Here is a 70,759-nt window from a genome sequence, read left to right on the forward strand (position 1 = left end):
GGTCGGTCACTTAATTAACATTTGTTTTCACAAAAATCACTTAACTATCGTTTCTAACCCAAAAGTCACTTAACTTTGAGTATACTAACAAAAAAGTCACTAAACCACTTTCCGATGTCACTAAACACTTTACGGTGAATAACTCATTTTTATCTTCTTCTTTTTTTAAAAAAAAAAACAATTAAAAAGGTTCAACCCGACCCCACCCGACCCAAAACCCATATGAATTTCATATTCTTCCCGTTTCCCTACCATTTTAACACGTTTGATTTAAAATAATACTCCCATGACCAAATTAACCAGAGTATGACATCATCTTTGTTATACCCCATTTTAACCGGGTCGATTTAGGGAGTATGACCTATTGGTGATTCCTATTTATTGCTTTGTTTTAAGGAGTCGCCACCTAATTAGTTTAATAGTGAATTAGGACACCTGATTATTAACTAAGGTAAAACTAACTAAACCTTCGTTAATAGTCTGCTTAACCGATATGATTCTAGGTAAGGGTTCCATATTATCCTAAAGGGAAGGGGTTAGGCATACTTTAGAATCCGTTAACTTACGGTTATCCGACCAAACTTAGATTAATTAATTTAAAAAATCCCCTTTTAGAATCCACAGAATGATCCTTTTATAGAGATTCGTTAGGGTTTTCATTTTTGCTAGCAGAGAGGGATGAGCGTGGGGGGACAAAATGAGGTGGGGGTGACAGTGGCGCGTGGGGAGAAGGAGAAGGTGGGGTGTCAGAGGAGGCAGGGTATGGCGGAGACGAAGAGGGGAATGGGGTGTAGTGGGGTGTCAGAAGGGTACATGGGTGTGACGAAGGTAGTGGAGGTGTCAGAGATGAAGTGGAAGTCACGTGGGGGTATAGGTGCGGTGGAGATGGTGGCGACAGGATGGGGGTGTGACAGAGGTGCCGGGTGGGTGGAGAAGTGGAAGGTGGATGGAGTTAGGGCGATGGCGACAGAGGTGGGTGATGACTGAGGTGGGTGGCGACGGAGAGATGGATGGAGAGGGGTGGCGATGGGGGAGCAGTGAGAAAGAGGGAGAGAGAGGGCGCGGCGGAGGGAGTGAAGACGAGAAGATGAAGGGGAAACCCTAAAAAGGGTTTCCTTATTTGGCTGAAAAAATGAATTGGACCCGGTCCATTTGTGGACCGGGTCCAATTTTAGACTGGGTATTAAAAGAATGGACTAGTAAATTAAACATGGACTGATCTAGAAAATTGAGATGAAAAAATATGGTCTAGTCCAAAAAATATTAGGAATTAATCGGACTTTGATTTGGGGTCCGGTAAGTCAAAATACGGACTAAGTGCAAGAAATAGTTTGGCTTCTAAATTTGAATAATAGACACATTTTGATTAACGATGTACTAAGGGTGCCAGAATATCACCTAATACGGAAATATGTAATTATAAAAAGACCCGAGTAAAAATTATGATGTCGTAAATGACCGTGCAATAATATTTAATAACAAACGTTATCAATTAGATGTGCGAAATAAATGCGATGTGTGTGCGAAAGTTGGTAGAAACGTCGAGAGATGCAAGTTTCAATAATGCTAAATAATAGCGGCAAATAAATAGCGGTAGTAACACTGCTAATAATGATAATGGTAATAATGATAATGTTGATGATAATGGTGATAAAAATTAATAATAGATATAATAATAACAGTAAATAAAAAATATCGATAATTAAAAATGATAATAATTAATAATAATAATAATAAAGATGATAGTAATTAATAATAATAAAAAATAATAACAATAAATAACAATTATTGATAATAACAAAATGATAATAAATTAATAATAATAACAATAATAGGGGTAATAATAAAATAATAATGATAATAATAATAAGAAATAATAATGATGATAATAATAATAATAATAAATGACAATGATTGATAAAATAATGATAATAAATAACGCTGATAATAATGATTAGTGATTAATAATAATAATGATAATGATTATAATGGAAATAACAAGAAATAATAATTAATGACAATTAGTAATAAAAATGATAATTTAAGAATAATAATAAAGATGATAATAATAATAATAATAATAATAATAATAATAATAATAATAATAACTGCAGCGGAATAATAAAACGTGGGTGTTAATGAAAGACTAATAATTATAGTAAAATTTAAATGCATATTTTCAATTTCTCAAAATACCAGAAGTATTAATAGGTATTTCGGGGGAGAGGCGGGACAAAATTGGGTGTCAACAATCTTGACCGATAATGATACTATATTTGTAAGTTTTAATTGACAAAGTTGTCTACCCATTGTACTAAATTTAATAGTACTAGCTCAAGATGGGAAAGAAATTTCAAATCACCAAATTGACAACTGAAAGCTATAAAATTAATTTAGACAAACCATATTTCCAGCAGAAAATATGCATCAACAAGAATTAAAAGAAAAAAAAAATACACATATTGTGCCATATTAGTATGTCATTTAGAAAAGACGAGACATTTTCTTCGACACAACTTGCACATAATCTTGCATTACTTTTTTCTTGACTTCCCTGCCCCTTTTTGATACTTTCACAGCTTCAGTAGTACCTTGTTTCAAGAACATGTACAACATATGGTCTGTCATTGAATATCATGTCATCGATAAGATTAGACTGACTCGACTGTGGGCAGCAACCTTGAACGAGAAGGAAAATCAATTGCACAAGTTGCTGAAAGTTATTTCAATGAACTTGCAAACAGAATCTTGATCTAAGTTTCTAGAAAGTACCCTGATGGAAGGTCACTACTTACTAGCCTGTTGTACATGATCTTGAAATATGGTTTGTCTAAACTAATTTTATAGCTTTCAGTTGATTTGGAATTTCTTCCCCATCTTGAGCTAGCACAATGAAACTTAGTATAATGGGTGGTCAACTTTGTCAATTAAAACTTACAGATATAGTATCATTCTCGGTCAAGATGATGCCATATGCTATTTAATTGGTCATGGTCGAATTATTTCAAACCAAACGTCTGAAAATGGTAAGAAAAAGGGGAAGAATATGAAATGTTATTTATTTTCGTCATGGGGTTTTGGGCCGGGTGGGGTCGGGTTAAACCTTTTTAATTGATTTTCTTATTTTAAAAAAGAGTAAAAAAATGAATTATTCACCGTAAAGTAGTTTAGTGACTTTTGTGTTAATATATTCAAAGTTAAATGGCTTTTGTGTTAGAAACGATAGTTACATGACTTTTGTGAATGAAAAAAAGTGTTAGTTAAGAGACCATCTGTGAAATTTACGCCATGATTTTCTACGACACCAATTATGTTGACGTATGAAGTTGTTCTGAATAGCCAACAACAACGCACATGTCAAGCACGGGTCATTGCTATGGAAAACTTAATATCTCCAACACTCACTATTTACTGTGATCTTTGCATGTTGAATCTTAATTATATCTTTCTTGGAGAAGAAGTTGGTCGCCTTATAACATCAATATTGCGGATAAATGATTTGATGGCTTAAGGCAAGGGGTCTCTTCGTATATCGTTCATTTAATCGTGCTTCAATGTCACCATACTTGGCTCGAGTAGATTGTTACCTTCGAAGTTCAATTTTTCCCTGCCTAGGCCTAAAATGATGTCATTTTGCCCATCACCTAATTAAGATACGATAAGTCAGATTGGCACAAGCTTGATGGAGCAAGTGGAACCTATGTCGACTAAAGTTAATATGATCCTTAAATAATAGATGAGGCAATGGAAAAAAAGTAATAAAGTAAGCATGAAATAAAATAATAATGCAGTATGCCAACACTGTCTCCGGCTACAATCCATTTGACGACTCATAACTTAATAGGTTAAAAGAAAAAATAGGGATTTGATGGGGTTAGTGAAAACCTTCCATGGGAACCTACAAAAAGCAGCACTTGGAATCTATTTTTGTATTAAATAAGAGTCATTCTTAATTGATTTCCTCCATACATTAAATTTGATCAAATCTTGATTTGCCATAATTTTTACTCCCTCCGATTCAATATAAGTGTCCACTTAGGGTGTGTTTGGTATGGCGAAAATGTTTTCTAAGAAATTTTTTCCTCAGAAATGGTTTTTCTACTCATTTTCTTGCATTTGATACACAAGTTGGAAAATGTCTGTTTTAAAAGCATTTGCATATACTCAAAGCAAACACACCATGAAATTTTTGAATTCAGAGTGCAACTTTTGATGGTGAGGAGTACGGTTTGGGAGGTGTGATAGGCTGCGGGGGAGGGGGGGTTGGAGTAAGGAAAAAATTATTTTTTATAAAATATAAAAATATAAAAAATATTAAATTTGGGGGAGGATGAGTGGGTGATGTAAAAAAACAAAGAGAAAAAACTTTTAAAATCTTAAAAAAAAACCTAATCTTTTTTGGAGAGTGGTAGGGGTGGGTCGGTGGGTCTAAGGTGAGGTGTGGTGGGGTGGGGTGTGGGGGTGGGTGGTTTCGGATGTAGTGGGGTGGTGGTGGTGCGTGATGGGGGAGGTGGGGTTGGGTTTATAGGTGTTGAGGTTTGGAGTTGGGGGCGGTGGTGGGGGTAGGGGGCGTACGGAGGGTGAGTTGGAAATGCGATTAGTGTGTTTTTATTAATTCGGAAAATGTTTTCCCTCAAATGTTTATGGAAAACATTTTCCAAGATCTTAAGTGCAACCAAACAAGAGAAAATAGGAAAACATTTTTTTGGAAAACACTTTCCATCATACCAAACACATCCTTAGCCTTTTTATTTTTTGTTCAAAAAGTGTCCATTTACATAATCAAGAAGGAAATTTGCCCCTATTTGCATAAGTGAGTTTTTATGTAATAAAGAAACTATATTACTTAACCGAGTAGTATTTCACTAAGGATAATCCGGTCAAAGTACTTATTTTTTTCTAGGAATTAATATTATTTTCTTAGGAGGTGTGCTAAAGACTAGTGGATACTTATTTTGATCCAGAGGAAGTATTAGATTTGTCTAAAATATTATTAGATTTTGTCCTAAAAGTGTCAAGTGACCTTTTCTCAATACACCACTTGGCTAAATATCAAGCTTAAGTACTCTCCTTTTGATATAAAGTATGGATAGATAGACATGTTTGTTCACTTTTGATCATTAGTTTTGTATTATTTTATTTTTATTAAATATTTTATACGATTGAAGTTAATATATCAAAGTCTATATCCAATTAAACACGTAAAATAATGAAAATGTAAAGGAGTAAGGAAAAACAAATTTAAAAATAAAAATACTCGTAATGGATATGTAGATGATAAAATATTGGGAATCCTCCATTTACCCGCCAATTGGCTTCCACATTATCCATTAATGACGAGTTCCTTCTAACACCTTCACTCTCCTCCAAGCTCTCAACCCAACCTTCAATTTGATCAAATGTGGGGGCAATGATCAGTCTTTCTATGAACCAAATTCATGCAAAGATGCACTCCTTACTTGCTCATATTCATATGGTGGTGCTGTTTCCTTCAAGAAAATGCTGGCAGCAAAACCCATTAGTATCGTCCTGTTCTTCCTTGCCAGTAGTGTCTGGCAGTCAGTCGAGAAGGTATTATTTGGGGAGATTCAAAAGACGCTTCCGCTCTGAACCTAATCTAAAACCACTCACTTCTCGCGTTGTTGAGCTCACTCGCACAAGGCAACTCCACCAGGTAATTACAACATACTGTTTGTTTACCCCGAATTTGGATAATCAATTGAATTTATAAATGAGGTATAGGATATGTGGTTAAGCTTTGATGTATTTTGATTAAAAGGAAATGGACTAGGTTCAGCTACGAGTAATCTGAATACTAATTGATGGTTTGCAACGAATATGTATATTTAATAATATATGGTACTGTTTGATTGAACAAATCTAAAGAGGAACACAGTAAATCCGGACCAAAATCAGATATTAAGAGGGAGAGATTTATATATTCTTGCTGTTACAAATGTTCTAGAACTCAAGAAGCCAACCCTTCAAAGTAGGATAATGGCCCCTATTATAGTTTTGCCTCATGGGCCTCATACAACATAAAGCCCTTTTGAATAAAGAAAAAACCCTAAAATGGATAAGGTTTTGTCATACTGTCTGACACCTGTACGATTGGCAGTACAATGTGGTAGAACGGTATTGACGCGTGGCAGTTGTGTAACGGATCACCCGGACCAACGGCCACGATCAACTCGGCTATGGAGAAACCGGACCAAACGGTGTCCTTTGCTTTCTTCGGATCAAGCACTCCTCCGGTCCCAAAAGAAAGTTTTCATGCTCGTTCTTCGGACTCACCGGTCTAGCATATATCCGATTTTTACCGTATACACTCTTATTTTAGAAGAAAGAATGGTTGGAAGCTAAAGAGATATACTTAAATCGGATAATATACCAAAATTTCAAATGATATACAACATTAACTGAATTATTTAGGCATCAATGTATATAATAATATACTGTACAAAAATAAATTTAAATTTATTATACATATGAGTTATAGTCAAAACATTTTCTTCTTTCAAAGAGCGGATATACGCTAGTCCAAGTAGAGTAGAAGCGCTTCTCAAAGCTAGCATTGATAAGAATTATCATTGTTATGTTGCAGTGCTACCCTGTTGTAGAAACTTTAACAAGCAGTCTATGACATGAAAATAACAGCTAATGACCATTTCATGGTTATGTATAGTTTTGTAGCACGTGGTCCTAAACTATGTTCACTACTCCAAACATTTCAATCCTCGAGGTGGCGGATTCTGGAGAACCACAACCAGATGATAATTTGGAATTTGATGAGTAAGACGTCCCAAAGGCATTTTTGAGATTTACCAGACAGACGTCCGTTATATAAAACGTGCATGAAGATCTTTTGCTCCATAATCAACTTAGAAGGTTTAGAGCCTGCGTTACACTAAGGCTAGTTCTAACCTTGTCTTTTAAAATGTTGGCAGTCTTTTTAATCATTACACTAACACTTTATTGGCACTCAGACTTAGAATCTACCTGAAGCATAATCTTGGCTATAGATTTGTTTTGATAACCGTGGTGTCCGGGCCAGCTTGCGCGCACCTCGACAAAGTCCACGGGATACCTGCCACCTCCCACCAAGGACAGATGAGAAGAAATCACCTAGCGTTTTTGTCTCTGCTGGGATTTGAACCTGAGACCTCATGATTCTCAACCCACTTCATTGACCACTAGGCCACATCCTTGGGTGCACAATCTTAGCTATAAATTGTAAATTTTTGTAGCTTGAATGTTTGAATTTCTTTCATGAAGGATAATCATTGTCTCCTTGTGTTGGAAGCACCTTTTCGTACTGACAAGTCACCAACAGAATATAAAACAATGCTACTGTATAAAACTAAATTGAACTGTTAATTTTGAAACATTTGATTTTCATACAACTTGTTTTAACTCTCAAAATTGTTCATTGAACTCTAGATTTTTGTGGAAATTGAGATTGCGAAGAAACGACATGGGCAGTTGAACACCATTGTGATGAATGCAGTGATGCATGCTTGTGTTCATTGTGCTGATATAGAATCGGCCTTAAGGGTATTTGATGAAATGTCAGGCCCAGAGGGTTGTGGTGTTGATAATATCACTTATTCTACACTTTTAAAGGTATTTGGAGCACGGTAATTTCCCTATAATTATTTTAAAAAACTGTACCCATGAGTAGGTTATAGTCTGGAATAGTGGCAATTGAAGTATTGGACATATCTAAGCATGCTTACTATTTTTCCTGGAAGGGTTTGGGTGATGCCCGAAGAATTGATCAAGCATTTCAATTACTTGAAGCTGTTGAACAAGGTACCGCTGTTGGAAGTCCAAAACTTTCGCCACCGCTTGTTAGTGGTCTGCTAAATTCTCTAATTGAAGCAGGTTAGTTTTTCCTGGAGTAAATGGAATTTCATTACATGCTTTTATTGTTCTCTGAGATCTATATTGCTGGTGCAAAATTTGGAGGCTGTAGGACTAACCTACTATCCATATTGGATATCCACTACTTAAGGCAGGACGTTAATTCCAACACATCTGAGCTATAAAATGTAGAGGATTTTATTACCATATTTTATGTTTCCAAACCAATGTTTTTTTTTTTTTTTTCTAATTGTTAGATTTTCCGAACTAAAGCTGCCAAGTCCAAATGACACCGTGATTAAATTTATTTTGATAAGTAAGCGAACATTTTATTGAAATAAAGCACACAAATTGCGCAGTGGTTACATCAGGAACCTTACAAAAAGAAATAGCTTCTGTATCCAGGAACCTTCCAAAACTTCAGTACCTATCTAGTCTAATCTGAAAGTGAACAAAGGAAACCTAAGAAAGAGATATACATCAGGTACATTCTGCATTTTGCAAAAATTTCCTCTTCTAATGATACACAACACCCATGTAAACAATGAAAAACAAATTTGACTGTCGCCAGAAAACTCTGCGACAATTATGCTTTCCGTCTCTGAACATTGCTGGTCATTGTACAATGATTATAAAATTTATTTTCATCTTAGCTCTTATACATGTGAGAAATAAGAAGGAAGAGAAGAAATTGAGAAAATGAAATGACAACTGTCTTATGCCTGAATTCTTTATAAATACTATCTATAATATACATATAGTTAATTTATGCGATAACAGACATGAATACGTACAATACAGTGTTGCATCTAACAACAACAACAAACAAACCCAGTGTAATCTCACAAGTGTGGTCACCGTGTTGCATCTCATTAATATAGCTCCATGACCTTTTTATGCAACAATCTGAGATAGTTTTTCTACCACTAGCCACGTTGTAGCATCATGTATCATGTGTGGCCTTTTCAAGAATGAGATGATTAATGAGTTTGTGGAAGAAAATAAGACAAGAGGAAAGACATTTTTCATTATTCTTTACTTTCTCTACTAACTAGTTATTTTATTTCCTTCCGTATTTTTAATGTTTCCACACATTGTCAGGTGGTGCTTTATTATTGAATATAGTTTCTTGTCAAGATTAATTTCTTGGCTTGTTTAATATACCTCCTTTACTTCTGCCTTTCTAGTGCAGGGGATCTACGCCGTGCTAATGGTCTTCTTGCACGATATGGTTTTGTACTTCACGAGGGTGGATCTGTCTTGGTCTACAACTTATTGATGAAGGTCTTCTGCTTACCCACAAGTTTAACTTCCGTATTTGTTGGATCTCTGCATTTATCATTCTATGTAAAATATTTTATACACCGAATTATTCCTCAGAGCCATTTCCAAAATTTCAGGGGTACATAAGCACAGGTAATCCTGAGGCAGCATTAAGTTTGCATGATGAAATACTAAGACATGGACTGATCCTGGATAAGCTCACATATAATACACTAATCCTAGCATGTGTGGAGACTGGAAAGTTGGATGTTGCGATGCAGTTCTTTGAGGGCATGAAGGTTTCACCTCTGAACTCCAAAGGCCAGTTTAGAGCCTCATTATTTGCTCACATGATGTTGCACACATTATTGTTACCTGAAAAGTGTGTATTTGACTGGTGCAGGACAGAGCGCAAACTGTTGAAGATGATGACATTTTCCCGGATGTAGTCACCTACACTACGTTGCTAAAGGTGTGTGTGTGAGATACCTTTTGTATACAGTTAAAATCGTTTTTTGGAACTCCTGCTATGGAAATGAGATAAATACGTGTCAGATAAAGTGAACAATAGTTGAAAATCTGAGATGTTGTGCTGTTGATCTTAGTTCATTTTTATTCATACGAAGTTATACATCTTCACGTAAACTACCTTTTCCATTAAATTCACAATGTAGTAATTCTTTCACCATATAAGTATATGGTTTTAACGTAAAAGACTCAACTGAAGCTTTGCCAGAAATCTGTACAATCTTACATTTAATATTGATGAGTTAGGTTTCTGCTGTCATTTCTTGTTAGTGTCTAGAATTTCTGCTCCTTTTTGTAGGGTTTTGGTCATGCGCAGGATCTTCTTTCAGTTCAAAAGATTGTCATAGAAATGAAATCATCCAACAATTTGCATATCGATCGAGTTGCTTACACTGCAATCATTGATGCCTTCTTGAATTGTGGGACAATAAAAGGTATGGTCTATGCAGATATTACTGAAACTTCTACAACTCAGGGTTATGACAGTATATTTAAATAACTCATGTCAATTCCAGAAGGCTATCACTGGTGAAACTGAAATAATATTCAACACAAAATCGTACATATTGAATCTTAGCATCTACAGAAAAGGGTCTAAAAGGCATGAATTGAGACAAATTGCTTCCATGAGAAATTTACCGTGTATGTCATGTGAAATCTTCTCTATGTGCAAGCATATCAGCTTTCTTTGAGTTCCTCCCCTCACAATTTGATAAACTGATTCAGGTCACAAAGACCAAACTGATCAGTCTGGGAATCAACTTTAGATGTTAATTGGTATGTCTTTTTGAAACAAAATTTATAGATTTAGAAGTGACATATAAACTTATTGGGGACCATATGCCAATGTAGGGATAAGTGTGAGATTTAGAACATCCTTTTTAGAAATTCCCTAATTTGCCTGAGATTATTTATGACAAGAGTAGTATGCAATGATAGGGACATGAATAAGGTGGAATAGTTACAGAAATTCCATATAGCCGACCACAACTTGATGGGATTGAGGAGTAGTAGTTTTTATAGAAATCATGTGCAAAGTTCTATTACCACTAGTCTTAGCATTGAGAAACTTTCAAGAACTATTTGAAAAGTTCATGGCAGAAGAGAAATCTGTTTTGACCTTTCGGTAGGTCCACTAGAATAGGATACAGTGAGTACCCTTTAAGTCGCCATCAGATATACATTTTTCTCCATGACAAGTGAAAAAGAATGATAAAGTACAACTGATAAAAGAAAGAAGAGTAGCTTTAATTTGACTTTTATCAGTTTACCTCCTCCTGTCGCTGCCTCCCTGGCCAAACATATTCAGTAATCTGTTGGGAGGAGTCCATTATTTGAGTTCAGTGCTTCCCTGGTCTATGTTTCAAGTCTTTTGAAAATGGTTTCACAAAAACATTAGTGCTTGAAAAATGGTACCTTTTCAGCATCGCTTTTTCATATTTGATTTTCCGACAATCAGACCACATTTAAGTTTCAGAGTTCAAACCCTTAGAGGTTATCTGTGTATCAATTGAAAAGTTATCTAGTCAGATAATGAGCTTTCTGTTTAAGAAGCAAGGGTTTTTTAAATTAAGTAGCTAACACTGTTAGCTGGCAGATCAGGAAAGAGGAAATGGGATCTCAAGAACCTTCAGAAGAAAGGTTTAGACAAACTCCAAAGTTCCATTAGAAATGTTAACTTCGTATAACATATCACTGAAGAAATACAGCTAGTCAATAGATCTACTCTTTATTTGGTGAGATCAGTAGGAGATTTCACATTTTTAGTTTATTCAGTATCGAGTAAAAGCAACTGTGCTAAGGTTTTGACAAGTATGAAAAACTTGCTGGAGTGCAGAAAACATTGGCAAGATTCTTTCAACAATGATTAGCTCTGTGAAGTCTAAAACATTTATGACAGTGAGGCTTCTGTCCACATCAGGGTTGTATTTTAAAGAACAAAACTGTGAGCCCCATTGGGATCTGGGCTGAAATGGAGAGTATCACTTCTCACACAACAATACATCAAACATTTTTTTTTGGATCTAGTAATAACAACAATTTATCAGACATGTACATGGTGCTTGTTGCTAGGCCTCCTGGCTGTCACAGATCAACCATTACTATATACAGAAGCCGTTGGCAGGCTGATATCTGGGAACTGTCCCACATTAATAAGTTAAATGAAGTGTAATTAACACCTTCATAAGGGTGAGGAGCATGTCACTCCACAGAAGTGCCTTATATGATGGAAATGTTCTTAAGGATAGTGGGCAACTCTGGTAATACCTCTTATATTGCAAATAGATGCAGTGCAGTAAGATATATCATCATTTATGGAACTGAGTTATATCCCTTTTGAAAGAATTAGTAATTGCGTAGGTGTTTATTGTTATTGGTATTATGGGTTCATGTAAATCAATTTTGGAATATTTGCCAATTTCCTTTTCTTTTTCTCTCACAGGAAAGAAGAAAAACATTGGAATCTGGAAAATATTCCTAAATTCCTATACCTCTAGACTAATGACTTTTTATCACCATTAATTGGTTTATGTATTTAATCTCTTAATGAAGTGTGTTTTCTATAGTATGAATATGCAGCATATCCATCTCCTAAGAAGCTGAAGATCTCCATTTTGGGGAGATTCATGCTTAAATGCAAAAATCAATGTGCACTCTCGTGTTGTTTGATTCTCTTCCAAGTAGCTTATACGGTATTGTTATTGCTGATATGGCTTATCTTCCTCCTTGACATGACTGAACCTGCAAGTTGTAAATCCCTTGCTTAATTTATCCGTACTTACTATCCTGAGTTTCACTCATAAAAGAGTCCGTATTCTCCTTTGTATCCTGCTTTATAGTTATCCATCTTATATTTTCAGCTGCATGGACAACTTCAATAAAAGAAAGAAAACAGATTTTAATCGTTTAAAGGAAAGAAAGAAAGTAGATTTAGAGTGCAACTTGAGCAATAATTTCTCTCGCACTCAAACTTTTGTTTTCGTCGTTATAATGTGTAAAGTTTAACTAATTAAAGAAAAGAGTGTGTAAGTTATGACTGTGTTGATTATTCTCAAGAAAACGCTATTATTTTGTTGATGGTTTTTCTGCTACCTCCACTGTCACTTTGCATATTGAATATTTGTGCACAATATGATAGGCGCTCTGACTGTGTATGGGGAACTAGTAAAGAAAGCTGGAGAAGATTCTCGCTTACGGCCAAAGCCTCATCTCTTCCTTGCTCTGATGCGCGCTTTTGCTGTTAGAGGAGAGTATGAAATGGTTAAAAAACTGCATGGACGCATGTGGATGGATTCATCTGGAACAATCACCTCTAAAGTTAATGAAGAGGCTGATCATCTCCTGATGGAGGCAGCATTAAACAATGGGCAGGTACTTTCTGCATACTTGATCTTGAAGTTCTTAGGCACCAGCTCAAGTAAGTCTGGACTGCTATATATGTTCCACTTTCCCTGGAAATCATCTTACCACTGTTTCATAGACATTGTTCTTGATTTATGTAAAGAAGAGGTTACACTTAGTGCTGTGGACAAAATTACTTTATAATTTAAAACCTAGGCAAAATAAGTTGGAGAAATCAATCTGTAGAGGTGAAAGGAGGATAATCCCTTCCAGTGGAGATGGTTACAACAAGTTGAAGACAAATTATATGAAAACTTTTTCATTGATATTATTGTCACGGCCCAAGCTCAATTGGTATTTTCTGCCTTGGCCAACCTCTTTGGGCCACCTCAAGGCTTTTGGGCCTCATGATTTTGTCTCTTGGGCTTTACCCAAAAGGAGCTTTGACATTTAAATCCTAAACTCACGTTTATATGATCAAAAAATTTCCCTTGATGTGTGATTTGCCTAATCAAGTTTCACAAGGAACCTCCTTTCGAGTTCAACTGCCAGTGGTCCGTGGGTTGTTACGCTCAACCCCCTTAGGGAGTCAACATTTTGCTGAGTTTTGCCCCATCATCCTACTAGGGAAGGTATCGGCTTTGATACCACATGTCACGGCTCAGGCCCAACTACCAGTATATTGTTCACTTTGGCCCTACCCTCTAGGCCACCTCAAGGCTTTGGGGCTCCACGATTTTGTTCGCTTGGGTTTTAATCCAAAAAGCGCCTCAACAGTTGAATCCTAAAATTCGCTCTTATATGACTCCTAACTTTCCCTTTCCATTTTGATGTGATTTGCCAAAGGCAAGTTTCACATTGAACCCCTGTCGAGTTCAACCACCAGCAATCCGTGGATTGTAATTATTTATTATTTAATACGATTTCTTTAAGGTTCAATTGCTAAGATCTCAGTTACAGAAACTTTGCGAAGATCCCATACTATTCTGGAAGCTCGTAGCATTTTTCCCGATAAACCCCAATTTAATGTCGAATTCTGGCGTAAGTTCCTTGGCTTGGACAGAGAATTTAGTCCATGTTGCTATTCATGCACCTAGAGGGGATTACGTTCGGTGGAATAATTTCTTAGATGTATTACCGCATCCCCAGGGGTTAGGCCCACTTATTACAGATCAATGGAATCTTTATGCTCAAAATGCCGATTCAAGTAGTCATTTATTTGGTATCGCCCAAGGGGTAGGAGCTGCCATTCTAACTCTTCTCGGGGTTCCCATCACAACGCAAATTTTATGGTCTACTATAGTGCCCATTTTGGGAACGTCCTGTGCCAAAGTTACTGAGGGGTAAGTCGCCAATCCCTAGACTATTTTGCTCCCCTAGCTTTTGTCTCTCGGTGTCAGTGTCGGCCCAACAGAGTGCTTTCGCAGTTGGTGTTCTTGTCTATCTTTGCGCATTTCACCGCTCCACGGAAATTCCCTCGGGAAATATTGATCAACTTCCTAACGGAGAGCTGACTTCCTATGAGTAATTGGGATCATAACAAGTTCATGAAAAGTACCTTTCAGGGGAATCGACTCATCTACAACTCAATGTGATTTGCCTAAGGCAAGTTTCACATCTAACTCCCCTTTTCGAGTTCAACCGCCAGCGACCTGTGGGCTATTACAATTATAATGATTTTTTTATTATTTAATACTGATTTCTTTAAGGTTCAACGGTCAAGATCTCAGTTATAGAAAAATAGTGATAGACTTCCTAACAGAGAATTGAGTTCGTATGAGAAATTCGAACCATAACAAGCTCATGAAAAGTACCTTCCACTGGATTCAACTCATCAACTCATTTTTGGAAACAGGATGTGTTCCTACTTAGGAGGGGCAAAATGAGAGTAAGGCAGAGCATCTAACCTGATTGCTTGTTGACATGTTTGGGGAAATAGGAGGCTGAGGTGGCAGGATTGACCTAGCGCTCTATGGGAGTGATGTTGGTCTCACCACTCCTTCGAGTTCCTTATAAGCTTAGCATAAAAAGAGGTGCTTCTACACCTAAGGTGGTAAAAAAGATGTTCTTGTTCTTCTGGTTCCCAAACCCACTTCATCTTTCAAGATTGGATTGGAGATTTGATAGAGCTGCTAAGTGTGAAGCTGGATCGAGAACAAGTCTGTGTTGTCAAAGGCGAAAAGCTTTAAAAAGCACTCCAGTTTTATTGGGACTTTTAGCGCAAAACACAGCTAAACTGCTTAGTTAAATAAAAGTATATATGTAATGAAAGAAAAAAGTAACATATTCATTTATAATATTTTACTTTACGATTATACATCTCTATTTACCCCGGTGCGGAAAGCGCCAAAAAAAAGTCCTTTTAAAAAAAATACATCTCTTTGCCGATTATATTTATTGTTTACTACTCCTCGATTCAAGATATAACTCATGGGAATGAGGCGCCCGCCTTAATGCCTTGCCTACACTGAAGCACATCTTAAGCAAGGCTAAGCACCTTCCAGACCTTTCCTGAGTTTCAAGGCTTAAGCGCACCTTAAATGAGCTTTTGACAACACTGGGACAAACTGCTATTGACTGCTTCACCTATCTATTCTATTATGGTTAGCTTGGAGACATCAAAGGAAGACCATCATCCAGTGTTGTGAAAAGCGATTACTTCACTGCTCAAAGCGATAAAGTGAGGGGAGGTGAGGCGACCAAGTAACGCTTCTAGGGTGTGAGGCAAAGCGACTTCAAAGAAGCGGTCGCTTCTTGGACAGAAGCGAGACTTTGTCCGTGTACAAGCAGATAAGGATCTTATGTCACTGGTGACTGGCCGGTCTATCTAGTATCTAGTACTAGGACTACCTGAGTGATTCAAGCTTTTTTCATCCCTTTGGCCTTTGGGTTTCTTGGGTTAAACTAAGTTCTTGTTATGATAGTGGTAATACCTTTGTTATTGCAACTTCCAAGATAGTTTGAGAAAGAAACTAAAAAACAGTAATTTATTTCTCCTTTTTCTTTCTGGGCTAAATGAGTTTTAGCATTTATTTGATCATCGTCTAGGCATTTTCTACTTCACCTGAGCTGATAGTGGATACTACTATCTGGTTATTTCTTTTCATGTTTAAACCCTTTTTGTCATTCAACAATCCATCTTTTATTACGAAAATAATGAGTGGTAACCACAAGCAGTCGCTATATGAATTATGAAGTGTTCGCAGAAGCTCATTTAATTGTTTCAGTTTGAATTTATCGTTGTTCTTCCTCCCTTGTGCATTCTGTTTTTCGTTGAATGGAACTCTGGTTGGTTGCTCAAAACTGATGTTAAAATACTATGCTTCTTCTTTTTAAGCCTTTTGTTTTTTTGTTGAATTATGTGAACTGTCTCGTCTAAACAGTTAAACAAAGAATGATCAGCTTTATATATTTTCCTTAGGTCTGCAACACGCCTCTTGTGACCTATTTTTTTCCTTTAAATCGAGCACGTGAAAATATTTTTATTGATGGGTGGCAGTGTGACTGGAACTTAGGACCTATGTTTATAACGGTATCAAGTTGCATTGTATGAAGCGCCTTATCTAAAATCTGAACTGGTGAAGAGGGACGCTTGTATATAATTATTTTAGGTCTGCAACACTGTATTTAAACCCAATTGACTCGCAACAACCTTGCGTCAATATAATTTACTTGTTTTTTTGAGATCATTCAGCTATTCTACTTATTATATCTTATCTTTGAAGTTTAAATATGTTTCAGAAGAGCACTTCTCAAGTCTTGGATCGACCATGTTGTATATAATTTATGGACATGAAAACCTTTGCTAATGTTTTTTCCGACGAGTACCTATGCTAATCGTTGCTCAATTGTCCTTTTTCAGTTGGATTTGGCCCTACAGTACATGAAAGGCCATATTGAGAAATGGAAGCAAATACCATGGGCTAGTCGAGGTGGAATGGTAAGCCTTAGTCTCTGATACTTTCTTTTACTTGAGTTCCAAATAATACAATTACTTGGCTCCTTTTTTTTAAAAAATAAAAATAAATAAATAGCTCAATTACTTGGCTCCTTTATGATATACTAGATTCAGTTTGTGCTTAAGCTTAGAGTTTTTCAACTTCATGGGGCACATGTAGTGCCAACCTTTCCAAAATAAGGGCACTAAAAATTGCACCGAGATTTATCCAAGCAGTGTCATATCTAGAAAGTGGTAGATGGTATTCTACATGTCATCCTTCACACCTCTCACACAGAAAAAAGAAACTTAAAATAAAAAAATCACAGTAAATCTGTCCGGAGCTGGAACTTTATTTCCTTGGAATCCTTTTGGCTGTCACCACTTCCTATTTAGGGTAAGCAAGAAATATCCATCCTTTGGTCATTGTTTGTTCTTTGAAGCTGATAGAACCAAGCAATGCTTTTCCCAATCTTGCAATCAGACTTTAAGCAAACTGTCATTGATCTGAAGCTGTTTGATGCTATCATATCTCTTTGAATTTCCAATTCTAGGGAAGATTCAGGAACACATACGCCTGATTCCTTCTTGTCCTTCCTTGCAGTATTCCTCATCAGAGAGAGCATGTTCTATTCCAGTGAGTCTGACTCTTTGATCTTTGGTTTAATGTTGGAGATTTTTGCCATCAATATATCCCAAAAAATGAGTCCATTCTCTGGAATCTAGATCCTCTAACAAATCTATGTCGGGGGCCACTATGAAACTGGGCTTCCCACCAACCTGTATGTTCATCACTGTGCAACAAGTTCGCCATCCCTCTACCTTGGACCCACATCTTCACGGGGAAGAGAAATCTAACATATGGAGGTTCACGTAGAATTGAGGCATGATCAGAAACAACTACGATACATTGATTAGGAGAACTAAGAGTCTAAGACTTCCAAGTTCTTCTCAATCTCATAAGAGGAGCTGAGATATCTCGAAGTGTTAGATACACAATACTTTCTCCTCATCAAGCTCTAGTTTCTACTGCTTTCAGGTAGTTTAGGATTGTCTTCGTCATATTTTTTTGAGCGATTAATTCTCGTGTCATTCCTAGGTATAGAGATGTATGAATCGAATCAGAGATGAGTTTTTTTCCAATCTTTGAATCTTATGCAGTAACTTAGAATCCATAAGATTTATTCACATAAAACTAGTGGAACAGTGTATAGATTTCAAGCAAATCAGGCAAGCAGAAGCTTATACATCGAAGAGTTCTTTTTTTGTTCCTTTTTTTCCCTTTAGTTTGGGATTTTCCTTCTGTTTGATGTTTCACATGGTACTTGTGTTGCTTCTTGGACTTCCTATTGATATCTGTTTCATATCTTTCAGACCACCTACCTATAATACAGTTTAATACTATTGCAGGTTGCTCTGCGAATTGAAGCATTACTTGGTTTCAGTGTTTCTATATTTAGTCCTTGCATACTGCCACAGGTATGCAATCTCATTTTGCATTCTCAGAACAATTGATGTCAACTAATTCCTTTGTTTGCCAGGCAAGCACTATATTTGTAATTATGGTAGAGATGAGCTTTCATTACTTTTTCTGCTTCAAATTCTCATCACTGTGATATCTGTAATATTTGCTTTTCTGCTCTGAGACTGAGCTTGTATGGAGAAATAGGTAAATGCAGAAGAAGCTGAGTTTGTGCCATAAATTGCTATAAAGATAATAGAAGTTGGCAATGTTCAGTCTGTTGGTAGTGTTGTTTGGTATTATTTAGCTTATATGTATATACAACATTGTTAGGGTGATTTCTTCTTTTTCCTGGTGCAGGTGTCAGTACGTGATACTATTGAGCATATCATGGTTCCATTTTCTGAAGCAAGGCCACTGCAAGCTACCCTGAAACTAAAGGAAGTGGTCATGCGTTTCTTTAAGGATTCGACTGTTCCAGTCATAGATGATTGGGGAAGTTGTGTTGGAATACTGCATTGTGAAGACTGCAATGAGGTACTTTATCTATGACCTCTCTGATCTATTTCGCTATCTTTGTTCTATGCATGGCATTATTCTCTAGTTTGTCTTGGTGTGCTTCTGAAACATTATACTCTCTCCTACAGCTACAACTCCACTTTTGTAATATCTTTCGCATTCGGTTACATCGTCTATTAGCAGCGTGTGAATGTTATCCCTGATATGGCAATCTAATCACTACCACTGTTCATGTGTGATAATAAGAGCATATATCCTTGAGAATATAGAGTTTCTAATGATGATCGATTGAATTAGCTCATTAGCTGTCAGAAGGAAGGGGGGGGGGGGGGGGATGTAAATACGAAAACTTTGGATTTTTAAAATATACTAATCAATAAAGAGTCCCTCCTATCCAATTTTTAAAAACTTGAGTTTTGACTCTTAAATAAAAGCCTCAAAAAAGGCTCTTTTAATTCAATGCCCCTACTATGTCTCAATCAGCACGTCGTTGGACATTTTTTCAAGATAGTGCTAGGGATTCAGTTACTGCTTAAGCGATCCCTTCCTAAACGTCTTCATCCAGTCAATGGCATCCATATCATAGAGACTTAGGCTTCGCAGATGGACGAGAGCCTTTCTCTGGATACTGATAGAACACAATCCAAGGAACAATTATCATTTTTCTAACCCATGGAACTAAGCAGGAAAACAGAAGCATCTCTTATTAATTCTGCATTTTTCATCCTTCCATTTTCTCCAACTTCAATGGAAAGGAAATAATGGTCATTCCTGATGGAAGAAGTCAACCTCCTTGAAAATGACTGGTTGATCTTATCCAACAGTTTGAAAAAATAAAAGCGACAAGGTGGGAAGTATTGGTCTTCATTTAAGCAATTATTAACCTACCTCTCATAGGGTTGGAGTTATCTGCTTCTGCATGGCATCAAACTCCAGAAGACTAGTATATGAGAGAGTTCAATAGTGGGTATCAGACGATGAAAGCTGCTTAAGATTGTGACATGTAAGAATAGATACCTACTTCTCAATGTACAGGTCTGAAAGAGTGCTGCTAGTTCAATCATGCGAAGAAGATATGCAGAAGCATCATTAGTGTGTGAGTCCATAGTTCTAGGATTGAAGGGGGATTTTAGAAGGAAACAAAAAAGTCTGTCAGATGAGATTTGAATCTGAAGAAAAATGGCAACTAAGGTAGTGCCATGAATAAATTTGTGAAAAAGATCTTGTAGATTGTGGAATAGAATGGAAAGGAGTAACTTCTTGTCTGGTGGTAGTTAGGGCATTAGTGGAACTATATTATGTTACATGGAAGTAGGATCAGATGTATACACTGAGCAAGGCCTTTGAAATGAATTCCTGTTATTACCTACTAACTCCAACCTGAACAAGCCAAGTATGTGCAATTTTTAGGGTACGAAGAGCATCATGAAAGGAGAAGTGTTACCCTTGTGTTACACAATAGAAGGATACCTACCAAAGTGAAAGGTAAGTTCTAGAAGACAGTTATAAGACCGACAATTTTATATGGTAGTGAATGTTGAGCCGCTAAAGTCCAACATATCGACAAGATAAGTGTTGCACAGATGCAAATGCTAAGATGGATGTGCATTCATACAAGACCAGATAAGATTAAAAATAGCCACATTTGCTAGAATGGGAAGTAGCACGCATTGAGGATAAAACGAGAGAAGAATGCTTAAGATGGTTTTGTCTTCTCTTGCGTCGACCCACAGATGCACCCGTCCATAGGTGTGAAACTAGCGTGAGTGAAGGTGCTAAAGGGGATGAGGTAGACCTAACATCACATGCATGGAAATTGTCTAAAGACCTGCAATTTCTTGGAATCAAAGCAGACTTTGCTAAAGATGGAAGAAAAAGATCCATATAGGTGATATGTACTAGTTGGGAATAGGTTTTAGTCTTTTGAGTTCGTTGATTTGAACCTATTGCTTTTCTTGGAGTGTTTGACCTTATCGTGATTTATATGCCTAATAAAAATATAGAGAACTTTTATTATTATTATTTTATTTATATATTTAACTTACTTTTTTTTGGGGGGGGGGGGGGGGGGTTATGATGATGACATGAATTGAGCTTAAATGGGGAAACACGGTCAGTGAGGGTTCATATAGCCGACTCCCAACTTGTTTGAGACTGAGCTATAGTTTTACAAGAGCATCATGACCATATGTTTTGGGAAAGTAGTAAACAACTTAACTGGCTGAAGTTTTTAAGCTATAGAGCCCAAGAAACAGCTTCCTAACTTGTTTTATTTTTGGAATAAGGCTATTCTGAATTCTAGACATATCTATTTATCAATAAAGGATGACATATTAACTAAGAACTTGGAGTCTTTTTGCGTTTAGCTCCAGGATCACTAGAAACTACATACTGATCTAGATAAAGTAAAACTGTAGAAGGAGAATGTATGATGCCTATGATTACATGAAGGGATACTTAGGGCTTAATGATGAAAAACTGAAAGGAACACAAAGTTGAGTGCTGATCATTCAGAGTATCGGGGCTCGAAAATGGCGTAAGTACAACTGAAAGAGAAAAAGGGTGAAAGATATGGTTGATGATTTGCTCTGTCAAGTTGCTTGAAATCCTGTTCATAGTCATGTCCGTAAGCATCCTTGATGGTGCTATAGCCTGACCATTGTCAGGATAATAGAGTTCTAGTATGTTTTGGTGAATCGCGAGGAAGGAAAGCTGTCAATGACAGGGGCGGAGGTAGGTATAACATGTACTTTCGGCAGAACCCGGTACATTTGGCACAAACTCCATGTGTTAAGAGAGCAACTAAATTTGTGCAACTTAAATTCAGGACCCAATTACTAACACTTGAGATCGTTGTCCTAGAATCTAGAACCTCAAATCGGGGATCCACCTCTTGCCAATGACCATCAGAGTACTAGGAGTTAAATAGAAAGAGAGCAATCCTTGAGCAAGACACTGCTAAGTGGTTGGCATTTTCTCAGCTCCACGCCTTCGCTAACTTCAGGCTACACCGACTATTTCTCATCCTTCATTCTGTTTACTGTTCACATATAATTGATTTGTACTTGTTGTCTCAGAAAACTGCTTGAGTTCATTGTGGAATATAGAAGATGAGTTGAATAAAAACAGAAGCGAATATTCTAAATTCCTGCTTTCACTGTCTTATTGAGTAGTTAAATTGGTTGTCTATTGCTCAGAGACTGAATTAGAACTAGAACACCGACAAGCCTGAGTTGTGGAGTTCTTCTAATGTTTTTTGATGCCTATTGTTGCAGCTGGATGCGCCACTTTCAGCCATGATGAGAAGTCCACCTCCTTCTGTGACAACCTCAACATCCATTGGTCGCGTTATTGATCTAATGCTAGAGAAGAGGTACAAAATGGTTATTGTTGCAAAATACGAAAATGTGCGCGGAATGTTTTACAGCTCCAATGTAAGAGCTGTCGGAGTTTTTACATCTGAACAGTTATATAAGCTTGCTCCAACTTCATCACAACTAGCCATTCAAAATTCTTCTGCCTGTAGAGAACCTATTGAAATTTGTAGATAGAATACCTCGAGAAAGGGAATTTGCATGAGCTTTTCTTTTTCCATTGTAGAGTAGGCTATCATTTCTTTTGGGCTGCTGAGTTCTTTGTGTGTCACTTATCGCGTGGTAGATTGCGATACTATCGACTTTGAATGGTTCGATTATCTGTTCAACTATACATAATGTTGGTGTTGGATTTGTGACAGAAATATTCACGGTATATGGGAACTTTGGAGTTGTTGAGAGAATTTAAATAAATAAATATGTTACCGTCGACTGGACCAAAATTAATGGAAAAACAGGTCTTCATCGCATTACTGTTAACTAAGCTTTTTAAATGAAACAATCAGAAAATTATATATGATATCAGAACAACCATCGAAGTATATAGTATGAAAATGAATAATACTACAAAGCATTAGAAAAGTCAACCTGTTCACACTATCTACCTTTTATTTCTTTTTTCTTTATTTTCATGCCCTTCTTTTTATTTTTTCTTTATTTTATGCACGGTTTTGTATTTCTAAATCAGTATATATTTGCAAAAGATCACTTGTGATAACATTTTTGGTTATTCCTTAACCATTAGGAGAATTATGTAATTGCGAGAACTTCCAATTCAATGTTTTGTTCATTGTTCATCTGTTGTTTCTAGTTTACATCCTGAAATTCAATGTATTACCAAGATTAGAATTTTTCTTCAAAAAGCGAAGAGGTATTGTAAATTGTTTTTAACTATTATGAACTGACAGTGTAATTTAACTTATTATAACATACTATATATCTTATTTTTCAAGTTATTAATTCCACTTATTATGGGCATGTTACAAATTTGTCTCTTACTCCTCTAGTTTGTCATAATTGTGTATATAAATGGGGTTAAACTTAGAAAAGTAGCATAAAAAAATTAATGCCCACTGTTTCACATAATGTATGAAAAATAATTACAAATTCCACTTACAAACTTTAAAATAGTACAGTTCTACTTTTAGAAAGCTATAAGCATACAACAAGGGATGGTTCACATACTTGACAATAGATGAGCACTCATTTGTGCTCTTGCAGGGAGATGACAGTTTCAAAAGCACCAGCCAATGCTCTCACTTTGTTCTTCCTTTGCTCCCTAAGTTTGCTTGCAGTCTCTTCAATCACATTATTTGAAACCACTGATTCGTTATTCTTGCCTTGCACCACTTGATGTTGAAATTTTGATGATGCCACATTCATATTTTTCGCTGGCTCTGCTTCTGTACTTTCTTCTACCGCGACCCCAATTTGCTTGGGATTGAGACTTTCGGTTTCTTCTGCCATGGGAGTTTCTTTTTCTTGGTTTGTTTTTTCGTCCTCCTCTTTCGATTCTTGAATCTCCTCGGATGCATTTGTGACTATTTCTTCTTTTTCCTTCTCTGATGAATCAGGTTCATTAGGCTCATTGCTGATTTCTTCTGGTTCTTCAATTTTGGTTTCTTGATTTTCCACTAGTTCAGCTGCAGCTTTGATGTCCTCTAATTCAGCATTGTTTACATTTTCATCAATAATCTCTTCAATGTGATCCTCTGTGGCTGAATCAATATCATTCTCCCCTGCATCAGAATCAGCAATCATTTCATTGTCACTTATGATCGTTTCCTTTTCCGTGTCATGAATTGTTAGTTCTTGATGATCCTCTGGCTCTGACTGTTCACCCTCAGAAATGACATTCTGAGCTACATCTGGAGAATTTGTTGTTACCGATGCTTTTGTAGTTGAACCACTAGCACTATCATGCTTCCTGGTCGTAGTTGTGGTTGTCTTTTTTTTGGTCACTGGCCTAGAATTTAGGCCAGCACCGCGTTGTTTCCCAATGGCATCCTTACTGGTAGTAGTTTTTGAGGATTTATCCAAAAGGGGTCTATGGGAAGTAGAAGTCTTGGTTGATAAAGACGAGGATGAACGAGGAATTCTCTCCCTAGGACTAGGGGAAATTCGAGTTTTTGGAGAGGAAGAAGGTAAGGGAGGCTTATTATCGAATGATCTTCTTCGAGATAGATTAGATGTTTTGGTACTGTGAGTGTTGTGCAAGTCACTTGAGGATGCAGACTTCTTGGCTTGAGCAATTGTTGGTTTGAGATAGCTGGGAGTGTTCTTGTTTAAGGTACTAGCTGTTGTTAATGTTGGATCAACTTGTTTTCGGATAGGGGATGTTGTTTTTGATGTGTTTGTTGTGCTTCTCTGGTGTTGTATTGGTGATGTTCCTCTCTTCTCCTTCCCTGCAGGAGAAGGAGCTGTGTCCCTTGCCCTTGTTGCCATTCTTTTGTCTTTGGCTAGATTTTATATCTGCAAAACATATCACAGATGAGTACAAAAGAGTTTAGGTTTTATTCAATAGCGAAATATAAAATATTTAAACGTCCAAGTGACCTAGATGATAAATAGGCTGAATATGATCCTTAAACTTGTCAAGATTTTCATTTGGACACATAAACTAAAGCTTGTACCTATCGATCACTTGATCTCGAGCTAAACTGTGTCTATAAGATGTGTCTGACACATTCTTTGAAATAGCTTAAGCGTGTGTTGCCACCCAAAGTGGCACATCTCAACTTATTATGACGAGTGCATTTTGAACTTATCAAATTCCTTATGTTACTTTTTGATCTCAATAAACCCTCAATGATATACTAGACAGTAAGAGCTTTCCTTGGGTAAGGATTTGCATATATAGCTGCCTAAATCGTAAATTTGAGCTTACTATGTAGACAGCCGTGAGAAAGTAAAATTAAAAGAATGGAAAATGGTGAAATTTGGTCCTCTAATATCTCAAAATTAAGCATCTCTGACTTTTATTAGGAAAACCTGTTTCTGCTGTTAATAGAGCTCAAATGTGAGTAATTTTAAACTACAGTCACAAGCTAAGAGGCAAATCATCAATGATGTATCAAAATTCTTTTTTATTTTTTAATTTGGCCCCTGTTCATAATGGTCTCTTTTTACGTTCTTTAGTTCTAACCAAATCTACGAAGGTGGACATGCAAAGTAATTATCTATTTGCTTGTGCACATTACAAATACAAGTATATTTATTTCAAAAAGCTTGAAATACACTTTAGAAATAAATATTACTATATTCAATTTTGATTGACGAAAAGATTTCGTATATTCTCAGCCACAGTCCTACGAATTAAAAAAGTGCAATTTTTCTCATGCACTTTTATCTTACCAAAAGACTTATCCGTTTGACCTTCTCAATTCCCTTTTTTTTTTTTTTAATATTCTTTTTCCCTATCCTAAACCATTTTCTATTTATTCATCTACTAATCAGCCATCCCTATCCACCCCATCCAAAAAAGGAAAAAGAAAAAAATAAGACACAAAAAGTAACTATTATTGATCTTTTGGGATACTTGAAGAGAAAGTAGTAGTATTACGAATTAAACAATGTATAAGATGCTTCAAATCGGTTATCAATTCGAAAGAAATATCACAAATTTCATGAAACAAAATGCATTAGTTCCAAAAGCAATATCATAAATTTCATGAAACTAAATGCATTAGTTCCAAAAGCAATATCATAATTTTCATGAAACAAAATGCATAAGTTCCAAAAGCAAGGAGAAGCTTTAATTAAGATAGAGGAAAACACACCTTTTTTAATGAAAGGAGATTATGAAAAGCCTTCATCATTAAGGATTGTTTTTTTTATTGTTGGGGGAAAACAAACTCGGGTATTTGGGAGCAAACCAGCTTAAAACAAGGAAGGATATGAAAGAAAGGAAGGAGAAAATGTTGATTTGAAAAGGAAAAAAAGATAGGCATTTTTTGAAGTTTGGTGGTAATATTTCGTGCTTAAATTATGGACAGCCTAAAATTGTGGAAAACAAGGTATAATGCTCTCCTTGGTTCTCTAGCTTCATAAATCATTAACGTAAATAATTACTCCATCCGTTCACTATAGACTTTGCACGCCCCTTAAGAAATAATAAATATAGTGCATAATTTATCATGGTACCATATTAATTGGTGCATATTCTTAATATTTTTGGAAAATGATTTGAAACTGGCAATTAATGCCAAGGGTAAAACAGAAAAAAATAAATTATTTTTCTCTCGATATGCGAAAGTGGACAAGTAAAAGAGAAAATCAATTTTTAGAATAGTGGACAAGTAAAAGTGAACGGACGGAGTAGAAGGTTAATTTCACGCACGGTCGCTAAACTTTACTCTATATTATAATAAAGATGTAAAATAATTTTGTCATATTGAAATAATTAAACTTTACCTACTATAAATCTATAATAGCAAAACAACAATATTATTTTTGATCACACAAGTAATCGACCTATATCCATTGTAACATGAGTCACACTATTTTTATTTTTTATTCCATTAAAGTAATTGAGCCTTAAATATGTATGAATCATTTAAAAACACAAATAACCGGAAAGTTAACTTTGGCTAATCATTTTTCCTTCTTGTTTGTCCGTTTCATTTATTTCTTTTAGTTGTCTTTTGTTTAATAAAGTATGGTGATAACACTAGGTACATTTTACGTTTTGATGATCGTCAAACTGCTGCAGAAACAGGGAGAGAGCCCTGGTTTCCGATCTGCTCTTTCTGTGCGTCGTACAGTCAGTAGCAACAGCTGTAAAGCTGCACTGTCCACTGCACAACTGTAGAGCAGTGTTGCAGCCCATGCTTTAAGTCAAACATGGGATAAGTGGTCTCTATCTCACCCACATGCTCTCCAATAGATATATAACATGTTCCAACATATTGGGTATCGCTTGAAAACCTAAACTATCTTGTGCAAACCTTGCCGCCACAAGTTCTCAAGTGCTCTCAAGAACAAGGCCACTTACAAGCTGGAGGACCTGATCCAGACACCAGATTATGTCTATGTTCTTTAGATTGTTGTGAGTCTTTGTTTGTTTGATCTTCAATTGTAAGCCTACTCTTCTCTTGTAAGAAGTTGTTTGTAGGTATTTTTGAATTCTCAAAGGTTGTTTGTAGGAAGTTTAGAGTGTCTTTGACTAAGAGTTAGTCAAGTGTTGCAATAGTGGTATTGTAAGGGTTGAGGGATTAAGTGTGTTAATTCCTAGGTTGCAAGAGTTGTAATATGAAGTTGCTTGATATAGTGGAGTTGGAAATCCTACGAGGTAGGTCGCAGTTTTTAATTCCTTGATCAAGGAGTTTTTCACGGTAATATCTTGTCTATTTACTTACTGCACTGTCTCAGGAAATTGATAGATAACCAAGTTCCTCATATACTGTTTGGTGGACGCATAGCCTACAATACATCTTATGGGTAGTAAAACTTCTTACACTGGGATTTTTTTTAAGTTCTTGAGCTGGGAATTTAACCTTTCAAGCATTTGTATTTTCAAGCACTGCTATTCATAGGTGTAATCTCATAATTGAGCATGTGTTTTTAAAGTACAGTTGTACATAGCTTAATTATGATTTATGTTATATCGTTCATTTAATCTAATTAGTACTCACACCACTCATCTACAAGTATTTTATGATACAAGTCATGAGATTAAGCCTAAATAGAGATAATGATGAGCCCCACTGTGGGAGCTTTTATTATATATTGTGTTACACTAATTTCAGAAGTTGAATTCTAGCTTATAGTCTCAAGGGGTCGTTTGACTGGCAGATAATGCCGAGATTACAAATATAAGAAATGTAATATATGAATTAATAATTCTTGCGTACATTTCTTGGTGAATATTTGGTTTATAGTATTAAAAATATGATATATAATTTAAGATATGTATTTGATTTTAAATTGGGTAAAGTTTTGCTTTCAATTATAACCTTGGAAAATGCCCGATTTATTAAAAAAAAAGAAAAGGTTATGGAAGAAGAGTAATTTTATCATTTGAATACTTTTTTCATGTATTAATGTATAGCTATTCTTATTATCCCAGATCGAATAATGTAATGATTGTTGTATTAAATAATATCAGTATTCAATACCGAAATTGAAATGTACTGATAACCAAACGTGCCCTTAAGGTTTTACTAAATGTACTGAAGATATTAAAATAATTAATTTTGCATAAAATAATAAAATATCTGATTGACCGCTTAAAAAAGTTGTTGCATAATTCATGTAGTGTTTAGTTAGCGGTATTAAATAATACTTGCATTAAATTATGCACAAATCTATGTACTATTTTATATCGTATAAAATTGTAAATATTTTTTTTTCCAATTTTAACCTTGATTTCATAATTTTTTTAAGGAAAAAAACCTATGAAAAAAGGAACACTAAATCAATTCATTATTTCATCTCAAAGTTATTAATTTCTTCATTGATGTAATATAAATACAGTACTGCAATTCTAATAGTCTGTATAATATATAATCTTAAAGTTACTTGTACTAGAATAACAAACGCCGAATTATTATCCCTTCATAGTTTATCCTATAGTAACCAACAAGCCCTATAAAAGTATTTTATTATACTGGAACATGACGTATTGATGGTATCGTTGAGCCAACAGCCGTCGATATTTGACTTTCCGCAACCAATGGGCTGATCTAACGGCTTACATCTCTCGTTACTTTACGCGTCTCTCTAACTAATAAAAGGTCTTTTTCTTTCCACCATTTTATTATTTGAACTTCACTTTTCCTTTTTTTTGGCTAAAGGAGAACAACAAGAACACGGTAATGGAACAATCAAGAATATGTTAATTAATTGTTTTAACTGATCATGATTGTTAATTATGTATTAGAAATTTCTTGATATGGGTTTAAAGGTCGAGGAGCAAATAAGATGATTTAATTTTTTTGGGTTTGACTGATTATTAAGTCAACTATTTGATTCATGTTTATTGTTATGGGGTTGAAGATGGCAGAAGTAAGAAAGTTGTTTTTGGTTTGACTGATCATTTTGTAAGTTCTTGATTGAACTTTTCTTGTTATTTCTTGGTATGGCTTTGAGAGATAGTGATACAAATAATGGGACTTTGATGATCTTAGTCAACTCTAATTTAATCTTTTTCCTGATATGGGTGTTTATCCTTGTGGTTTGTTTTGATGTTCTTTGAGTTTTCTGATTGACTTTGATGGTACTTTTCATTTGCTTTAGTTCTTGAGAGATTGTATGGTGTGATGATCAGGTTTTTTTATTGGGATTCCATGTTTTTTTGTTCAAAAGTTATTGCCTTGTTTATGCTGTTAATTGTGGGAAAACTTTCTTCAATTCTTTTATATTTAGCATATCGTTGTCTTCTAAACATCTATGAAATTCTTTTTTTGAACAATACAAGTCAATGAAATTCTGAAGGATGACCATGAGGTCATGGGTAAAGTTGGTGCCATGTGACCAGGAGGTCACCGGTTCAAGCAATGGAAACAGCCTCTTGCAGAAATGCAGGGTAAGGCTGCGTACGATAGACCATTGTGGTCCGGTCCTTCCCCGGACCCCGCGCATAGCGGGAGCTTAGTGCACCGACTGCCCTTTTTCTTCTTTGGGGGGGGGGGGGGGGGGGGTTGTTATGCAAAAGGTATAGTGATGGTTTTCTTACTATCAGAAATCAGCACTATTTTTCTTCCAAGGGGAAATTAATGAACTTTCATAGATTACTCTTGTGGGTCGTTTTAACAGATTAGATGAGGTACAAGTAGTTTTAGCTGTCAATGAACTGTGGAAATCTCCAAGTCAGTTATTCGTACCACATGTAAAATGAATATGAGTTTCTCCACAGGTCAGAAGTTTTAAACTTCGTTGTACTTGAAACTTCAGAGATTGTTGTAGTATGCTTTGAAAAACAGCTTTAAGTTCTGACTTGACCTGTTAAAAGAAATAATTCATTTTCTATCATTTAACTTCTTTAAACATACCTGGTTGATACTAAATATTAGTATATGGTTTGACAGAATTTGGTGGTTAGTGTAACTAATGGATGTATATTCTGGCAAAAGAGCTAAAAATGGGCTTGTCGTGCCTAGAAGAGGTTTAAGGGATACTGCTGATAACAGGGACGAAAATGTTAAGCTATGCTCGCGAATTGGATGCAGTGGCCGGCTCAACCATTCGAAGAGCAGCTGTGTTGGAACTAAAGAGAAACCCAGATCATTTAGGCCTACTTTTAATTCTTCAAATGGGAAGGATGTGGTTGGGAGTTCATCAGGGACATCTTCAGTGCTGAATAATGTAAGAAAGGCACGCGAGGCATCTCACATTAAGTCTTCCTCTCAAGTTGGAAATGATCAATCAGAAATTAGTTCTTCGGATGGTGGATCAAGCAAAGCTAGATCAACAGAAGCAGGCTACTCTAGTGGAACATCCAGCAGTCGACCTCGTAAAATAGTTAGTCACAAGTCTAAAGCCATCGATTCTGAAAAACAGCCCTGTAGCAGTGGGGCTGGGTTTGGGTTGAGAAATCTAAAATGCAATTCCACATCGGATGTCCTCCCACATAATTGTTCAACGTCACAATCAAGATTTAATAGAAGGGACATGGTAAAAAGGAGATACACAGAAGGTGAAAGCAGTTCATCTGGTAAAGGGAAGAAAAACACCGAGGCATCACTAAGAGAAAGACGTGTCACTCGTCCTACTCATGGAATCTCCATCTCTGAGTCAAGAAGTGGCAGAAATTTTGATTATAGTGTGAATAATCCTTCTGTTTCAGCTCAGACCGGAAGGTCAATGAATGTGAATTCTAGGTTTAGGGGTCCTGTACAGGATTCATTGCAAACTTTACATCGGCCTGAAACACCAGATCTCAATCTGCAGTCGTCAAGTCAATTGTTCACAGATGGCTCTTCAAGTGATTCTAGTGCTTATAGTTTTCCTGGTAATGATATTGATGATTTACCCAGTTTAATGCCCTTCACTTCTGCAGAACTAGGCATTAACCGATTAATGAACCGCGAAGCCTTACAACGATATAACATGGATGGAATTGCTGAGGTATTTCCCAGATGAATCTAGATTATTCTGCTTCCCGTAACTTACATGATTTTTTTTAAAGAGATTTGTTTTTTTTACTGCTCCACTTTACAGGTATTATTGGCACTGGAGAGAATTGAACAAGATGAAGAGTTAACATATGAGGTATGTTTGAGTACATCTGACCGCCTGACAATGTCCTAGCTGTGGATTTATCAATGGAACTACTGTTTTCTGTCTGCAGCAGCTGCTTTCATTGGAGACGAACTTGTTGCTTAGCGGCCTTAACTTCTATGACCAGCATAGGGACATGAGACTGGATATAGATAGCATGTCCTATGAGGTGTGTTTTTCATTTTTAATACTTTATGAGTACTGAGTATGTAAAAAAGTATTCGTTCTTATAACAACAATCTAGGGAAATCATTTTGTAGCTGAAAGCGTTTTCTCTTGGTTTGACGAAAGATAGCTCCTTCTGGTACTGTGTGATTCTATAGCTTCCAGGTCAAGATTTATTGCTCATTAACAGGAATTACTAGCTCTAGAGGAGAGGATGGGCACTGTTAGCACAGCTCTGCCAGAGGAGGCATTATCCAAGTGCCTTCAAAGAAGCATTTATCAAGGCATGCATTCGGAACTAGGGACGTTTGGAGGTGATGAGAATGAAGATGAGATCAAATGCAGTATTTGTCAGGTACATTTATCTACTTTTATATTTACTGAAGTAGATGATTCTTTGTGTTTCATATCATCTCTGAGATTAAGCAATTGCCGGTTTGGTAGGTTATGTGTTTTCTTCATTTTGAAACTCTACAAACATATGCAGGAGCCAGAGAACGTCTGCTAAGATCTAATAAGGACCCGATATTGACATTGTTTCTTAAGCTTTTAGGATGCTATATCTGGATGAACTCATTTTTTTTGTAACTAAGAACATAATCAACTATTTGTTTTGCAGGAGGAGTATGTGGTTGGAGATGAAACTGGCAAGTTAGAGTGCAAGCATGGTTATCATATGGAATGTGTACAACAATGGTTAAAGCTCAAGAATTGGTGCCCAATCTGCAAAGCATCAGCAGCACCATCTTAGTTCAGAACAATTTAGACACCATCTTCGACGAAAAAAATAAAAATAAACTTACCATCTTCGACGAAAAAAATAAAAATATACTTACTCCAAAATTCCAGACGTGGGGAAGCTGAATGGTTTCCTTACTGTACAATTTCATCTGGATAGGTGGTTCTAGCATTTTATTTTTCTCCTTGTTCTTGTACATTTTGTGGTTCACTTTCCATTTTTTCACTTGTAAATATTTGACATTTTAAGCAATAAGCTCAGGTTCTTCTAAGAATGAATTACAAAGATACAAGTAAGCTACCTGGCTAACTCCATGACGTGCTACAGAACCTAACCTCCACCGTGTCGGGGGAGGGGGACCAAGCAGGATATAGCTAGCGGCATAGGAGCTGACTTGGCATTAGCTGCTTTGTGCCGCTTTGAAGTAATTTAATATGTGGAAGCCGTTCTTCATTAATCTAATATGTGGTTCTAGGTTCCTTATTCCGGTTGTAAAGCCGAAGAGGTATGTAGAAGCCTTTTTTGAGTAATCTAATATGTGGTTTCAGGTTCCTTATTCCGGTTGTAAAGCGGAAGGAGAGGGCGAATGACGGAAGATGAGCTAGCCAATGTGCTTAACTAACTTCCCAAGGACTCAAAGCGTAATAAAAAACTAATGTATTGGCTAAATGTGTAAATAACTTTCGAACTGATTCCAACAGGTACATCCCACTTCCACAGCCCCTCGTACCACTTCCCAAGCACGAAAACACATTGTGTCTATAACCTTGAATTGATTAAAGTAACTATTTTGAATGAAGTCGCTCGCTAATTGAGCCACTTTAATGGAGTGCGTGCATTTAATTGAAGTCCTAAAAGCAAAGATTGTTGGCATATCTAAAATCATTTACAATTAATACTATATATGATTTTGTCTTAATTACACAACCTTATTTAAAAGGCCACTTATTGATAAATGCTTTTATTAAAATCCTTAAATTGTTTAATGACTTTGAAATGATTTTATTGTGAAATAGTTTCAGCTCTCCAGGACATAAAATTTCAAAAGCTTCAGCTTTTAGGATTAAAATAATTTTGGAAAAAGATCATTGGTTAATCAATGGATGAAGTGATAATTATACTAGAATTGAGGATTAACTTACTTGGTGAAAAATGCATGCATTAGTAGGATGTATTCGTGAAAACTAATACATAACAAATCATAGTAGTAGAATATCAAGATTATTAATGCAGAGGTAAGCATGGTTAAAGATAAAATTACCATTGAAATCTGTCAAAGCTAAAGAATACGAAGGGTATATTTATACACCTTACCAAACAATCCAAGGGCCCTAACAAAGCCAAAATTGACTGGACGATTAGAATAGATTACACTCCTAATTCCAGAGAAGAATTTTAAGTCATACTCCTAATTCCAAAATTCAAGATTACTTTACAAATAATAATGGGTAATTAAGTAGCTAGCCACAGTGTTGGTAACAACTAACCGGACAGGGCCCCAACAAGAAGCAAACAACATTTGACTGGACAATTATAATAGATTAGTATGTACTTGAATAATGCCAACTGAAATCTATCTTCTTGTCAGAATTCACTCTCAATTGGCCTTCTTTCTTAATCTTCAGATAAGATTCTTGAAACTCTGGTTCTTCCTCTCTTCCTCCATTCTCAGGTAAAAAAATTGCTCCTCTTTTAAAAGATTATTCTGTAAATTTACTTGAAAAAAAAAAATCACATCTTTGGCTCAATTTTTCTATTCAATGCCTCAAATTTTAATTCTTGTAATATAAGCTCTTTGGGTTTTACTGCAGTTCATTGATGCATATTGGAATTTACTATGTTTTTGATTTTTTTTAAAATATCATATCTTAAGATCAATTATGGTTTGGAATGCTCAAAATCAATTCTTGTAATGCTTTTTTTTTTTGGGGGTGGGGGGGTGGGGGGGGGGGTGGGTGGGTTTGGATTTGCTTCAGTGGATAGATGAATTTGAAAGTTTTTATCTTTTTGAATTTTCTCCAAGTAACTTAATAAATGATATAGTCATCTCCATTGTGCTTACAAATGCTTAAATTTGTAGTCTTGTAATGAAACTTCTTCTAGGTTCTTGTTATTATTAGTTTTACCTGCAAAATCATTAGAAGATTTCTGGGGTTTGGCCAAATTTTCGAGAAAATCACATCTTATGCTCAATTATGTTTTGGAATGCTCAAATTCCAATTCTTGTAATATGTTGTTTTTCGGGTTTTGCTTTTGTGGATTTGCTGCAATAGAATGATGCATTTGGAAGTTCTAAGAAATTGCATCTGTAGCTAACTCATCTTTGTAAAGCTCAAACTTCCATATGTATAATGTGATCTTTTTGGGTCTTCATGTTATGGGATTTTGAATTGTAATGTATGTACTTTCCATCATATTGTAGTGCTGCTTATCTGAGCAATAATGGCTTCCGCGGCAATGTTGAACTCGCCTTGTAATGTTGGAGCTGTGAAGTTTGAGGTGAAAGTGAAGCCATCGCCAAATTTGTTGAGTGCACGGACTTCTATTAGGTTGAATCGGAGGAGGGTGTTGACCGTAAGGGCTAGCAATGAGTCTGGTTCAGAACCCTTAAGAAAGATGGGCTTGACTGATGAGGAGTGTGAGGCTGCTGTAGTTGCGGGAAATGCGCCTGAAGCTCCTCCGGTTCCACCAAAGCCGGTTGCACCTGCCGGTACCCCTAATGTATCTTCACTGGTTAGTTTGAGACTTATCATTATTTGTAATTATGTTGATTTGCCATTTTGGAATGGTGAGGAAGTGTTCAAATGGACCATCTTTTTCATAGCTTTGGAGGACTGTTTTGATTGCGTTAGAAGGTTCTTGGCTTCGGTTATGGTGGCATGTTATCTAAGCTGCTGAAAGTCATTTTCTAATCTCCGCATCAAATTGTTACCAAATTAGATTTTGACGAGTCCAGAGTGTTTGAATTGTTTTTAATTGAACTAACCTGATGTAAGTTGGTTGACTATGGTGCAATTACATGTATATACGTTGTTTCTGAATGAGAAGTAATTTACCAACTGTGAGAATAGCAGAAGATGTGGAGAACAAATATGATTTGATAACTTAGTTATAATGAGTATAGGCATCTCAATAAATGATAACTGGCTTAGGATATAAAAAATAGATTCATCTACCGAATTGAAATGATACGACAGAAGTTTCATAGATGATAATACTGTATAGGAAGACTGGTAAACCAATGCTGATGGGTGTTATTACTTTTTGAGGCTTTATATAACCTTTTCAGGATTTATTTTATAACATTTTCAAGAGTTCCAGCTACAGAAATCCTTGTAAAGGAAAGTGACCATACTTTGAGAAAATTACACCGGACTATAAATCTTGAAGTTTACCGATAAGGTCTAACAACAGCTTCTTTGAATAGCTTTGACTATTCTTATCTGGACTTAGGATGCAGAATGTTCAATTTGATACTTGCAAATTACACGAGACATACCTGTAGGGTGTTTCTGGTATTTTTAGAAACATCATGGTTCGTAATTCCATTTACACAAGATGGTCAGCGATCTTTGTGATATGTCCCTCTGAATACTTGACTTTGAAGAAGGTGTACTTATTGCTTAATCCTTTAACTTCTAGTAGGCTATCAGTGGGTACCACATTTATTACTTAATAGTTAATAGTGTTAACTTGTTTAGTTTGTATAAATGATAACATCTTGGTTGAATTGTCAGACTGTATTGTGAATTTTTCTTGATAATGCTTTAATATAGACTGAATACTGCATCGGAAGTTGATACGATTGATCTGCTATGTGCCTGTAGCTAATGATCATATTTTTCTTGTATAGCCAATTAATAGGCGACCACGCCGTAATCGTAGGTCGTCAGCAGTAAGAGCTGCATTCCAGGAAACAAGTATAAGCCCGGCGAATCTTGTATATCCACTATTTATTCATGAGGGTGAGTACTTGTGTGAGTTACTTCTTTCTCTGCTTATAACCTGTCATACTGTTCTTACAAATTGCACACTTACAGGTGAAGACGACACACCTATTGGAGCAATGCCTGGATGTTATAGGCTTGGATGGAGGCATGGTCTTGTTGAAGAGGTCGGTGAGCTATCCCTAGGATTCTTCATCCTCTATAATGGCTTTGCATTCTCAGACCAGTTTTAGCATTTTGATTCTTTAATTCAATTCTTCTCCCCTAATTGATCTTGTTTATCCACTGCTCCCCATTCTTCCAAGTTTTAGCTAGTAAAAAATGGAGTACGTGATGCGTTAGATCACGTAAATAGCAACCAAGTGTGCTCTATCAAGTGTTTAATGTTTAGGATAGGTTGGAGGTGGTGACACACGATGACCACACCTGAAAGATCACCTTTTGTCTAAGGATCCCTACCTCCACTTTTGGCCATAAGTAGCTCTCTCTCGGTTAATTTTGATATAATTGACCTTGTAGCCATGCTTTATATTGGTTCACAGTGTGTATAATTTGATGATGATGTGCTGCATAGGTCATGTTGCTATGATTTTGCTAAATCTTGACGGTGATTTGCTTTCCGTTGTCCATTTGTTTTCTATTGTCTATGTTATTATGACTAAGACCACTATCATTACAATATTGCTGTTATTAATGATAAAAGTTTTACCATAGCATTATATTGGCAAAATGCTATCTTTGTAGTTCGTTGTTATTTTTCAAGTTTTTAAGTTTTATTCTTGGAGAAGGGTAGAGAGACAGGCCCATTATTCACCGAGTTTTGAACCATGCACCAGTGGCTCAGGGGGATTTCTCGGTTATTAAAAAAGCATAAGTTTTATCTTTGGGTTGGGCCGATAAATCACCTGATCTCTTAGGAAATGCGGGTACATAGACTTGGAATGTAGGTTAAATAAAGACTTTGATCCTTTATGGGCATCACTCACTCTTGTCAGGATATCAACGGACATGCTTGTCTTGATTCTGTTTTTACTCATATACTTGATGAAATAGTTATGTGAAATATACAGACCGTGCTCTTGTTTGGCAAAAATAATCAAAATAACAACGTCAAGAATTCTGCTGTCAGATTCCTCTCAGTCACTTGCTGTGTGTAATAAGGGCCCCTCCCTACTTTGAATAGGATAGGCGTGCATGCTGGACGCGTTATTCAGTATTTTATTTTTCATGACAAGGGAACCCGCAGCAGCTACCTTCGGGTGCGCATAGGGTAAACCCCGCTCCTGTGTAATAGCCCTCAAACCACACAGAAGAGATAACCCGCACTAGGTAAGCCCCATGTGACGAGCTCGATCGAGAAGGCAAATCCCCTGCTGTTGTAGGCAGGGAGTTTAGAACCTGAGACTTCCATTATGGAAGCCCCATGCTCAACCAACTGAGCCACCCTTGTGGGTTGTTATTCAGTATTTTATATATATACAGGACTTCGGTTACAGCTACCAGACCAATGTTTAAATTGATATTCAGGTCTGAATATTCATTTTCACTTTGCGAGGTTGGGTAGGATGAAAAGCATCTATATTTCTTATTGAGAATGAGAGACTGATTTATTCACTGGAAGATGATAGTTAAATACTGGTCACTACCCAGTGTAATCCCACAATAGTGGGGTCTGGGGAGGGTAAGATGTACGCAGCCTTACCCCTACCTGGGTAGGGAGGCTGTTTCCGATTGACCCTCGGCAACCCTCCTCCTTTATCCGGGCTTGGGACCGGCAATGTGAGCGAGCTCACACAGGCGGAGTTATGATAGTTAAATACTGTTTTGGTAAAAAGGAAATCTTTGCAGGTACTAGGTGCAGGTTTAAGTGCAAATATCAGGAAACAGGAAAAGAGCAATAAACAGAGAAACAAAGAAACTCATACAACAACTATTACAACTACACCACGATCCCAAGCAAATTGGGGGATCAGACAAGCTACCATGTATATACCTAAAATTTGCCAATAGGTTGAGAGTTTATAGGTGTGACTCTTCTAATGGACGGAATCACCTTGGAGACTAAGAAGTACTTTTGGCAATAATCGGTACTATACAATTCTTATTGTCCATGTTATTGACAGACCTCATGTATGATATTCATGGAAACCTACATTTGCTAGAACAAATATTAAACAAAGCACTTGGAAGATTAAATTAGTTACCGTAAATCTGTAGTAACATGACTGGGGTCTACTAAATAAAAATTGAGGTGCTAAAATCCAAATGGTGATAAATGACTAGACAATAGAAGGGTTAGTAGGCTGCAATTAATTGCTGATCGGCACTTGCCGCCTCTGATTGAGAAGTAAATACCAAATGGAACTTGAAACATTTCTAGAATTTCACCGGCTTCTAGAATATGGCCATTCGTGACACTTCCTGTCATATGCTTTTAGAGGGCCTATATAAATCTTGTCAATGTTTCGGTTTCAATCTTGCAGTCTGCTACACATGATTTTCTGTACCTAACAAAATATGGCTTGGTTAAAGATACACATCGTATCATATTTAGAGATTCAACTGCAATCATAGCACCTTTGTAACACTTCTCTGCATTTTTTGAAGCAATTAGAGTTATTTGTCTTATGCAGGTCGCAAAGGCCAGGGATGTTGGTGTCAACAGCATTGTGCTCTTCCCAAAAGTTCCAGACGCTTTAAAGGTCCTTTTCTACCAGCATAAATTTCCATGTACCATCTGACTTCAGATTAAAAAATATAACTTGTTTCTTGTAACTTCAGACCTCTACAGGAGATGAAGCTTACAATGAAAATGGATTAGTGCCTCGAGCAATACGTTTGCTGAAAGACAAATACCCTGATCTTGTATGTAGATAATATTGCCTGGTTTCGTTCTATCTGTTTAAAGTTTAAACAGCTGCATTTTGCTGTGGGAAAATTCTGATGCTTCCTCTGATGTTTAATGTTCGATAGGTTATCTACACTGATGTTGCTTTGGATCCATATTCATCTGATGGGCATGATGGCATCGTCAGAGAAGATGGTAAGACACAATTTTGCATTCATATCAGCCTAAAGGGAAGACCTTTTTTTGCTGAATTACATAAAAATTAAGTAAAAAACAGCTCTAACAGATATAATACTCATGAACCCATGGAATCCTTTCTGTAAATTCTAGCTCATATAGATCGTCCTATAATTGTGTAGCTTATGTTTATTATCCTAGTTAACATTAAATAAATGCTGATGCTATGAGGTAAGTTCTCTTTCTTGGTTATGGTGATAGCATTAGTGTACTTCAGTCTTTAGCTTCTTGAGTTATTGTATGAACGAGGAAGGTGTCTTTTGAACTTGAATATAGAGCAGATATACCCCTCAACTATAGGATATAGAGCAGATATACCCCTCGTTAAAAAAGTGGTGCAAATATACCCTCGCCGTTACACAAAGGGTGCATATTTACCCTTTTCATTAACAGTCCCTATTTTTCGAACTAAAAAAATATTTTTCTCCATTTTTAAAATTAAAATATAAATTAAACAGGTAATTTTTACCCCTGTTACTCGCACTCTGCTCCTTCCTTCCACCTCCTTGCTGCCACTGCTTTCACCGATGTCACCGCCACTGCCGCCATGTCCTCTGCTCAACCGGTTAGAATTCTTTCCCGAAATATGAAATTCACATTAACCCAAAACCGACCCATGAACACCCCTAATGTCAATGAAGGATGCTCCCTGTATTGCAATCCGAAATATAAATGCAAGTTATATTTATCAAACAGGAATTAAAGCTACTTATCCAAAAAAAAAAAAAAAGGAACTAAAGCTGAATGTATCATAGGCTCATAGCTAATAGTTTTACTAAAAATTTGTACTTATTTCCTATGCTGTAAATTGTGTATCTCCTTTTCTGCATCAATGATAGTTCCTTTCCAAACAAGGAATAGAATTTGACTAATTTCCTTGTTAATAGAGGTTGCGGGAAGACAAAAAGTATAAAGACAAAGCACAAAAGTATTTTTCTTTATGTGGTTTCTTAAAAATGAATGACCACAAATGTACAGAATTGATGTTGACTTGTTGAATACTTAAGTTGATTGAGGCACGGACTATGAACTATTTTGTCAACTGTAATGGCTGCAGGAGTTATCATGAATGACGAGACTGTGCATCAGTTGTGCAAGCAAGCTGTTGCTCAGGTTATCTTCTATTTCATATGATAATGTTTCTTCACTGTGACAAGCTTCCGCTGCTCTTTCTACTCTTACATGTACACATATTTCAGATTTACCTTAGTTGAGCTGCACCTTTTTTGTGTTCTTTGAGAATAATTCTGTAGTGCTGGCTGAGTTATTGACCTAGGAAGCGTAGATGTTTTTCTTGGAAGTAGTTTGACCTTACTGAGAAAACTACTCCCCATGTCTATTTTGCTGGATTCAGAGATGATGGATATATATCTAGTTGAAGAACAACGATTATTGATGGCCACCTCTCTTTCTTTTATTTTCAATTTCCTTTCTTTTATCTGCTTTTATTCTTTTTAAGACTGAACTTGATTTTAGTCATTATAACTACCAAGTATAGAAGTTTGCAATCTCAAAAAGGTTAATACATCCCAAGTGGGAATCAGCAATATTATGGAGTAATGCTGGTCATGCAGGAAAAGCAGCTAGAGTGGGCGTCACAGGTTAAAGGCAGTTGGGTTTTGGGGGGAAGGGGGGGTTGTCAGAGAGAAAATTGGGGAAAAAACACATTCAAGGTGTGTTCGGCATGAAGGAAAATGTTCTCCAGAAAAATAAATGGGTTCGTTGTTTGTTTTCTTGTGTTCGGTAAGTAAGCAAAAAAATAGTATCCTATACAATCTAAACAAATACTATGGGAATTGGGAGGTGGGGTGTGAGGTGGTGGGATGGGGGTTACAGGGGTGGGGTGAAGATGAGGTATGTTGGAGGGTGGGGAGGAGACAGTCAATGTGGAATGTTACTTGTGGAACTTGTTTTCCCTACTTCCACTAGGGAAGTCATTTTCCTCATTTTAAAGGAACTTCTTTTCCTAGAGAAAATGTTTTCCAAAAATTTAGACCAACCGAACATGGGAAAATTGGAAAACATTCTCCATAACGAACACACCCTTAGTTTTATTTTAAGCACATGTATTAGTGGATGTTACTCAAGATTTATTTTTGAAACAGTGTCATGTTAGTAACTTCACAGGAGAGAGTTTTTCTGAATACTACTCCCGAATCTTCTCTAACTACACCATTTTAACTTGCAAACTAAGTCATTTCGCTGTCAGTCAAACCAGGTGATAATGAACACTTCTAGGGTTCTCAATTGCGGCTCTAATGTATACTTGTTTGTCTGCATATCCATAAGAATCTGAACCACAACTTGCAAGCTCGATAGACAGCATAGATGCCCAATAGGAGCTCAAACAACAGAAAAGAACGAACTAGCTGTGAAAAAACACTGGCAGAAGTAACTTAACAGAAAAGCAGTAAAAACCAACATACAACATCGAATAAGATATTCTAAAATATGATCGAGTTCAACAATCTTTCCAATTGATGATGCTACCTCTTGAACTTGGCTTCTCGTTGAGCATAATATGCTTTTCAAAAACTAGGACATATGCATCAAGTGTCTGCTTGTATTTTCCTTTGCACTTTTTATGCTAGCATGTTTTTTATTGAAACATTTGACTAAAATGCAATTTCCAGTCTTGTTAATTTCCTTTTATTTTACCTTAGGCCCGAGCAGGAGCAGATGTTGTCAGTCCAAGTGACATGATGGATGGTCGTGTTGGAGCAATTCGAACAGCTCTTGATGCTGAAGGGTTTGAGCATGTGTCTATCATGTCCTATACAGCAAAGTAATTGTTTAAACTCATGGGACTATTAATGCAGATATTATATATTAGTCTGGGAAATGTTTAGTTGTTTGCATATTGATTCAGTAGTCAATAAGGCAGTTTTCATATGTTCTGCGGTTTTTCTCTGTTATATGTTGAGTGTGGCTTAGATCTTCAAGCCTAAAGAGTTTAATGGCATCATATAGTAACTTTCTCATGTTATTGTTTAACAAAAGCACTCATTGCCATTTTAAGTTCTAGTTCGCGTCACGCAAGAGAACTTGATAATCAGTCACTCTGATGGTTCCAGGCACTAGTGGTCTAATAATTTAGAATACAGAGTCTTAATTTTTTTGTTTATTTTAATTTTTCCTTTTATGGCTTCTTTGATATTGAAAATTGAGTTTCATCTCTTTCTCGACTTATTAGCTTAAATTGTATTGCAGGTATGCAAGCTCATTTTATGGACCTTTCAGAGAGGCTTTGGATTCAAATCCACGTTTTGGAGATAAGAAAACGTATTAAACAACAAACTGAAACTAAGTTTCCTTTTATGAAATATACCATCCATTTTATATTCAAACTGAGTTTACTTGTGCGGGAACTTGGTTTTCACATGCAGTTATCAGATGAACCCCGCAAACTACAGAGAAGCTCTAGTGGAGCTGCAAGCAGATGAATCTGAAGGAGCTGATATTCTTCTTGTTAGTATCGCTTTTGTTGTTCGGCAGAAATTTGGAAATATACTGTTCTTCTAAAGTTGCCTTTTTTTTTTTTTTTTTTTTGGTATATCAGGTTAAACCGGGTTTGCCTTATTTGGATATTATTAGGCTTCTTCGGGATAAATCTCCTTTGCCCATTGCTGCCTATCAGGTTCTCAACCATTCATTTAGCTTGTTTTTAATCATTCAATAATTTTATTGAATATTACTAGATGTTCAATCTTGCCCATACTTGTCGAACCCGATGGTCCAATTGTTAGCTCTGGTAGAACTGTAACATTATGAACTGATGATAAAGATAAAACTATTGCCTTAAAGTCAATTTTTAATAAGAGCCCTATTTTTCTTTTTATATTTGTTGTTTATAGTGCAGTATCCTTAATAACTTAAAGTCTTTAATTTCACATAATAATATTATTGCTACTATTTATACTAGTAAGGATTAATTCAAACGAATAAGATGTTAACTGTGTGTTTGCAATACAATTTGTTGGATGTTGTGTATAAATATTTTTTACTAATATGATGATGTGAGTAGTCTAATTCAAAATTCTAATATATTTCTACTATAATAGTAGGCAGTTTTTCTTTCTATTTCTTTTATAAAAAAATATTTTACTTTTTTGTTTTTCTACAGACTACAATATCGTCTAAGAGAAAATTAAATCATAAAATTGACAATTAATTTAAACATATTTGGGGCCTCAAATTTTTGATTGCCTAAAGCAAAGGGTTCACTAGCCTCACCCTTGAGCCACCTCTACTGATGATGAAGTTGTAGGCTATTGAAGGGTTTAAATGAGCTAAAACAATATTGAGGTTGCTATGCAACTTTAGAGCATTTGTCTTTGCGTATGTACTTACGAAGAGTTACTATTCAGCATTGTCATTTAGATGAGTTGCATTAATAAGAACAAGTTCACTCAAGGTTTTCGATGCTGCTATGTGACAGATTTGAGTTCTCGAGTGTATTGACATTCATTGGTTGTGGACTAATTCACACACCAAAAGCATCGTAGAGAAATTAAAGACGCCTTTCAATTGTCATGCCAATTGGGAGTTCATTAAACAAAAAATGAAACCTGTAACATGATAAATACCATGTTCTTTATATAAATGCCCTATGATTGTCTTCTTTTATAGTTTCTGGTAGCAGAGCATCATTTATTGCCAATATCCCGGAACACTAGTGTTTGCCTTCATTTCTGTGCTTTCATCTTCTCAAGTTCTTGAGTTTCTTTCTCTACAGGTTTCAGGTGAATACTCAATGATTAAAGCGGGTGGGGTTCTGAAAATGATTGATGAAGAAAGGGTTATGATGGAATCATTGATGTGCCTTCGACGAGCTGGTGCTGACATCATTTTGACCTATTTTGCTCTGCAAGCCGGTAGATGCCTATGTGGAGAGAAGAGGTAGAAGCTAGCCAGACCATACAAGGAATTCGTGTACCAAGAAGATTAGTGAGTGAACTTTGTAGATTAGTCGATGTGAGTGTTGACTTTAAAAGAAGTAGCTGAATTTCACTATGTTCTTTCTCTGTTGTGTAATTCTCTTGCTAACTCAAGCTACGAATATGTTTAGATTATTTGATGTGAGCTTGATTTAGATGGAGGGTACTCCTCTTTGTAACATTTTGTGCATTTGATAGCTCAAGATTATTTATTATTAATAAAATAATAACAGATCAGTTAATTGTTTCAACTTCCACACTTTGGCAGTAGTTATTAAATTGTTTACTCCCTAGGTTGTCAGGATGTTCAAAACCTTTTAACTTGATTACTAGAAGATGAGTGACTTTTGGTCCTTTCACTTAAGAAAGAGACATAATTCAACAGAAAATTAGGTATGCATATGCTTCTGTGTTTTGGCTCCTTTTTTTCTTTCTTTTATTGTTGATATGATAGACTTAACCGCAAAGGCTAGCTCAATGATGTGGGGATTGTCCAAAACCATGTGAGGATTGTCCAAAATCATATGAGGAGACCAAATAACCTACCACATATCAATGTTGGAACTCCCTCCCTAGAACTAGACATTTAGAGTGTGAATAATACAAAATGGGTGCTCAATATTGGATAAATCTTGAATTAGAAGGGTCTGACTTTGATATCATGATAGGAAATAGACTTTGGGTCTAACTCAACTAGGGAAATTTGCACAATTGTTCTTATTTGGGGTTGGTCTTTAATTTTTGTTCCTCAAATTGCTGGTCTTTAATTTTTGCCCTTTGCCTAATACCCCGAGGTTCTGGGTTCGAACACTGATTCAGTTAAAAAAAAAAATCGCAAGACAAAATTTTATAACAAAATTAGGTCTATTCGGGCAAAAGTTAGCCCTTAAGGCAGAGGTTTGCCTTCAGATAAACTTTTGCCCAAAATTAGGTTTCAAGGCAAACCTTTGCCTTGAGGCCTAACTTTTTCCCAAAATTAGGCCTTAAGGCAAAGGTTTGCGACAAACTTTTGCCCAAAATTAGGCCTTAAGGCAAACTTCTGCCTTATGGCCTAACTTTTGCCCGAATAGGCCTAATTTTGTGCATATGTTAGGCCTTAAGGCAGAGGTTTAGCGAAAGTCTTGCCTTCCGATTTTTTTTTTTTTTGTTTTACTGAGCGGGGATTCGAACCCAGAATCTCGAAATATTTTCGATCACTTTTTTAAGCGAAGGGCAAAATTTAAAGACCAGTGTTTGAAGGCCAATCCGCACAGAAAAATGACTCAACTATGTTCATTTAAGGGAAGATTTATTTGAGGTGCATAATTAGGGAGGTGATAGCAAAAAAAAGATTGACAAAAGGTAGCTAAAACTCAAAACTAGTAAACATTATAACATTTCCTTTCTTTTACTCCAATGATAGTATGCTCTTTTCATATAATATAAAGATTCAATACATATTTTTGGTGCAACTCAAAGCCATATTTACTCTTAAATGATTCATTTGTTAACGAGTTTTCTCTAGTAAACAAAAAACGTGTTAGAAGTGTCAATGTCTCAAGGTGGAATCGCACAAACAAGCTATTGAATGCTAAATTTGCTGTCATTTCCTTAAAATTATTGCTGAATTGTACCTAAGATCCCAGTTGGCTATGCTTAATTATTGTGTTATGTTGGTCACATGCACCACATAAAGACCACTTTTAGAGATTCTCACACTATTGATTGATATTTATCGTTTACTTTGTCAGCCAAACATGCCATGAGAATGAGCAAATAGAAACAAAAAAGGCAGAGGGCAAAGTACATCCATGCGTTCCTCACCATTTCAACGTGTTGGGAATTTTTAATTTTCCTTTTTTTGCTAATTTATTTTTGTTTTGTTTTTTATTGATTTACTCTATTGTTCCTTATTTTTACACTACAATTGTGTTCTAATTTGTTGTAAGCAGATAACATGCCCTATTTTTTTATTTCTTATGAACGGTTACCTAGAATTACTGTAGTTTTTTATGCTATCAATATATAAAAGTTTTTTTTTTTACGAGAAAAGTTGTTTTTTTTTTTTAAAAAAAAGTTTTTCTTGTGCCCTTTTTTAGTCTACTTAACCTCCTTGAGTAAGCTTGGTTGGAGAAGCATTGAGAACCCCAATTTTTTTCTTTGAAGTTGTTTCGTTTTTCGTTCCTCTGCTTTGACATAGCGCTTGCTTCTAGTTTTTTAGGGTATCAGGCATGGATGGTTAGAGAATCTAAAGAGTTACTTTACTTTTCTTCTCAAAATTTGCACATGCAACCCATTTATAAATTTTTTAAGGCACAACCAACTTAAAATTTCATTCATAGTTATTTAAGGGTTTTCAGCATTAAAATCATCATTATGCAACCTTGAACAAAGTGGATCAAATTTTGAATATAAAAGTTGAGTTTAGATCAATTAGTTTAGAAAAGCTTGGAAACATTGATAGGGATGAAGATTGACACTTCAAACTTTGGAAAACCTACTTTCACTTTTGAACAAATATGTCTGAAATTATATATATATATATATATGTTTGAAGTTTGGCCTTCACAAGCCAAATTTTAGACACGAATTAAACAAAAATTGTCGGAAAATTGGCCTTGACAAGCGAAACTTCAGGCAAAAACCAAACAAGGCCATGAGAATGAGCAAATAGAAACAAAAAAGGCAGAGAACAAAGTACATCCATGTGTTCCTCACATTTCAACGTTTTGGGACTTTTTTATTTTCCTTTTTTTGCTAATTTGTTTTTGTTTTGTTTTTTATTGATTTATTCTATTGTTCCTTATTTTTACACTATAATTGTGTTCTAATTTGTTGTAAGCAGATAACATGCCCTATTTTTTTTATTTCTTATGAACGGTTACCTATAATTACTGTAAATTTTTTACGCTGTCAATATATAAATGTTATTTTTCTTTATGGGAATTTTTTTTTTTCTTGTGCTCTTTTTTAGTTTACTTAATCTATTTGAGTATGCTTGGTTGGAGAAGCATTGAGAACTCTAATTTTTTTTTCTTTGAAGTTGTTTCTTTTTTAGTTCCTCTACTTTGACATAGCGCTTCGCTTCTAGTTCTTTAGGGTATGAGGCATGGATGGTTAGAGAATCTAAAGAGTTACTTTACTTTTCTTCTCAAAATTTGCACATGCAACCCACTTAAAATTTTTTAAGGCGCAACCAACTTAAAATTGCATTCATAGTTATGTAAGGGTTTTCAGCATTAAAATCATCATTATGCAACCTTGAACAAAGAGGGCTTCAAATTTTGAATATGAAAGTTGAGTTTAGATCAGTTGGTTTAGAAAAGCTTGAAAACATTGATAGGGATGAAGATTGACACTTCAAACTTTGGAAAACCTACTTTCACTTTTGAACAAATATGTTTGAAATTTTATATATACATATTTGAGGCAAGCCAAATTTTAAACACGAATCAGGCAAAAATTGTCGGATGATCGGCCTTAACAAGCCAAACTTCAGGCAAAAACGTACTTCACTCACGAATTTTTACAACTTCGAGTGGGTATGCTTGAAATTGGTTGTGATGCCTCTAAACTTGTAAACTTTTATAAACTATAGCTACAATTTAAATGATGATGATAATCGACTATATGTAGGGGTGGGCACAGTTTGGGCCAACCCGAAATCCGAACTTTTTAAATATTTGGTTTGAATATTTGAATTATGGATTGGACTTCGGATTTTTTTTTTAAAATTTATGGATTTCGGATTGGATATGGATTTAGTACTACGGATTTTTGGATATCCGAAAATCCGAAATTTTTATAGCCTACCTATATCATATGTGCCCAGTACTAATAAGTCTAGTTTCTAAAGGTCCAATAGATTAGTACCTGAGTTCTTACCCATTAAAATATTAAGTCCAATATACAATTATCTACTAAATCAAATATAATACAGGGTTTTCTTACTTCTCAAGTCTCAAAAGTCTCACATTAGTGTCACCCATAGCAGAGTTCTTTGTTATTTTCCAGATGACTACTTAGATTTTATTTTGTTCATTTCCACTTTTCCAGAATGCTTTTATTTGGTATAGATTTACTATGTTGGACATGACTTGGACTTGTTAATCCTAATTTGAACCGGAAGACTTTTTTTACTGAGCAATTAAGATTTAGATTTACCTCTCTGGAACTAACACACATGAATTTTGTTCCCAATAAGTTTGCCTTAACTCTCAACAGTCAAATCCAAAATATCCAAACCGAATAATCCGAAACCGAGCTTAAAATATCCAATTTAATCCGAACTTATTTGAATTGGATCTGGATTGTAATTTCTTCAATCCGAAAACTAAATATCCAAACCGAAAATTTCATATCCAATCCGATGACCCGAATGACCACCCCTAACTATATGTACAATTGCCCCTCCATCTCCTGACTCCCAATTACTTTGTCGACAGAAAAAAGAAGGTTGGTGACGGGAAAAGATGGGCAAAGTAAGTGTTTGTAAATGTCAGATTTAATTTTTTGAGGAGTACTATAATGTCTAATTAATTGTTTACTGATAGAATAAACATGGATTATAGTGACAATCTTGGATTATAATGAGAAAATAGTTGGTTACAAGATTGTGAATATAATTAATTAATAATATATCATTTTCTTAATCCAAAATAATGTTCAAGCCCATTCCATCAATCTGACCTCATGAGATTAAATAATCGCATTAAAAAATAAATACGACCTGACATGATAATTAATTAATTTAATCTGATGTGCCATATAACAATTATTAAAACTTAACGAATCAAGATTTAACAGATGCCGAATAATCTCCGGTGATCCAATATTGATAATAATAGTTTCAGCAGAAGAAAACAAAAGACGGTACTGTGAATACTAAAGAATATTCTCTTCTTCAATTGAAAGTAAAAGAGCTTTTAATTCATTTAATAAACTATTTTCTCAATAAAACGTACTCCCTTTAAAGGTCTAAGAAACAACTGCAAATTTGAAAATAAAAATAAATGAAGCATGCTAATATTTTAATTTAACAATGAAAAAAGGAGAGAAATAGTTGTGGAAGTCTAGACCTAAAACTGTTTATCTTGCTAGATAATTTCCTTCCTTTGACTGATATTCCGAGCTTTCTCATTAAACGAAAAAGATAAGGTTAAGAAAAATTGTATGTGTACAAAGAAGTAATACATCAAGTTCCCATTTGGCCATAGATTTTGGGAACATATTTGAAGATTTATTTTTAAATCTTTGTTTGGCAATAAAATTTTGACAGATTTTGAAAACAAATTTTCAAATTCCCAAATTTTGGTTCAAACCTGTTTTTGGGTCAAGATATATGTTTTGGCATTTTCAAAACTTTTAAAAATTACCCCAAACTTTTGTATTCTACAAACAAAAAAAAAACTATCTATTTATGACTCAACTAATTCTATATACCATGTTCCTCCATTAAAGTCCTATCTACCATATTTTCACAATTAAAGCAGTCTCTTCTATAAAGTGAAGATTGTTTTTACAATGTGAGAAGGTTATATTAAAGAATAGCTAGTTACTACCTTTTTTTTTCTTGCACGGATGGATCTTTGTATTGTAATTTGAATTGTAGTAGCTAGTAAATGTGTTATTAGCAATTGTTGTTAAAATATGATGTTCTGCATAATTTAGGATTAACAAGTATGTATTCTTTGTATGGTTAGGTATTCTTGATAGTTTTTAGAACTTATGGGTATAAGTAATGTTTCATGTTTTTCAAAACAAAAAGCGAAATACGTTTTGAAAAACTATGGCCAAACATATTTTCAAGACCTAAAAAACTTCACCCAAATCAATTTTTTCAAAAAATAATTGGGAATCTATGGCCAAACGCTAGCCAAATTAACGGACAACAATTGCCTATGGTGCGGTAGTTGGGAAAATGATTTATCCCCTAGCTTTCATATGTCCCTTTCTAATATGAATTTCTTCTAATTAATAGTACTTCTCAATCTTATTTAATATTCTCCTATAATTGAAAAAAATGATGTCAAAACCATTTGCTAAATAAGTGTTAGACAAAGATGACATGAAAGAAGCAGTCATGTGTGTCTTTATTGTAGTAGTGCATGTGACTTCTAGTGGCTTCTTGCTCAGACCCTTCTCATCCACCCAAGATTTTCTAGTCACTCTGTACGAGTCGACATTCTATATTTGTTTTTGCCATTTATTAGTTTCTTTTTTTTTTGGTGTCAAATTGAATATTGTTTATACTGTGTTTATTTGTTGTTGTCTTTATAACAGTCCTAAATCATATTTGCTTCTTCAGAGGAATATATTTCATTTTAATTTAATTAGAAATTCGTATGCAATGTCCAAATACATACAAGATTTAATGAACTTTAACTCTTAGCTAGAAAGCTCCTAATTTATCTTAAAATACAAATTGAGCATTAATGAAACAGACTCAAATATTTTCAATAATTAAATAAAATACCTGAGATTTTTGGTGAAAATAGGATCTCTTGCCGTCGTACAATTTGAATAGAACAAAATGATTTTTTCAAATCTCTCATGTGTATTTTTTAACTTAAGATCTCATTTTCTTTTATTTAAATTGTAACTAGTCATAGAAAATTATTTTCCCAGACCAAACCAAATACAATATATATATATATATATAGAGAGAGAGAGAGAGAGGAATTAATGCAGTCAATTCGGAATTGATCACTTCACAAAATCGAACTTAATTATTAAACAAAAATCCATTTGAAACTTTGAAAGAGACAAGTGAAAATATTGGTATAAAGTCCTACTAAACCTTTCCAAAATAAATTACAAGAAAACATTATAGGAAGTAGACAGAGAAGTAGAAATTATGACTAGTAGGCAGTTTCTTCACTTAGTGCTTCTTCTTGTTCTCTCTATCATTTTCAATACAAGTTGTATTAATGCTAAGCTCCATCGTGATTTTTATCGAAATTCTTGTCCAAATGTGGAGTCTATTGTCCGATCAGCAGTTGAAGAGAAATACAAACAGACCATTGTTACAGCAGCAGCAACTCTTAGACTCTTCTTCCATGATTGCTTTATACAGGTATATATTCTTTCTTATTGTATCTTCTATCTCTCTAATTAAGTTGATCCATTTAATATATACATGATGCTTGCCCCTGTAGGAGTGGAACACTGTGTTTGTGATTTTGGTCTAGTTGATAAGAGTTTAGCTGTTAGATTATGTAAATATTTAGTCAAAAATATTTTGTAATCCTCTATTTTAGGATAGCATACGTTAGAATCAATTAGTCAAATTAGTTCCTAATTTGTAGCCTATAATTACGTTGTAAATGATGTATATTAACCTATTGAATGAATGAGAATAATCACGACAAATATTCTCTAACATAATCTAACAATAACTTTTGTGCACTAACCGTATATTGAGTAACTTATTTTACACCGTCAGATTAATATGACTTTACCAATAGTTAACTCACTACAATAAGCCTAACTTGGTAATATAAAAATAAAGTTAATAACCTGTTTTAACAAGTTAAAATATACGCCTACCGACAAGTTCATCTAATGCATAATTATACTTTCCACATGTCATTGTGTTCTATCTTACATTGCATCTTTCTTTTTTTTTTTTTTTTTTTTTTTACGCTAAAAGGTTCACATTCGATAGATTTTCAAAATCATGCATAATTGAGCATATAATATATGGGAAAAGTGAAAGGTATAGGCGATGGGTACTAGTCCATTCGTTGCAGGATGTAATCCTTTCTTTAGGATCTGTTTGATGTTAATTATCATAATCATAATACATAATTATCATAATCATAATTGTATTATCGTCTAGGCTTGATTAAAGCTACTCATAAAGGACACTCTTGTATTTCTTAACAGTTAAGCTTGTATATGAAATTTTTAAGGATTGAAGTCGTATACACTGGTAGCGTAAATACTTTTTGCACTATCAGTGTAATGTAATATGTGATGGTAGATAAGTAACCATTTTGACCAAGTTACTGAATCACAGAAATTTGCATGTAGTTAGCTTATAAGTAATCTGATCATGTAAATATTTTTTATATCTGACAGTGAATAAAACGAAACTCGAAATTTTAAGTCGACTGCGATTATAGATTACGGAATAGAAAACGCACTCAATATTCAATTTATTCTGAATTAATGGTTTACATGACAATGTCAGGGTTGTGATGCTTCCATCATACTGAGGTCCTCTGGAAATAACACTGCAGAAAAGGATCATCCAGATAATATATCACTCGCTGGAGATGGATTTGACACTGTTATTAAAGCCAAAGCTGCAGTTGATAATGTACCTGCTTGCAAGAACAAAGTCTCATGTGCTGATATCTTGGCCATGGCTGCTCGAGATGCCGTTGCACTGGTAAACAAATATACTCTTTCTTATAACTTCTCTATAATGACATGCTTTTTTAAGTTTTTGTTTATTTGATTGTTTAATTTACTTCTTATTTATATCAAGTTAATTACTTCACTGTAAAAATCGGTTGTTAGTTCCAAAATATGATTGCTCAATATGGAAACCGAAAACACTTTCAATTTGAATCATAGTTCAACCATGTATAATATGAGACAAGACACATTTCTTTGTATCTTTAGATGTGACAATACCTGAAGATGAATAATCTAGTTAACACATTAAAATTGTGATAGCACTTTTTTAGGAATCATAGTTCTACCATGTATTATGTGAGACTAGACACATTTCTTTGTATCTTTAGATGTGACAATACCTGAAGACGAATAGTCTAGTTAATACATTAAAATTGCGATAGCACCTTTTTAGGAATCATAGTTCGGCCATGTATAATATGAGACAACACACATTTCTTTATATATTTAGATGTGACAATACCTGAAGACGAATAGTCTCGTTAATACATTAAAATTGCGATAGCACTTTTTTAGGAATCATATTTCAACCATGTATAATATGAGACAAGATACATTTCTTTGTATCTTTAGATGTGACAATACCTGAAGACGAATAGTCTAGTTAATACATTAAAATTGCGATAGCACTTTTTTAGGAATCATAGTTCAACCATGTATAATATGAGACAAGATACATTTCTTTGTATCTTTAGATGTGACAATACCTGAAGACGAATAGTCTCGTTAATACATTAAAATTGTGATAGCACTTTTTTAGGAATCATATTTCAACCATGTATAATATGAGACAAGACACATTTCTTTGTATCTTTAGATGTGACAATACCTGAAGATGAATAATCTAGTTAACACATTAAAATTGCGATAGCACTTTTTTAGGAATCATAGTTCTACCATGTATTATATGAGACTAGACACATTTCTTTGTATCTTTAGATGTGACAATACCTGAAGACGAATAGTCTAGTTAATACATTAAAATTGCGATAGCACCTTTTTAGGAATCATAGTTCGGCCATGTATAATATGAGACAGCACACATTTCTTTATATATTTAGATGTGACAATACCTGAAGACGAATAGTCTCGTTAATACATTAAAATTGCGATAGCACTTTTTTAGGAATCATATTTCAACCATGTATAATATGAGACAAGATACATTTCTTTGTATCTTTAGATGTGACAATACCTGAAGACGAATAGTCTAGTTAATACATTAAAATTGCGATAGCACTTTTTTAGGAATCATATTTCAACCATGTATAATATGAGACAAGATACATTTCTTTGTATCTTTAGATGTGACAATACCTGAAGACGAATAGTCTCGTTAATACATTAAAATTGTGATAGCACTTTTTTAGGAATCATATTTCAACCATGTATAATATGAGACAAGACACATTTCTTTGTATCTTTAGATGTGACAATACCTGAAGATGAATAATCTAGTTAACACATTAAAATTGCGATAGCACTTTTTTAGGAATCATAGTTCTACCATGTATTATATGAGACTAGACACATTTCTTTGTATCTTTAGATGTGACAATACCTGAAGATGAATAATCTAGTTAACACATTAAAATTGCGATAGCACTTTTTTAGGAATCATAGTTCTACCGTGTATTATATGAGACTAGACACATTTCTTTGTATCTTTAGATGTGACAATACCTGAAGACGAATAGTCTCGTTAATACATTAAAATTGCGATAGCACTTTTTTAGGAATCATATTTCAACCATGTATAATATGAGACAAGATACATTTCTTTGTATCTTTAGATGTGACAATACCTGAAGACGAATAGTCTAGTTAATACATTAAAATTGCGATAGCGCCTTTTTAGGAATCATAGTTCAGCCATGTATAATATGAGACAAGACACATTTCTTTGTATCTTTAGATGTGACAATACCTGAAGACGAATAGTCTCGTTAATACATTAAAATTGTGATAGCACTTTTTTAGGAATCATATTTCAACCATGTATAATATGAGACAAGACACATTTCTTTGTATCTTTAGATGTGACAATACCTGAAGATGAATAATCTAGTTAACACATTAAAATTGCGATAGCACTTTTTTAGGAATCATAGTTCTACCGTGTATTATATGAGACTAGACACATTTCTTTGTATCTTTAGATGTGACAATACCTGAAGACGAATAGTCTAGTTAATACATTAAAATTGCGATAGCGCCTTTTTAGGAATCATAGTTCAGCCATGTATAATATGAGACAACACACATTTCTTTATATATTTAGATGTGACAATACCTGAAGACGAATAGTCTAGTTAATACATTAAAATTGCGATAGCACTTTTTTAGGAATCATAGTTCAACCAAGTATAATATGAGACAAGACACATTTCTTTGTATCTTTGGATGTGACAGTTAGGGGTGTTCAAATGAGACCAAGAAACCGATCCGAACCGGTAAAGCGAGTCAAACCGACTTAATAAACCGAAAACCGGCTCGGTTTGGTTTGATTTGGTTTTGAATTTTCAAAAACTGATAACATTTGGTTTGGTTTGGTGTTAAACAAAAAAAGAACTGAGTCAAATCAAACCAAACCGATAAACATATACGTATTTAAAATATGTATATGTTTAGAAATCCAATACTAATTCAAATAATTAGAAAGTAAAGTTTGGCCAATTTGTGTGAATTGCAAGAACTCCACTAGGAATCAAATGGTCTATGGATTTCAAAATTCGTTCTTGTTCTGTCACATTAAAGAACAAGGTATTAAATCTTGATCTTGTTACAAAACTCGTTCAGTTTCTAACTGAGCACTCCAGGAAGTTATTAGTCACTTCTTTTGTGTCTAATTAGCTTCACTTGCTTTGTCCTTGTGTACCTTACTTGTATCAATTTCATTGCATTATAAAATACGTCCTTAAAACCCGCAAAAATCGAACCAAACCGATAAAACCGACGAAACTGAAACCGATAGAATTTATACTATAATGGTTTGGTTTGGTTTCAATATTAAAAAAACCGACTTAATTAATTTAGTTTTGGTTTTAACCAAAAACCGAGTCAAATCGGACCATGAACACCCCCAGTGACAATACTTGAAGACGAATAGTCTAGTTATAAAACTGCGATAGCACTTTTTTAGGAATCATAATTCAACCATGTACAATATGAGACAAGACACATTTCTTTGTATCTTTAGATGTGACAATACCTGCAGACGAATTGTCTAGTTAATACATTAAAATTGCAATAGCACTTTTTTAGTAGTCTCGTTAAATCTTTAACTGTTATTATTATCAAATAATTGTTATGGTCACTTGTTATGATTATGAAGACGAAAATTTTGTAATAGTTAAGTATTGTATGTGTAGGCAGGAGGACCAAAGTATGCTGTTGAATTGGGAAGGAGGGACGGCAGAATGTCTTCACAAACTAGTGTACCTAACAATTTACCTCACTCTGACTTTCATTTGAAGAAGCTCCTTCCTATGTTTGCCTCTCGTGGGCTCTCTATCAGACATTTGATTGCCCTCTCAGGTATATTAACACTCTTCCAATTTCTTCTACATGTATTTACAATATTTTTATTTTTTCATTCGTAAACGATAACTATAAATTATCAGTTTCTTAAGGAGATGAATTTGGATTCTTCACTTTGCACTTAGAAATGTAGCCTAAATTGTCTATCAAGCAATAATCACTTATTTATGCAGGAGCACATACACTAGGATTTTCACATTGCAATCAGTTCTCAAGCAGGATATACAATTTTAACAGCAAGCACAAGGTTGATCCAACGATTGATGCAGCCTATGCTAAGAACCTCCAAGAAATGTGCCCACAAAATGCACCTTCGAGAGTAGTCATCCCATTGGATCCAGACACCCCTCAAGTGTTCGATAACACGTATTACAAAAACCTTCAGAGAGGGAAAGGTCTGTTCACTTCAGACCAGACACTGTTTACTAAAGGGGGATCAAGGAGAATAGTGAATATCTTTGCATCAAACAAGACAGCTTTCGAGAGGGTCTTCATTGCTGCCATGACAAAGCTTGGAAGGTTCGGGGTCAAAACCGGAGATCTTGGTGAAATTCGAAAAGATTGTGCTGTAGTGAACTAGTAAAACAGAAGTAGAGTAGATCAAAGATTTATTCTAGGACCATTGTGCAGTACTTATTTCAATTTCCAATAGTTACGCAATGAGGTTTAATCCTGTTAATGAAGATCCGGAGTACATAAAAATGACTTACTCGCTACCTCACAGAAGCACCTACTTTGCTCCTAGCCTAGCACTAATAATGCACACTTGCTCAGTAGTCTCCTAGAATCCATCCAATCCCCTATCCGCGCCCCGAAAAAGGAAGGATAAAAATTCACACACACGAGGCCTCTCTCATCACCACATCAAACTGAAAACTGAGATCCGAAAATACACCGTTCGATCTCCAAATGGACACTAGTATAAATAATTCAATCAAACAGTGTTTTCTCAATCTAAGAGAACAAATGACTACATGAGTAAGTTTTGGGAAAGTTGAACATAAAACATATGTGGAAGATAGCAGACCTGACAAACAACTTCTACATTACCTGTCTACTCCGCTTCCACCCCGTTAACCACATCCCACCCCACAATCTTCTAAACATAGATGCTAAATGAGAAGTAAACAAGAATTATCATTCTAAACTACAGCGCCTAGTGTTGAACAATTATAAGAACAAAAGAATTAGCATTTACAACAGATGGTTGGCACCAATAGCATCCAATTAATGGAACTTTCACAAAGTTATGGCACTTCTATCCATCCCACAAATGTATGACAATTCCTTCTCGCTAGATGAACCCAGCCAAAAGGATACAAGTTTGTCCAAGATTTCTTCAAATATTGAAACCCTGGAAAAAATTCCCAGCTTGTTCTATTGTGATGAGGGGAGTACCAATAATATCAAGTAAAAATATGCTACTCGGTTATTCTCTATCTCTATTGAAGTCAGATCGCCAAAACATCCATAGATTTAGAACTAGTACCTCAGGTCAGTCCCTGAATGGATGAACAACATGTGGTTCCGGACCATGATTTTTTCCAGTCTATTTGTCAACATCTGAAGAAGCTCTGCAACAATGCTATGCAGCGCTTCCTTGGTGAAAATTAGATCACTTGAAAACTTAAATAGGGGTCATATGGGAAAGCGATCATAACACATAATTCAGACGCTAGTAATCTTCTCCAGGCTCTTGTAGAACCGATCCCGAACTTCTTCCTGACACTTAAGGTTCTAGTTCAGCTCATCCATGAGATTCACTATCTAAGCCAGCCAGCTGATTGCTGCACTACCTATGGCTTTCCGTCACTAATTGTGGCATCAATGCTCCAATCACATTCAACAGGACAGCAGAATCTCCATTCTCAAGGCGACTTGATTCCCCAGATTTACAAATGGTTAAGTCTCATTAAGAGAAATTGCAGCTTGTCCAATTGACGCATTACTAGACACCGAATTTTTTACTTCCACATTAGTATCTTGGTCATCCATATCAATGTGGTTTTCACCAGACAATTCAGGCTTGGTACAGGCATTTGTCAGACCATTAAGGGTGCTATTATGGCAAACTTCTCCCGAGACATCCTTTTTGGCACATCGGTTCAATGGGCGTTTCTGAAGAAAGCCAGGGGCAAACAGTGGCTTAAACTTTGCGCCAGAAATACTCCCTCCATCCGATTTCAGGACCGCATTGTGAATTCCGTGTGGCGAAATCTTTTCGTTCTGGTTATCTTTGTCTGGCATTTCAGTGGACTTCTGTAACTTCGCATTGTGAGAGATGCCACCAAATTTTGAGGCAGAGGATGAAGCATCATCCAGCATTTCACCATTTGTGGCAACAGAATCCTCATTAAAGGAAGAATTCAACAGACAGTCATCGGTGGTTCTTTGACATGGGTCAGTATCATTTTTACGGTCAGACAAGGGGGATTTTATTTCACATTTCTGGATCTCAACTTCAGCCGAAGTGCTAGCACCAAAAGAACTATTGGATACCACTCTAGGGCAAGAACTTCCTATAGCTGCACTGTATGGTTTAACATCCTGCATCTCCTGCTGGACAAGAGAACTTGCCCCAAAATCTACCTCCTGATCCTCCATTCCACCCTCAGGGTTGGTCAAGGAGAATAGCTCCTCTTCGTCCCTGATAATCTTAGCTTCTGAACCATTAACAGTTGGCGGTGAAACAGAATCAACAACTGTAGCTGGAGACACTGTTGCACGGAGACATTTAACAAGGTGGTCTGTCGAACCCGGCTTGTCTTCCACTTTAACTGTGGGGTGGTCCTCTTTCTTCACAAGTTCAAGAGGAAATAAGCATGTTGGCCGAGGGTAGATCCTGTCAAAAGCAAACACAAATCAAGATCATTTGCTGCCAAAGGAAAAGCAACATGTTAAATAGATACGAACAGATGATGGATCAATTAGATAATATAAAGTTACCTGCTATATAAGAGCATGTATGCTCCCTGCGAAAGCACTTCATCCAAATCAACACTAACCACCTAACAAAATTTGTAAAATAAGTCACAAATATTTTGAAGTATGAAAGGAAAAATAAATTAAGAAGTGTCTACGCAAGAATTGATTGTACTGAGATCATGCTGCTTGACGTAAAATATTAAGTGATGACTTTTACTAATACGGCTCACGCGCTCTTAACTCCAACAGCACCTATACTCTCAGTTTGACATTGTTGCAAACCCAAACATACGCTAAGAATCAATAGCTAAACAGAGAAGATGGTGTCACATCGTACCTGACGACACTGAAAATTTCTGAAAGGTGGCACAACAAGGGGAGGTGCCAATAATACCTGTTTCTTATACTTTTTGTTTGCATATACATATATACCCAGGCAAGTTTGTATACAAGCTAAAATCATAGAGTAGATTCTAACCTAAAGAATAGAAACATTATATTTCTCAAATAGATTCATCTATTAAACCAATTAAAACCTTCACAAGTACAAAACTAAAAGAAACGTAAAGTTTTCATTTTATACTTCTGGTGGATTATCTTGGGAATTGGCACGTATATGATACGAGTGAGCAGTCTCTAATAACTTTTAGTGCAAGCGGGAAATGCGCTAAGCATGTCACACCCATTTGACACAAGTACATCAAGGCAAATGAAGGAGCCAACAAATAAGAATAATTGAGATATGAGAGAACACAATTAGCTTATAGCCAAAATGCTTCTTCAAGCAGTAGTAAATTTTTTTTTTTTTGACAAGGTAACATACTGTATTAATAAATCAGCAGCATAAAGTGCTGGAATCCAAAAATTTACAGCTAGAAGTAGTAATATTTTTATTGTCAAACGGATCAATTTACTAGCAGATGTCAAGGTCAATATAGCATTTCACCAGGATATAGCAACTTATATAAATTTCCAAACTTCAGATATCACATTGTAGATTAATAGCACAGAACAATATAAATGAAAGTCCAACATACCAAATTCAGCAACCAACCAATGCATTTCGCGAATTGGACAGCATACAAGATAAAACAAGAGGGTGTAGAGCAAGGGAGATGTTTCTACCTTGCAGTCATCGATCCTGTACCAACTTCCGCAGAAATCCTTGATATAGCATATGTAATGGCCGAAAAATGACGCATTCAACATATCCACATGAACAATAACTGCATATAGCTTGTAAATATCATTGCCGTCTCCTGCTTCGCTCATGTACGGACGGAGATCCAATGTTTCAGGGAAATTAACCCTCTTATTTAATTTGCCAAACCTACCACTCTGCATAGAGATTTTGGACATAAATAAACAAAACTAGCTGAAATCTAGAACACAAACTCACGGAGTTTGCTTCTAAGAATAAATTGGAACTTAGGGGTGAGGAATGTTAATAGAGAGAAATACACTCCCTGAGTTATTGTAATTCACCCATCCCATAGAGAAATGCAAATTCTATTTTGCAGTACTAGAAATTTTTTAACAATAGCAATTAGAAACGCTACACTTAGGGAAAAAATTATCCTTTTGTTTTACAACCTAGGGTGCATTATTGTCTCCGAGTAGAACCCAACTGAAGAAAAAAGCAAATCAAATAATCTTTTCATAATAACTTTTTTATGTTAAGCCATTATTATGAAAAGATTATCAGAATTTCTTTTTTCCTACAATCGGGTTCTGTGCAAAGATCCTGTCTAGCGTTTCTAATTGCTATTATCTTTTCTAGAACTGCATTGCAAATTCTCTCTAACTTAAGAAATTATTATTTCTTTATAGATGTTCCTTTAAGCATACTGTGTCTTATTATACAGAGCCTACCTCTGACGAATTAATTTTATGTTAGGTGGCAAATAGTGAACTCATTTCCTTTCAAGGACAAAAAAATCCACATGACGTAACATTGGACATCCCTGAAGAAAAATATTTATGTGAGATTAGAGTTGATGTTAGATCTTAATTGTCAGCTGAAGGTACAGCTGGAGTATGTACATCCCAGATATGTACATCCTAAATTGCACATCTCTGCTTCAGCTGGACTTCCATCAGACCCCCTTTTTCCTGTAGGCTTACGGACCTAAAGACATTCAATGTTGATGTGACTCCACAAAGCTTTGGCTGAAACTTTCTTTTTTGAGAAATACATTTTGACAGTCTCTTTTTTTGAGAAATCTTCAGAATACACATTGACAGTCTCTTTTCACAATTGAGGTGACAATCCAGTTTGTTCAACACCAGAACAATCCTGAAGGACCCAAACATGAAATATCCACTCGCATCCCATGGTTAAATGATAACAAGAATAAACAATTATGCTCTACTTGTAAGGACCCACTATCAAAATCCAGGCAATATAAACTAACAATAAAAGAACATCGTTTTTTTAGAATGGTAAGTGCCAACTCTTTGATGATAAAACAGCACGAAATGCTGGAAAATATACAAAAAACCAGTGAGCAAAAAGGCAAAAAAAAGAGGCAAAAGAAAGATTTGACTAATTGCTAAAGCCTCACCTAGACATGTAGAAGTTCTAGAGCCACTAATATGGTATCCGCATCCTTTACCAAATCCATTGTCTCCATGATTGGGGACAAACAATTAAAATTTAACCGCATTTCAAGCTGTTAAACTTTATTTTCTAAACAATTTACACAACATATTGCTGCTGCATGTATACATCTAAACAACAGAAAATCAGTAAAGCCGGCTATTTCATTAGAATCTGTCCACTTTATTCTCTAGGGAGAAGTCTTAGTCCTCTCGAAAGCAAAAAGGGTGGATTCCTACTGGGACTGCTGATTTTCTCGCTTTTCATTCCCAGAGTAAATTCCTTCTAATTTTTCTTTGCTTCTTTATGAACAAACCATAAATGTCCTCTAGTTATGCATCCGCACTCCCTTTGTCCCATTTAATATGAAATATTACTATGGGGGAGTCAAACTACTTTTTGTTTGACTATAGTTTTTTCAATATTTTCTAAATATAAATAGTTGAAAAAGAAATTGCATTTTATAGAACTTTTTATAAGTAGTTCCTAAATATGTAATTTGACTTCAAAAAGATTGAAGAATTGAAGTTTGATTAACACCAAAAATTAAACATTTTGGCCCTTACTCTTTTGTTGATAAGTCCTTACTCTCCTACCATTACATTCTTTCTGGAAGGAGGAGGGTTCATTTTTCCTTTTCATTTCTCATATGTTATAAATTTTGCAGTTTCTACTTGCAGTACTAGAAAAATGGAACCGTCGAAGAAGAAGGGTGCCAAGGGGGGAAAAAGGAATTAAGAGTTTAGCATGCAGTTGATTTCCATTATACTTGTGGTCAACGCTTTGATTCAGAATCTGGTGTTTCTGGTTACGATTCACACTTCTTTTCCATCTTCACTTGAAGGATTGAATAACTTCCTTTAACGTTTCAACTCCTTTGAAGTACTTTTACATGGTAGCCATGATGTGGGCTATTTGTCTTTAATGATAAGTTAAAAAGTAGTCCACTATTTGTAGTATCTACATCTTTTATTGGACTATGGCCAAAAGAATCCCATCCAGAGAAGAGGACCACCTTGATGCGGCAATGATTTTCTGGAGAGATGAAAATAGGAAATGAGCCTTTCTTCTAATTCTCTAAAGAATTTTTGGTATTTGATAACACGTTCATGCAGGACAAGCATGACCCGTCATTTTTTCACATGAGAGATATAGGTCATTGACCACTAACTAAAGACGGATAGGTCCTAGAAAGAGAGGAAGGATCATTCATTTACAAGTTTGGAAAAAAAAAAAAACTTGTTCAAGGGCTATAGTTTATAGTGCACTTTACCCTAGATGGTTGAAGCACAATAAATAGCAAAATGAAACCAACCTGAAACCTTTTCAAGGCAATTGTTAAGATATTTGGTGCCCTCCTGACCATTAGGCGCTTCCACGCCTTGACATAGTCATTGCATCTGCAAGAACAATCATAGTTGTTGATTAACGATTAAGTAGCACTATCAAATCAACTGTGCCTCAATCTAAAATAGTTGGAGTCGGCTAAGTTCAGCAGTTAAACTATTTTTGCATTGGTCGGCAACCAACACAACGTAACTAGTGAGCTTTAAATAATTCTCACTCAACCCGCAAGGGTGGCTCAGTTGGTTGAGCATGGGGCTTTCATAATGGAGGTCTCAGGTTCAAAACCCCCTGCCTACGACAGCAGGGGATTGATTTGCCTTTTGGGTCGATCTCATCGCACGGGGCTTGCCTAGTGCGGGTTACCTCTCCTGTGTGGTTTGCGAGCTATTGCATAGGAGCTGGGTTTACCCTGTGCGCACCCAAGGGGTAGCGGCTGCGGGTTCCCATGTCATCAAAAAAAATATATATATTCTCACTCATGGTAAATTAAATGTGTCATCCAATAGAAAAAAGAACGCATAGGATCAATTGAAAACTAACATAAAAGTTAGTACCCAACCACAAAGATTTTTTAAGATGTATGTGAGATTAGTCATTAAATACTTTCCAAACGATAACTAAGTCAAAAAAATAGGACAGAAGAGTGTCAGATGTCTATATTAGTCCATGTTATTAGATACAGATGAACATAGAAATCTGGGAATAGAATCAATCAGCATTGTAAGGTAAATATGAAACTATACATCATCAAAGGACAACAAAAATGGCATTCCAGATTGTAAACAGGATGCAATTCATCATTAGCATGAAGAATCTCACCCATCACATCTGTACAAGTTATCTCCATCAAGCCATTCTCTTGCTGTGAATTGATCTAAGCATTCCTCCAAAGATTCAGCATCCCCGTGAATCTCCACTGTCAGATCCATCATATTTTCAAACTGATTTGAAACATTACTGCATTCTGTACATATGACCTAAAAATAGAAATAACTCATTTAGGCAGAGAAGGAAAGGGACAAGATCAGAAAAACACGAGCAAAAACACATGTGCAGCTTGAAATATCAAAAAACACAAAATATTTAGCAGAATACCTAATTATCCCCCTAAACTGGGCACCAGTAATTACGAGGACACCTAACTATTCGTAGTCCTAATTTCCCCCTGGACTTGGCTATTTAATAGCCTTTACCCATGAATACCCTCTCTTTTAGGCGTGTGGGAGTGAAGCAAAATCAAAAAAGCAGCTTCCAGGTGGGGTATTTTTCAACTGTTAACTGCCACGTGGTTATTTACAAACGTTTATTTGTTCACATTGCAGCTTTTCAAGACAATGTTGAGAAATTTTCTTTAACATCATGGGAATATCTTCGGTGTAAACACAGAAGATTAATAGTCTTTTAGAGGTTTAGAATTCCCAGAGTGTAGCAAGAAGATTAATACAGATATGGACTATCCCTATAAGCATATTGTGGACTAGATGGCTGGAAAGGAACAAGCCATGCTTTGAGGGGAAGAGGATGCAGATAGTCAAACACAAATATATCAAGAATCTATATTTTTGGTTTAAGAGTTGGTGTGATGTCACGTACTCTTTTCTGTACCATTTTAATAAAAACCTTTAACTATCAAAAAAAAAAAAATCCTCTTGCTTCTTAATGTATAAAGCATATTGTACCCCAACGTTACATCTTCCTATTTCTTCTTTAGATGCATTGGCTATTTGTTCCAACTATGTATTTCTTCTTTTCCGGGCCAAATTTGTTAAAAAAAGCTTTAATCAAAATAATAGAGTGCCAACTACTGATGAAAGAATAATAGAGTACCAGCTGTGTATTTCTTTTTATTTCTTCTTTAGATGCAATGATTATTTATTTCAATTGTATATTTTTTCTATTCGGGCCAAATCAGTAAAAGAAAATTGGCTAGAGCTCCCATTATTTTAACCAAGAAAAAAAGGTTTAGCCAAAATAATGAAGTTCCAATTGTGTATTGCTTTTTTATGCCTTCTTTACATGCAATGGCTATTTATTCCAAATGTTTATTTTTTCTTTTTTGAGACGAATATGTAACAGAAACTTGGTTAGAGCTCTCCATTAGTTTTAGCCAATTAAAAAGTTTTAGCCAGAATAATTCATTTCAATTAAGTATTTCTTTTTGTTCACCTTTAGACGCAATGACTATTTGCTTCTATGCATTACTTCTTTTATCAGGCCAAATCTGTAAAAGTGTGATGAAACTCCATTATTTTTAGCCAGATACAAAATTTATCCTAAACAATGGAATTCCAGATACATTCTTTTAAAAAAAATTATCCAGAAAAGTTGATCTAAAAAGTTAATGAATTTAAAAAAGCAAAAAAAATATTTTTTATTTTTAAAAGATGCCACGTGGACAAAACTTCCACGTGGCATGTGTTCCACGGGATGAGATCGTCCAGGGAGTAAAGGTTATTAATAGCCAAGTCTAGAGGGTAATTAGGAATAAAAATAGTTTAGGTGTGCACTGAATAAACGGTGCCAAGTTTAGGTGAGTAACTAGGTATTCTCCCAAAATATTTTGATAATGCAACATTTGAAGTATAGAAAAATTCAAGTCCTTTTATGTTACTTTGGATAATGACATCTATGTCTTCTCCATCATAGATTAAAGTTACCTGAGACTGCAGGTGACCCCCAAATATGTGCTGAATAAGTGTTGTCTCCTGTGTGTTAGGAGGAACAGCCTTCTCTCCACCAAATTCATCGAGGCACAGAGACTGCATCGTGTCAATCGCAAACCTACAAAAAATGGCAATTTTTATTATTTCATGTAAAATATGCTTCCGGACACGACCCACAGCCGACTATACCACATTGAACACTATAGCGGAAAATACTTATCAGACTTCCTCTAAGATACTCATCAAATTTACTTTATGAAAAGAAACATACCTCATAAATTCATGGGCATCCTCCTGTTTACCATACCCAAGATTACCACCAATATTAGGCAACCGTGAAAGTATGTTGATTGGTGAGAAGGGCTGCTGACTCCGACTAACCCGTTCTACATGGTGTTGAAATTCGCAAAGGAAGCACCAACCATTCCGCCTACCTGAGGGAAGAGAAAGTAAAGTGCATAACATTAAGAGCTATTCCAATTACTTCAAAAGAAGCGCTAGTTCGTATACTTGCTCTAATAAACGCATTTACATTCTCTCAAATGGCCTTTCTCCAACAAGTAGGCAACAAGTGGCTTAGTATATGTCAGACATTGTAGAACCACATTAGCAAAGCAACTGCATAAGAACCAAAAAGAATATATTTAAAATATAGATAATAAAACAGATGGAATATTAAACAATTCTTGGTTGCTTAAGTCTAAAATGAGGGAGTACCTGTTTCCGCAATTAAGGAGTCCACAAGGTGGGAAACCTGGGCTATCCCAGTTAAAGAGTTCCAAGAATTCCTCATATGGGAAAAGTTCCTAAATGATTAAACCAAACTTAAGTCAGGTGTTATTAAACGCATAGCTGTGTAATTAAACGGTATATACCTTCTTCGAATGGTCTAGTATCTTAGAGGTTCCACTAGCATGAGTCAGTGAAACTGCAGAAGATTTACTCCCTTGCAAAGAACTGCCTTTCCCAGATAACTGAAAATCCTTGCATTGAAATTTGTGTCCAGAGTTCCAATGAGATCTTTGGCAAGTTTCAGAGCTATGAGAGAAAGAGAGAGGAAAAAAAAACAGTAGTTAACTAAAACATCACTCTAGAGTATGTAAGGAAAAAGAAAAAGATCATGGTCACCCTGAGCAGTTCTTTAAAAGTGAAAAGCGAAAAGGACAAGGTCTATCAGGCTTTAAGCGAAAAAACGAGTAGTAGAACACACACTTCTTTGAAGTGAAGCACACAAGTTATGTAAAATTACAAAAAGGGAAAAGGGCAAAAATGCCCCTGTAGTATACAAAATTAATCAAAAAATTGATCTATCATAAAAAAACTATACAAAGACCAAGTTTACACTCTGTATTTGGGCCTATTCAACCCCGGTCCTTAGAGAAAATCTCTTCCAATTTATCATCACATACTGTGTTTATGCCATCAAGTAGTAGCTTTTACACAAAAATAAAAATAACCGCTGTTGACACCAATTGATTGAAGTCAAATTACTCTATCAGGCCGGCGCTCTGTATATTACAACTATGAATAAAAAGTATAACAGGTTGTTGCAGATGGCTAAATTAGGGAAATTAGACCAAAAAATGGGCACTGTTCTCACCGTATAAGCAAAGTTATTTTATTGATATTGATACTGATACTATTTTAGTATAGATACTGATACTATTTTAGTATAGGTATTGATGCTATTGTAGATTTTGTGTAAACATACAAAAAGTTACTAAGTCTGGGCTTTAGATTCCTATATTTTATTTTATTTTTGAGTAAAAGGTAACTAGCTTTAGATTCCTATATATATAGATGTTATCATGAATTGTGGATATGGGGCCACGATAAATTGTGTTGTCAAAGGCAAAAAGAGAGAAAAAAACATTAAAGTTTGTTGCGGCTATAAGCGCGTGCCAACGAAGAAATGAAGGGAATGATCAAAATCTAAATGTAATTAAAAAACAGTAACTGTAAAGGCAAATAAGAATCGAGAAAAATTAAAATCAGGTGAATAAATTATAGCCTAGGCTTTAAGTGCATAACACAAATGATAGGAAGTATACTGTGAAATCGGGATACAAATGGATTAAGGCCCACAATGAAGTCACTGATCACTGGCCATGGAAATTGATCTGGAAACTAAAGTTTATCTGCTTCAGCTGGACTGCACTCTAGGAGAAATGTTTGACCCGAGACAACCTTATCAAGAGGAAGTTTCAGGCTAGTCAACAGATGCCATATGTCACAGGGAGCTAGAAACAAACAATCACTTATTTCTGCACTGTATAGTTGCTACAGATTTTTGGAACATGTTCTGTTCTCTTTTGGAGTTAACTGGGTTATGCCACATAGTGCCAAGGAGGCTTTCGAGTCCTGGGGCAGTTGGAAAGTTGACAACACCATCAAGACAATCTGGAGAATGGTACCTACTGGAAATTTTTGGTGTTTATGGAATGAAAGAATAGAAGATGCTTTGCCGAACAATCAACTCCCAACCGCACCCTAAAAGCTAGATGTCTACTCTCCTTATTTAGCTGGGCATATGTTACCCCTGTAGATTCCCCAGAACCCTTTTGGAACTTTGTTAGCTCTCTGTATCTTAGATAATGCACCTGTAATGTAGCTAGCGAGGCTGACTTTTGCTTTTTGCGGCTACCATGTAGCCTTTACTTTCTACTTGTATATTTTGCATCTTTGATGCCTTTTATGAATGAATCAATTACTTCATCGAAAAAAATTACTTATAGTTTAGTATCGGTCTCTTCAAGACAAAGCCCCTGGGCAACGAGGCAAACACTGAGCTGAAGAGTCACTTTAAGTACACAGCCTACGTTTCACCTAGCTTGAGGACTTAAAGCGCGCCTCAACCAAGCTTTTGACAAAAAAGGCGAGAAGTTACTTCATATGGTTAGGGCTCTATATACCAGTACAGAAGAAAATAGGAGAAAACTATAATCGTGCATTTATAACCAAATCGTACACTCCCACAAAATTGATCGCTGTGGAGTGCGAACACAAGGACACTGATAAAGTAGTAAATTGTTATGTGGCTAATAGTAACATAGGAATTACTACACAGTTAATAATAATATAAGAGGTGTCATATGGTGACTAATAAAACACTAACAACCAGAGGCAGATCCAAGATTTAAACTCTAAGGGTTCAATCTTAAGATCTTAGCATTGAACCTATTATATTTTTGAAGTTATGGGTTCATATCTACTATTTATTACAATTTTAATAATTTTATGCTCCAAAGTACCTAGAGTGCTAGATACGCCTCTGCTAACAACAGTTTCCCTGTAGCTACTACATGTACTCTCTTATTCCATATTCTACCCCGTATAAAATAACACAAATGCAGAATTTAATCCATAAATCAATAGCTGCAAGTCTCCTTTGTTGCAATAGAAACATTGTATTACAGCTTGTTTGGATGGTCGTTACCTTATTTCTTTTTCTCAGTTATCTAATAATCCTTTTTATAGTATTTCTACCCCGTACCCTACTTTTCTTGTGGGTTTATCCTTCAAATTGCTAGCGTATGACACCATGTAATGAGGGGAAACGCTACAATCTATCCAAACATTGTATTCATCAAAACAATACAGTACGATACAATACAACACAGACCTATCCAAACATTAGTGTTAGTGTCTGGGAGTATTATTTCTAATGCAATCAAACTACCCCTGAAGCTGGGTCTGTGTGTGTAGCTGCTGCAGTGAAGTTACTATAGAGGTAATACTAGTACTGTATTTATAAGGAGAAAAAAGGATTAAACATAAAATTAACAATTAATTTATGAGGACGCTGTAATAGTACCAGTATTTAACCATCTTGCAACGAGAACATTGTTTAGTGGTGATATTAGCACATACAACGCAACCTTCGGGGGTTTCCATGCTCCTCCTCCGATCACCAAAACTCGGCGAAGAAGAAGAGTCAAAATTAGAGGAGTCGCCGTCGTCAACAACGAAGTACTTTGAAGCGGTGCTTTTGACAAGGTAAAGTAGCGTAATTACGACAGCTATAGCCGTCAATACCAATTGCAAGTAGGAATTCAGATCCACTGCTACATGCATTACAATAGTTATACTAACAATTATTCTCCTTCTCTCATATATGGTAACTCTAGCATTGAATTGGAATTGGGGAAATTGGGGCAACTTTGGAATAATTTTGGGGAATCTTCGTATGGAATTTTAAATTTCTGGAAAATGAAGGAAGGTTTCTTTTTCTTTTTCTTTTTCTTTTTGTTTTTTCTTTTTTTGAAGGTTTGATTGATTTTGATGGTTCAATTGACAAGCTGAATGTGTGTGCACCTTCTCAAGACAAAACAAAATACTTAGAAGAGCAAAGAAAACACATATTTATGACATCTCTATAAATATATACATTTGGAGTTTCTATCTTTCACATATATTTAATTTTGTTTATATTGATATGTATTACTATTTGCTTCTGGAAAATGTATAGTTTTGGAATTTTCATAACAGGGATTATGTATTTTTAATTAGAATATTTTGTTCTTTGAATGTACTGAAAGTTGAAAAAGTGAGGAAGATATGGTAAATTTTCATGACCAAACACTTTTATTTTTTTAAAAAAAAATTATTACAAGTAAAAGTTTAGCTAATCAACTGAGCTATTCGATCCCTACGATGATCAAACACTAATTTTCAAATAAAGTGAAAAAAATTCATAATTCTCATGGCTAAACAGCTCCTAAATTTCTGTAAAATGAAGGAAAGTTTCTTTTTTTTTTTTTTTCTTTTTTTGAAAGTTTGGTTTGATTGTTCAATTGGTGTTCTGTCAGCACAAGTTAATGTGCACTTCTCAAGACAGCACCTTCTCAAGACAAAACAAAATAGAAGAGGAAAGAAAACACATACTTATGAGATCTCAATAAA

At 35.4% G+C, this 70,759-nt stretch overlaps 6 protein-coding genes across 14 annotated transcripts; 4 read left to right on the top strand and 2 right to left on the bottom strand.

Annotated features, from left to right (window-relative positions):
* Positions 1–5,293: 5,293 nt before the first annotated feature.
* On the top strand, positions 5,294–22,653 carry LOC132635602 (pentatricopeptide repeat-containing protein At5g10690). Its single transcript, XM_060352051.1, has 12 exons — positions 5,294–5,674; positions 7,441–7,623; positions 7,752–7,884; positions 9,056–9,147; positions 9,264–9,425; positions 9,530–9,598; positions 9,953–10,088; positions 12,794–13,026; positions 16,859–16,936; positions 18,344–18,412; positions 18,756–18,932; positions 22,190–22,653. Exons 1-12 carry the CDS (start codon positions 5,411–5,413, stop codon positions 22,463–22,465), a joined length of 1,872 nt encoding a protein of 623 aa, XP_060208034.1. The 5' UTR covers positions 5,294–5,410; the 3' UTR covers positions 22,466–22,653.
* A 158-nt stretch (positions 22,654–22,811) lies between these two features.
* On the bottom strand, positions 22,812–26,277 carry LOC132635603 (uncharacterized). The gene is made up of 2 exons (XM_060352052.1): positions 26,068–26,277; positions 22,812–24,760 (listed from the first exon to the last, which is right to left on the bottom strand). The coding sequence occupies exon 2, from the start codon at positions 24,731–24,733 to the stop codon at positions 23,492–23,494; it is 1,242 nt and encodes a 413-aa protein (XP_060208035.1). The 5' UTR covers positions 24,734–24,760; positions 26,068–26,277; the 3' UTR covers positions 22,812–23,491.
* Positions 26,278–28,966: 2,689 nt separating this feature from the next.
* Positions 28,967–32,685, top strand: LOC132635604 (uncharacterized). 8 transcript variants are annotated; one of them, XM_060352053.1, is made up of 6 exons: positions 28,968–29,100; positions 30,316–31,354; positions 31,448–31,498; positions 31,578–31,676; positions 31,863–32,027; positions 32,292–32,685. In XM_060352053.1, the coding sequence occupies exons 2-6, from the start codon at positions 30,338–30,340 to the stop codon at positions 32,421–32,423; spliced, it is 1,464 nt and encodes a 487-aa protein (XP_060208036.1). In that variant the 5' UTR covers positions 28,968–29,100; positions 30,316–30,337; the 3' UTR covers positions 32,424–32,685. The 8 variants fall into 8 exon arrangements, with proteins under 8 accessions (XP_060208042.1, XP_060208043.1, XP_060208040.1 ...); XM_060352056.1 differs by having other exon boundaries at positions 31,581–31,676; XM_060352055.1 differs by lacking the exon at positions 28,968–29,100 and adding an exon at positions 29,107–29,328.
* Positions 32,686–33,910: 1,225 nt separating this feature from the next.
* LOC132635606 (delta-aminolevulinic acid dehydratase, chloroplastic-like) lies at positions 33,911–44,631 on the top strand. 2 transcript variants are annotated; one of them, XM_060352061.1, is made up of 13 exons: positions 33,911–34,083; positions 34,834–35,144; positions 36,265–36,376; positions 36,452–36,525; positions 38,992–39,060; positions 39,140–39,223; positions 39,332–39,401; positions 40,501–40,556; positions 42,107–42,228; positions 42,654–42,725; positions 42,830–42,911; positions 43,003–43,080; positions 44,179–44,631. In XM_060352061.1, the coding sequence occupies exons 2-13, from the start codon at positions 34,854–34,856 to the stop codon at positions 44,344–44,346; spliced, it is 1,278 nt and encodes a 425-aa protein (XP_060208044.1). In that variant the 5' UTR covers positions 33,911–34,083; positions 34,834–34,853; the 3' UTR covers positions 44,347–44,631. The 2 variants fall into 2 exon arrangements, with proteins under 2 accessions (XP_060208044.1, XP_060208045.1); XM_060352062.1 differs by lacking the exon at positions 33,911–34,083 and adding an exon at positions 34,094–34,192.
* A 6,528-nt stretch (positions 44,632–51,159) lies between these two features.
* On the top strand, positions 51,160–57,019 carry LOC132635608 (peroxidase 16-like). The gene is made up of 4 exons (XM_060352064.1): positions 51,160–51,434; positions 52,554–52,754; positions 56,155–56,320; positions 56,497–57,019. The coding sequence occupies exons 1-4, from the start codon at positions 51,216–51,218 to the stop codon at positions 56,901–56,903; spliced, it is 993 nt and encodes a 330-aa protein (XP_060208047.1). The 5' UTR covers positions 51,160–51,215; the 3' UTR covers positions 56,904–57,019.
* A 201-nt stretch (positions 57,020–57,220) lies between these two features.
* On the bottom strand, positions 57,221–70,209 carry LOC132635607 (ubiquitin carboxyl-terminal hydrolase 18-like). The gene is made up of 11 exons (XM_060352063.1): positions 69,672–70,209; positions 66,733–66,895; positions 66,575–66,663; positions 66,390–66,475; positions 66,129–66,291; positions 65,852–65,975; positions 64,014–64,171; positions 63,163–63,247; positions 60,374–60,586; positions 59,270–59,331; positions 57,221–59,165 (listed from the first exon to the last, which is right to left on the bottom strand). The coding sequence occupies exons 1-11, from the start codon at positions 69,929–69,931 to the stop codon at positions 58,226–58,228; spliced, it is 2,343 nt and encodes a 780-aa protein (XP_060208046.1). The 5' UTR covers positions 69,932–70,209; the 3' UTR covers positions 57,221–58,225.
* Between the last annotated feature and the right edge of the window lie 550 nt (positions 70,210–70,759).

This window comes from Lycium barbarum, chromosome 4, assembly GCF_019175385.1.
Source record: "Lycium barbarum isolate Lr01 chromosome 4, ASM1917538v2, whole genome shotgun sequence".
Taxonomy (NCBI): domain Eukaryota; kingdom Viridiplantae; phylum Streptophyta; class Magnoliopsida; order Solanales; family Solanaceae; genus Lycium; species Lycium barbarum.

Excerpts from the sequence above, each read along its gene's own strand:
- LOC132635602 (XM_060352051.1), top strand. The coding sequence starts at position 5,411 with ATGATCAGTCTTTCTATGAACCAAATTCATGCAAAGATGCACTCCTTA. Across the intron at positions 7,624-7,751 it reads CTTATTCTACACTTTTAAAG|GGTTTGGGTGATGCCCGAAG; the intron begins GTATTTGGAGCA and ends TTTTCCTGGAAG. Across the intron at positions 10,089-12,793 it reads GAATTGTGGGACAATAAAAG|GCGCTCTGACTGTGTATGGG; the intron begins GTATGGTCTATG and ends ACAATATGATAG.
- LOC132635603 (XM_060352052.1), bottom strand. The coding sequence starts at position 24,733 with ATGGCAACAAGGGCAAGGGACACAGCTCCTTCTCCTGCAGGGAAGGAG.
- LOC132635604 (XM_060352053.1), top strand. The coding sequence starts at position 30,338 with ATGGATGTATATTCTGGCAAAAGAGCTAAAAATGGGCTTGTCGTGCCT. Across the intron at positions 31,499-31,577 it reads ATGAAGAGTTAACATATGAG|CAGCTGCTTTCATTGGAGAC; the intron begins GTATGTTTGAGT and ends TTCTGTCTGCAG. Across the intron at positions 31,677-31,862 it reads TAGATAGCATGTCCTATGAG|GAATTACTAGCTCTAGAGGA; the intron begins GTGTGTTTTTCA and ends GCTCATTAACAG.
- LOC132635606 (XM_060352061.1), top strand. The coding sequence starts at position 34,854 with ATGGCTTCCGCGGCAATGTTGAACTCGCCTTGTAATGTTGGAGCTGTG. Across the intron at positions 40,557-42,106 it reads GCAAGCAAGCTGTTGCTCAG|GCCCGAGCAGGAGCAGATGT; the intron begins GTTATCTTCTAT and ends ATTTTACCTTAG. Across the intron at positions 42,912-43,002 it reads AAGGAGCTGATATTCTTCTT|GTTAAACCGGGTTTGCCTTA; the intron begins GTTAGTATCGCT and ends TTGGTATATCAG.
- LOC132635608 (XM_060352064.1), top strand. The coding sequence starts at position 51,216 with ATGACTAGTAGGCAGTTTCTTCACTTAGTGCTTCTTCTTGTTCTCTCT. Across the intron at positions 51,435-52,553 it reads TCCATGATTGCTTTATACAG|GGTTGTGATGCTTCCATCAT; the intron begins GTATATATTCTT and ends TGACAATGTCAG. Across the intron at positions 56,321-56,496 it reads ACATTTGATTGCCCTCTCAG|GAGCACATACACTAGGATTT; the intron begins GTATATTAACAC and ends TTATTTATGCAG.
- LOC132635607 (XM_060352063.1), bottom strand. The coding sequence starts at position 69,931 with ATGCATGTAGCAGTGGATCTGAATTCCTACTTGCAATTGGTATTGACG. Across the intron at positions 63,248-64,013 it reads AACTTGTACAGATGTGATGG|ATGCAATGACTATGTCAAGG; the intron begins GTGAGATTCTTC and ends TTGTTCTTGCAG. Across the intron at positions 60,587-63,162 it reads TTGCCTTGAAAAGGTTTCAG|AGTGGTAGGTTTGGCAAATT; the intron begins GTTGGTTTCATT and ends ATCTCTATGCAG.